At 43.9% G+C, this 70,471-nt stretch overlaps 7 protein-coding genes across 8 annotated transcripts; 3 read left to right on the forward strand and 4 right to left on the reverse strand.

Moving 5' to 3' along the window:
* The first annotated feature begins 6,210 nt into the window (after positions 1–6,210).
* LOC123395165 (stearoyl-[acyl-carrier-protein] 9-desaturase 5, chloroplastic-like) lies at positions 6,211–7,843 on the forward strand. Its single transcript, XM_045090105.1, has 3 exons — positions 6,211–6,318; positions 6,397–6,904; positions 7,176–7,843. The coding sequence occupies exons 1-3, from the start codon at positions 6,212–6,214 to the stop codon at positions 7,734–7,736; spliced, it is 1,176 nt and encodes a 391-aa protein (XP_044946040.1). The 5' UTR covers position 6,211; the 3' UTR covers positions 7,737–7,843.
* Positions 7,844–15,387: 7,544 nt separating this feature from the next.
* Positions 15,388–16,538, reverse strand: LOC123395166 (uncharacterized protein At5g65660). The gene is made up of 3 exons (XM_045090106.1): positions 16,478–16,538; positions 15,848–16,368; positions 15,388–15,713 (listed from the first exon to the last, which is right to left on the reverse strand). Exons 2-3 carry the CDS (start codon positions 16,118–16,120, stop codon positions 15,552–15,554), a joined length of 435 nt encoding a protein of 144 aa, XP_044946041.1. The 5' UTR covers positions 16,121–16,368; positions 16,478–16,538; the 3' UTR covers positions 15,388–15,551.
* Positions 16,539–21,179: 4,641 nt separating this feature from the next.
* On the reverse strand, positions 21,180–23,956 carry LOC123395167 (putative pentatricopeptide repeat-containing protein At1g03510). 2 transcript variants are annotated; one of them, XR_006609675.1, is made up of 3 exons: positions 22,632–23,956; positions 22,392–22,490; positions 21,180–22,080 (listed from the first exon to the last, which is right to left on the reverse strand). XR_006609675.1 is itself a non-coding variant. In XM_045090107.1 (2 exons), the coding sequence occupies exons 1-2, from the start codon at positions 23,939–23,941 to the stop codon at positions 22,478–22,480; spliced, it is 1,323 nt and encodes a 440-aa protein (XP_044946042.1). In that variant the 5' UTR covers positions 23,942–23,956; the 3' UTR covers positions 21,926–22,477. The 2 variants fall into 2 exon arrangements, 1 of the variants encoding a protein (XP_044946042.1); XM_045090107.1 differs by having other exon boundaries at positions 21,926–22,490.
* A 711-nt stretch (positions 23,957–24,667) lies between these two features.
* Positions 24,668–28,984, reverse strand: LOC123395168 (derlin-2.1). The gene is made up of 6 exons (XM_045090108.1): positions 28,678–28,984; positions 28,449–28,548; positions 27,471–27,685; positions 27,233–27,316; positions 26,127–26,180; positions 24,668–25,075 (listed from the first exon to the last, which is right to left on the reverse strand). Exons 1-6 carry the CDS (start codon positions 28,774–28,776, stop codon positions 24,869–24,871), a joined length of 759 nt encoding a protein of 252 aa, XP_044946043.1. The 5' UTR covers positions 28,777–28,984; the 3' UTR covers positions 24,668–24,868.
* A 19,427-nt stretch (positions 28,985–48,411) lies between these two features.
* Positions 48,412–54,239, forward strand: LOC123395169 (neurofilament heavy polypeptide). Its single transcript, XM_045090109.1, has 4 exons — positions 48,412–49,605; positions 52,947–53,031; positions 53,686–53,727; positions 53,829–54,239. The coding sequence occupies exons 1-4, from the start codon at positions 48,529–48,531 to the stop codon at positions 53,888–53,890; spliced, it is 1,266 nt and encodes a 421-aa protein (XP_044946044.1). The 5' UTR covers positions 48,412–48,528; the 3' UTR covers positions 53,891–54,239.
* A 3,423-nt stretch (positions 54,240–57,662) lies between these two features.
* LOC123397440 lies at positions 57,663–58,673 on the forward strand. Its single transcript, XM_045091972.1, has one exon. It carries the CDS (start codon positions 57,663–57,665, stop codon positions 58,671–58,673), a length of 1,011 nt encoding a protein of 336 aa, XP_044947907.1.
* A 7,208-nt stretch (positions 58,674–65,881) lies between these two features.
* Positions 65,882–66,939, reverse strand: LOC123399602 (cyclin-dependent kinase inhibitor 1C-like). Its single transcript, XM_045094000.1, has one exon. The coding sequence runs from the start codon at positions 66,844–66,846 to the stop codon at positions 66,190–66,192; it is 657 nt and encodes a 218-aa protein (XP_044949935.1). The 5' UTR covers positions 66,847–66,939; the 3' UTR covers positions 65,882–66,189.
* Positions 66,940–70,471: the final 3,532 nt, after the last annotated feature.

The following is a 70,471-nucleotide window of genomic DNA, read 5'->3' on the forward strand; positions in this document are numbered from 1 at the left end:
CGGACCAAGGAGGAGGGTCAGAGAGAGCGGGGTCTCCATAAAAAGACACAAGCACCATCATCAGGTTTTTTAAAGGGAGAAAGATTTGCTTTGCTCATTTTTTTGCGGGAAAGATTTTCTTTCCTCATTAATTGTTGATTAAAAAGAATATTATAATTGTTCAATTAATTAGCAAAAAAAAAACCATCAATACTCGTTGACCAGGCACAGTCAAGATAAAACACACCCCACGACGAAGAAATTCTGAAGACCTAACCCTCCCAGCCGCCCCCGTGAGGCGACGAGGAGGGACCTTAGATCTCTACCGTCGATCTCCTTCTCTTGCCCCCCTCCCTCGCCGCTGCCCATGGGCGCGGACGGGCGAAGCCCGACCACCGCGGGCGTCGGAGGGGCCTCTTCTACCTCTCGCGCGATGGGGCCGCACGAGGGTGTCGCGACTTGCCGGCGTGGGGTGCTTGCGTGAGTGATGCAGCGGCGTGGAGGACTTCTTGGCAGTGGTGACCCGAAGCGGCGACCCTGGATGGTGGTGGCAGGTGAAGCACATGCCTCTCGTGGTGGCATGCCGTGGCAATGTCCCCGTCCAAGGCGGATATGTGCCGGCAATTTGATTACTATGGCTCCAGATTAGATCGGATCAACGACGGTGATGAGCGCGCGGGATTCCTCTCGACGGTTCTCGCGGTTTGGCGCGGTGGGGTGGCGTCCCTCCTCCCAAGCTCCAGTGGTGGCACACACCGGCTGTAGCCGGTGTGCCAGAGCTCCCATGGTGGTAATGTTGTTGTGGATGGTCACCGGATCTGGGTGGCCAGATCTAGGGCTTTGAAGGCAGTCTGGACGATGCACATGTTGTCTGTTGGATGCTCATGAGACAAATACGGGTGAAAACCTGATCTTCGACCGGTGGCCGGAGCCGGTGATGATGACGCTCTCGACATCGTTTCCTTCTTGAAGGCATCATCGAGGTGAAGCTCCCAACTCCTTTCGCTACCTCCGAGGGAAACCCAATATCAGTCCATCGAATGAGGGTGGTGCACTTGTGTCGTTTCCTCCTTGGGGACGACAAGTAAATCAACCCGTCCATGCATAGCAACAGAATGCTAATGGTACGCACAAACTTATCTTCTTTCCCGTTCTGGATTCTCCCGGCTGGCCGCTGCCTAGCTCGCGTCTCCTCGTCGTTTTTGGAGGACCTGGCCCTTGTGGCGGCCGCATCGCTGTGTCCTTCGACCGCGCCGTCGTAAAATGGTATCTTGCACTTCTTCCTATATATTCCTCCATGTTCCCTCCCACAGGTTCCAACTGTGGCGGTGGTGGGGCGAGCAGCTGCCGTCTGGTGTCCTTGCCTTATTGTTGAATGAATGATTTACGACATTATATATGAGAATTATATCATGAATGATTTGTATATACACAAATGAGGTAGTCTCCTTCATGAAAAGCAAGTTCTGAATTGTAACTGCCAAGTTATCACTTGGCTGCAATGTCTGTGTAGAATCCAAGCAGTAAATTTAAGGTTAGGAAACAAGCAATGCAATGTGAAGCATAAATACTTCATTTTTTCTTAAACCATGATCCTACCAAGTAGAAACTGAAATTTTGAACAAGAATTTTTCACATATAGTTGACCATGTGCGAAAACCGGTTATGGTAGGTAGCCGCCGATATTTGGTATTGTCTCACCTTGTGATTTGTTTATTGTTATTCCAAAACTAAGTCTGAACTCTGCCTATGTTGTCTCAACATAACCTGCCCCAAGCCCGGGTAAAGAAGGTGAGTTGTGATAGGCTTGGCAAGCTAACGTGAAAACTCAGCCACTCTAATAGAGATGAAACCCGAAAGATTTTCGTTGGGGCATAACCCTCTCAACGACGCGCCACATCGGAACCCAGGTGTGGTCTCAAGTGGGCAAGGGCTGGGATGTCACCCCCTTGGTGGCACGCCGTATCTTGATCTGGATATGGTGGCAAGTGAGCACGGATCAAGTCGTCACATCCTTAGTGGCACGTTGCATCGACGCCCTGGTGTAGTGGAAAATGTTCAAGGATCTTGTCATTTGACTCGATGAATGCAAAGGGTAAAGAAGTTAGCCGAGCCTAGGAGGATCCGCTTAGGTAGTTGGAACGTAGGCCCCTAACATGTAAGCTTCGGGAGCTAGTTTATACAACGGGGAGGAGAGGTGTTGATATCCTTTACATCCAAGAGACCAAATGGAGGGGACAAAGGCGAAGGAGGTGGAGGATACTGGCTTCAAGCTGTGGTACACAGACAGTGGCGGAGCATGGTAAGATCCCTTGGGGGGGGGGGTAATTACAAAATGGAGATGTTTGAAGGGGTCAAAAGACTTTATTTCTCCTAATTGTCTCCTCCAAAAAAATGATCTTTCACATATTTTAACCAGGCTGGGGGGCCATGGCCCCTGCAGCTATCAACGTAGCTTCGTCGTTGTACACAGGGACGGCTACAAACAGAAATGGACTAGGCATCTTGCTCAACAAGAGCCTCAAGTATGGAGTGGTAGATGTCAAGAAACATGGGGACCAAATTATCCTAGTCAAGCTAGTAGTTGGGGACATAGTTCTCAATGTTATCAGCGTGTATGACCCACAAGTAGGCCACAATGAGAACACCAAGAGGGAGTTCTGTGAAGGCCTGGACGACATGGTTAGGAGTGTGCCAATTGGCGAGAAGCTCTTCATAGGAGGAGACCTCAATGGCCATGTGGGTACATCTAACACAGGTTTTGAACAGGTGCAAGTGGGCTTTGTCTATGACATCAAGAATCATGAAGGATAAGATGTATTAAGCTTTGCTCTAGCCTACGGCCTGATCGTAGCTAACACCCTCTTTCAAAAGAGAGAATCACATCTAGTGACTTTTAGTAGTGGTCAACACTCTATCCAGATTGATTTCATCCTCTTGGGAATAGAAGATGGGCGTGTGTGCCTAAATTGTAAGGTGATACCTAGAGACAATGTTATCCCTCGGCATAAGCTCATTGTGGCTAACTTCCACTTTTGGATATGTGTCCAGCAGGATAAACGTGCCAAAGTCACTAGAATAAAGTGGTTGAAGCTCAAGGGGGGTAGCTCAGGCATTCATGGAGAGCGTCATTAAGGAGGGCCCTAGGAAGGAAGGAGGAGAAACAAACAATATGTGGATGAAGACGACGACTTGCATTTGTAAGGTGGCCTCAGAAGAGTTTTGAGTTTCAAAGGGAAGTAGAAGATAAGCTAAAGGTAGCTGGTGGTGGAATGATGATGTCCAGAAGGCTATTAAGGAGAAGAAATATTGTTTTAGACGCCTCTACCTAGATAGGAGTACAGACAACATAGAGAAGTACAAGATGACAAAGAAGGCCGCAAAGTGAGTTGTGAGAGAAGCAAGGGGTCGGGCGTATGAGGACCTCTACCAGAGTTTAGAAATGAAGGAAGACGAAAGGGACATCTATAAGATGGTCAAGATCCAAGAGAGGAAGGCAAGGGATGTTGACCAAGTCAAATGCATCCAAGACGGAGTAGACCAACTCCTGGTGAACGATGAGGAGATTAAGCATAGATGGCGGGAGAACTGTGACAAGTTGTTCTATGGGGGAGAATGAGAGCTCTACCATTGAAATGGACGAATCCTTTGATGATACCAGCAAGCGTTTTGTGTGGCGAATCCAGGAGTGAGGGATCAATGAGGCTTTAACAAAGATGAAAGGAGACAAGGCGATGGGCCCCGATTGTATCCCCATTAAGGTGTGGAGAGACGTCGGAGACATAGCTATAGTATGGCTAACTAATTTTTTCAGCCACATTTCTCGGGAAAACAAGATACCAGAAGAATGAAGATGGGGTATATTAGTACCAATCTTCAAGAACAAGGGGGATGTTCAGAGTTTTACTAATTACCGTGGAATTAAGCTGATGATCCATATAAAGCTACGGAGAGTCGTTGAGCACAGATTGAGAAGTATGACAAGCGTGTGACAAAAAATTAGTTTGGTTTCATCCGTGGGAGGTCGACCATGGAAGCCATTTTCTTGGTACCGCAACTCATGGAGAGATACAAGGAGAAGGACCTGCATATGGTGTTCATTGACTTAGAGAAGGCCTATGATGAGATATTGTGGAATGTCATAAGGTGGGCCTTGGGAAAACACAAAGTCATAATAAAGTACATTACCCTCATCAATAACATGTATGATAATGTTATGACAAGTGTTTGAACAAGTGATGGTGACACTGATGAATTTCCAATTAAAATAGGACTACACCAGGTGTCAACTTTGAGCTATTATCTTTTCGCTATGGTGATGGATGAGGTTACAAAGGATATATAAAAAAACATCTCCTGGTGTATACTCTTTACGGATGATGTGATGCTAGTCGATAATAGTCGGACGGGTCAATGAAAAGTTAGAGCTATGAAGACAAACCTTGAAATTCAAAGCCTTGAAGCCACTAATAATTACATTAGTAGTGACGTGTGCGTTTAGGGTGCACGTACTAGTTAGTAATTGTTGTCAGGTTAGCTTCTTGGTCACACTTGCTAGTAGTGTGCCCTTTGGCCGGCCCGCCACTCAGGCTTCTTAGTGGCGTGTGGCATGTCTTTCACGCTACTAATAGCTACAATCAATAAATGAGCTCAGCTCATTATACATATGTGAGCCTCCCTTATCTCCTTCTTCCTCCTCTATCCTTGTTCCTTTCTTAAACTTTTCACACATTTTTGCACATTTGTATATCTAGCCAATTAATTGAGCCCTATATCTAGCTACCTATATCTACTCTCTCTCCTCCACCCTCTCTCATGCGTTAAATTAACTCTCTCTGTCCCCGTTAGTCCTTAGCTTGCTAGCAGTAGAAAGTATCATATACTAGTATCATGTATATGGTCTAGCTTATGATATCATTTTTATAGTATATAGTATCATACGTTGATATCATAGATGACCTTATTTATTGTCATGCAAGATACATAGTAGTGCATTATTTAATACTCCCTCTGTTCCTAAATATAAGTATTTTTAGAAATTTTACTAAAGGGCTACATACGAAGCAAAATGAATGAATCTATACTCTAAAATATGTCTATATACATCCGTATGTAGTTCCTCTAGTGAAATCTCTTAAAAGACTTATATTTAGGAACGGAGGGAGTATGATATTGTATCATATCATGATACTCAATCATCTATTTCCTCGTTTAATTGTGTCCCACTTCAACAAAAATGTCTAGTTGGTATACATGATACTTTCTATGACGCTTTCATTGTAACCAGTCTTGACGTCGGTTAGCGGCGATCCTTTGTCGAACTTAAGAAGATAATGCGTGGCAATTTTTCTATGATAATCATGTCCTTGGCGAGACACTGATAGCTCGTAGTCCCTTCATTATTAAATATAAGTCTTTTATAGATTTCATTAAGGGACTATATACGAAATAAAATGAACAAATCTTTACTCTAAAGTATGCCTATATACATTCGTATGTAGTTTTCTAGTGAAACCTCGTAGTGTAGTATCTTGGGTGCCTAGACTTGCCACTAACGGACACTCGCGATGGAAGCGTGGGATTTAGGTGGTGGCGTCTTCTCTCCCTCCGCGATTAATGGCTCCGTGACTGGCTATTCTTTGGTGTGTGTATGGTTTTCAGCTCGCGTCGTTATTATGTCTCGACCATATGCGCTTGCATCATTTTCAGTGTTTGCAATTGCAACTGCTTGTCCAAGATCAATGTTGCTCTCTTTTTTTTCCTTTTTTTTTATCTTCCTAGGCATAGCGTTGATCTTTCATGGCTTTACTGGTACTTGCCGTCATGATTCTTTGCGTGTTGGTGTTGGTTGTGTGCATTCTAGCTATGCTTAGGCCGAGGCCGGATATATACTCATTGTGTTTTCTATCCCCTTCATTATGAGTTAATAAAAATGACCTTTTTCAAAAATTAATTATTTGGTCCACAATTACACAAATTATGTGTTGACGTGAAACTATGATAAGTGGCTTGTTAACGAATTTGCAGAAAAGGAGAAGTACTAACGTTTTTCTCAGCAAGACTTGTACGCCCGCTTGGATCAAATGGCTTCTGATCATGCATTCTTGATGCAGGATCGCATACGATAAGCATGGATATGTTGTTGCGTACTGAGGTGACTATTTGTAGCTTCCGAAGCACGAACCACACTATTTCAGTTTGCAAGCATCCCAGTAATCGAAAACGTCCAACTATGCACCTGACGGCACCCCTGCCTTCCTGCCGCGCCTTCCAAGCACCTTTGTGGTGTTCTTGCCTGAGGAGCAAAATCACGGTGATGGCCACGGCTTCCAAGGCCAAGTGAGTTCTGAACCAAGGAAGATTCTTATGCCTATCTTTTCCTTTAATTGACATTTACATTGTCTTGGATATTACAAGGGATGGAGTTCCCGGAATGGCCTTCAGTCCTCGCAAGGCGCCTCATAGAGACCGAGTCGCTCACACATTGCCACCTGAAAAGAGAGAGATTTTTGATTCGCTTAACAGTTGGGCAGAGGACAACCTCCTGGTGCTCTTGAAACCGGTTGAAAGATCCTGGCAGCCACAGGACTACCTGCCAGACCCATCCTTGGATAGATTCTATGATGAAGTCAAGGAGCTGAGGGAGCGAGCCGAGGAGATCCCGGACGACTACTTGGTATGTCTGGTTGGAGACATGGTCACTGAGGAAGCACTCCCTACCTATCAGAAAATGCTCAATATCCTTGATGGCGGTGTCCGCGACGAGACCGGTAGCAGCCCAACCAGCTGGGCCATCTGGACGAGGGCATGGACGGCGGAGGAGAATCGACACGGTGATCTCATGAACAAGTATATTTATCTCACCGGTAGGGTTGATATGAGGCAGGTGGAGAAGACCATACAGTATTTGGTTGGTGCTGGAATGGTATGCACTTGTTTGAGACTGTCAACCTTCTTTGTCAGAGCTTCCATTTTTCTCGATTGATTGTTTTATTTCTCACAAAAACAAAATGGAGGGAACACAAATTTTGTCATTTTCAAAATGGTATATACTTCGTTCATCACATGCCGTTTTTTGGGAGGGCTAAATTTTCACAAATAGTTGTAACCTTCAGCAGCATACACATCTTTTGGCTATATAGTTAAGAGTACGCCAGTTTGTTGTAACTACCATGTGTTGTTCTTACTTGTTGTAGGATCCAAGAACCGAGGCCAACCCCTATGAGTTTTTCATTTACACGTCATTCCAAGAGAGGGCAACCTTCATATCTCACGGCAACACAGCAAGGCACGCCAGGAAGTACGGGGACCAAAAGCTGGCCCAGATATGCGGCACCATCGCCGCCGACGAAAGGCGACACGAGCTGGCCTATACCAAGATAGTCGAGAAGCTCTTCGAGGTCGATCCGGACTACACGATCCAGGCCTTCGCCAGCATCATGAAGAAGAAGATCACCATGCCTGCCCACCTGATGTATGATGGGGAGGAGGACAACCTGTTTGAGCACTTCAGCGCGGTGGCACAGCGGCTGGGCGTCTACACCGCCGTGGACTACGCCGACATCCTCGAGTTCCTCATCCAGCGGTGGAACGTCGCCGGCCTCATTGGGTTGTCCGGCGAAGGGCGGCGCGCTCAGGATTACCTATGCTCCCTAGGACCAAGGTTTAGGAAACTGGTTGAGCGAGGTCAGGGGAGCGGGAAGCAGTTGCCGGTTGTTCCATTCAGCTGGATTTATGGCAGGCAAGTGCAGCTTTGAGTTAGATTTCAAGACTCTTTTTTTTTTCTACTTCTCTTCAAAATCTGTAATAAACATTGAGTAGTGTAAACACATCTACACTGCATATGCCAAATAAGCTTAAAATGACATAATTGTACGAACACATCTTTATATGTATTCTTTTTAGGGAAAATCTATGTTACGACGCCGCACAGCAGCCTTCCCGTGCGGCGGGATCATGGACGCTATATTCTTACTTAGTATCTATCCCGCTACAGTGTTGCACAGTGTTGCAACACTATTTCGCTACAGGAGAGCTATATGTCTACATCCGCGCACATATTACAAGCATGGTACAGATCTATAGGCTACAGTTGGCATGCATGCTACAGTGCTACAGATTTTTTGCTATGAAAGGGAGCCCACGCAACATTATTATGTTTTTCCTAAAACAAGAAGGAAATAATAGTGGAATTTGCTGAAGGTACATCAACCAGTGGTAGTGATTACTTTTTCTGCAGAAGCCTATAGTGATTTGATTTTGCAATTAGTACACGTACGTCTTCTATTTACAAGACAATGTTTGTCTCAAGACCAGACCAAGTCACCATTTATCTGAGAATGCATAGAGAGTAAGTATGAAGGATGAGATGTGGGTGTTTATTCTGCCTCCTCCTCCTGGCCTCCTCTCTCTGGAACCTTCCTCCTTATTTAGCAATATAGCTGAGATTCTAGATCGAAAGCTGTTTGGTGTGTTGCCGCCGTGCCTAGAACGTTACAGTTTAACTGTATGCTATCTATTAAAAAAATCAGTTGGGGATAAACAACACGACAAGTTTCATGGCAACTTAAGGCAATTAACCATGTAGGCAAGCACAACAAATAATTTGGCAATTGGACACAGTTTTTTTGGCAAGCTATATAAACAAAAATGGACACTCGGAGCGACAACTAGAGTGTGAAATAATTGGCAACCTATATGAAATAAAAATTATAACTTGGCACAGTTAAAACTGACAGCTAGAGTGTGAAAATTTTGGCATGCTATATGAAATAAAAATAAAAACTCGACAGGGTTAAAACTGACAACTAGAGTGTAAAAATATTGGCAATCTATATGAAACAAAACTGACAACTCATCATAATTAAAACTGACAACTAGAGTGTAAAAAAATTGACAAGCCATACGCAATAAAAATGACAACTCGGCAAAATTAAAACTAACAATTATAGTGTAAAAAAATTGGCAATCTATATGAAACAAATGACAACTACGCACAATTAAATCTGACAATAAAGTGTAAAAAAATGGTTAGCTATTTGAAATAAAAATGGCAACTTGATACAATTAAAACTGACAACTAGAGTGTGCAAAAGGTTTGCACACTATATGAAATAAAAATGAGAACTTAACTGACAACTAGAACAAATTAACTTGACAATTGGATATAAATAACATGTCAAGTTATAAATATAGGTGTAAATAACAGCATTAGTTGAATATATAAATATAATTTCCAATTTTTTGTGATTAGGCAAACAGTAACAAAAATCGGCATTAGAGGGTATTTTATGTAAATTGCATGCATATGCATAGTCCTAGCCATTGTGAGAGAAGGTGAATGTGGCAAGAGGAAAGTAGGTGGCACGTTTCTTCTAAATAAGAGTTGAAAATGACGTCCACACTCATGACATGAAGCGCATGGAACTTTTCTGTCTCATGCACGTGCCTCGTCGGGCCCAGTAAGTCTTTTTGGGCTTTGAAACACAGGCTTTTGTGCTTTATCACATAAGGGCGCCCACACGAACTTAATTTTAACCACTGAATCCACGATTAGAGGAGTGGTTAGCGTGGCCGCTGCACGGAAAGCCTTGCATGCGGCGCCGTTATGTCCTTCTTTTTATTTTGGTCTCCTTGAGCTTTCCTTGGATAGTTTTCGGCAGCAGCCATCAATGTTGCATTCACCGTTCTCTTCGTTGGTGAAGATGGAGTAGGGCAGGCAGCCAGACACCTCAACGCTTCTTGATTTTTTCGATAAAAAATATATTAATATCGCGAAGATACTAGTTACATCCAGCTTCTGCATCAACAAGATATCAAAAGACATCAAGAATGCACACAACTAAGAACAAAATAAAAAAGAGGAAAAATATAAAAAACAAAAACTGTTGCAATGATGAAACACTCGCAACAACAACACTCTAACCACCACCAAACGCAACATCTGGACCACATAAGAGGTTCTCCAAAAGCGACGCCTCCAAGAAGGAAACAATACATAAGCATTGTCGTCGCCTGATCAAGGATCTTGAGTTTTCACCCTGGAAAAAGTATGAGATCCCAAAAAACAATACCTTCAGCAAGGCCATTGCCAAGTATAACCAATAAAGACCAGACCTTGGGCTTTCACCCTGGAAATCACAACTCGATAGTCGAAAAGTACCACCAAAAATATTGTACACTTGTGTTGCTGCGCCCACTTGCCAAGGTTGTCATTGCAAATCCTCAACACCCGACACACAAAAAACATGTGTGGCCATTCTTCATCGCAAGCAAAGACTCTTCTCCGCCATTACAAGCCTCCAATAGCTATCACCATGACTTTCTTCACCACTATCAATACCATGGAAATCTATACTTAGACATGTCCTATTACATCGACAAGGCAACGAAGCTTCGTGCAACGTCCTCTAAAACTTCTCTCGCCAAAGATGAGGGCGCACCTGACCGAATCAATTTCAATCTAGATATCCAGTGACGCCGTGCGTCAAAAGCTGAGATCTTTGAGGGGAATACCGGAACCATCAGTATTCAGATCGAGGGACCAACATGAAGCAGAACGACATTTTGGAGCTAGAAGAACAGCAGGGCCGACCATCTCTATTCCAGCCAAGCAAGCCCACCGGCCATCCACCGGATAAACGGACTCTGGCCAGCATGCTCACCGACCAGTTGCTGCTGCACCACCATCACGAACTCAAGATGTATGCTGCCCGGATCTTGCAGGTCCACAGCGTCGTGCGCCAGATCTGGAGACAAATTAGTTTGCCCAAACGTGAAAATCCCATGTGATGCCGATCGATATCTTCTCAAACAATATGAATGCAATCCTGTATATTCACAAAGCTTAGCGGTAAGAAAGGACATATGTAGAAGGGGATTGGATGATTTGCCCCACATTACAAAAGGTTGGATGATTTGCTCTGGGATTGTTTCAATGACTAGTGACCAACCCGACAGTCTAGGGAGGTGGCAAGTTATCAAATGAAGAAGTAAAGACCCAATTTCTCGTAGAAGACAATTATCGTGGTTATTAAATAAAGGCAAGACTATTCTCGTGTATGCATTGACAGCAGGTGAACTTGAGAATGCTTTGCGATGAACCTTTACATCCATGATTCATATCCATGCCAAAACATTGACTTAACTAAACTTGCGTGGAATACTAATATTGTTTTCTCAACGACCATGTACCTTATCACAATGATGCACATGGACCTCGCCTGGCCTAGAATGGCTACCAGAAACGATGCCCCTCTCTGTTGCTCCTCCTCCTGTCACCGAGAGATGGAGGAGATGCGCCCGAGAGAGAAGGCGGGGGTCGGAGGCCGGTGATGGGGTTCAAGGGAATGGGTGTGTGAGAGGTCGCGGGGAGGAAGAACACTCGCGGCTGAGGCAGCAAATGGAAGAAAAGGTCAAAAATTGCAAATGGTGCACGGGCACCAAATCATTTTCTACAATATAAAAAATCTGAAATTTTTTGTAGACACACAGAAACATCTATGTTATGTATCTGTAAAATTTCAAATCATTTTACTTTCACACGTGGCATACAAAAAAATGACAAATATGTATTTATAACTGGGCTTCTTTTTTGTGTTATTGGACCAAATTTTTTTTATTATTGTACAGCTTATAAATTACATTTTTTCAAAACTAAATTTCACTGATTCGTAATGAATACATAGAAGTTTCCACAAAATTATTTTTGAATTTTTTTGAAACTTTAAATATGCTTTTTGAGTTTTTTTCAAAAAATGCCCGGGCACACAAACTTCGCTCTCAGAAAAGGTGGTTGTTTTATAGGCTGGTGGCTACTCTTTTGAACCCGGCGCATTTACTATTTCTGTTTTATTTTGTTCTCTTTTTCTACTTTTTGTGAAAGCAAGAACTTGAACATCTTTTCAACGTGAAAAATGGATATAGATATCCGTCTGTATTTTGAAATACATGAACTTTATTCTATTTACTACTCTCTCCAATGCATATTAATTGTTGTTGATTTTCTTAGATCGGCGACAATTAATATGAATCAGAGGGGGTATTATTTTCTTTGGAATGCAAATTTAGCTGCTATGTGTAAAAAGCCTTCCCATAATACTTATCGAGAAAAGGTTTCAAACTTCTTCTTATGTAACATACAATTCCGTATATAAACAAAATATATTTGTTTACCAAGGGAGTACATTGTTTTGTTGTAGTAAAATTTTATCATTTTTTTCAAATTCATTTTCCATTATTCAGTCATCAAATGAATTTCTGATTATTTGTTGAACATATTGCAAATTCAAACTACAGGTATAATAGAAATGTCTAAAATTTGGAATAAAAATATATTTAAGTTCTTGAGTACCCTGTAGATGTTCTCCCAGAAATGCATAATAACTTGAACATTTAGTTTGGAAAATTCAAATCTTGCATGCATTTATTAATTTGTTTTAAAATATTTAAAATAAAAACTCTGATAATATGAATTTTGTGCATGATGTCATTATATGACCTCAAGAGTTTGTGTTTGAAGTTTCAAACAATTTCACAAAAGTTCGACAATACATTGCTCTGCAACTGGAGCATCTCTTATTATTCAAAGGGAAACTACGATGATTGAATTCAACATTGAAGTTTATTCAACATTTGAACTTGAAATTATTATTGTACTCCATCCGTTTCTAAATATAAGTCTTTTAAGAGATTTCATTAGGAGTCTATATATGGAGCAAAATGAATGAATCTACACTCTAAAATATGTCTAAATACATGTGTACATAGTCTACTAGTGGAATCTCTAAAAAGACTTATATTTAGGAACGGAGGGAGTATTAAAACAATAGTCATTATTGTACAACATCCGTCTTTGGACTGAAATCCTACATATAGGCCATATTGCAACGCGAGGGCCATCTATTACCCGTTCTTCTGCCTCGCTTTTAAGGAAGCGTTTGAGGAAGGTTCTTTTTTTTAAGGAAGGTTCTATGGGCCGGTTTAGAACAGTTTTATCCTCTTGTGTGCTTTTTTTACACATTTTTCTATCTTTTATTTTTTGTTTTCTTTTGTTTCTTTCTCCAGTTTCACTAATTTTCTGATTTTTTTTTCTTGTTTCTTTTACTTTCTTTTATTTATGTAGATAAATTTCTAATTTATTCAATATATTTGTTAGATTTTTCTTATGCATGTGTAAAAAAATTTATACACTTTGAACATTTTTAAAATACATGATGTGTCTTGTTTTAAACACATGCCTTTGAGCATTTTTTTAATACATGTCAGCCACTTTTTGAATAAACGTCAAACATTGGTTAATGATACTAAACTTTTTATATACTATACAATTTTTTTTTACATTATACTACATAATTTTAAAAAAAAATCATGAAAATATTTTTGAAACACGTGGACGTTTTAAAGCGACGCTTTCGCCCACGCACTAAGCAAAACAGAGAACTCGTGAATGTTACTCCTTCCGTTCCAAATAAGTGTCTTGAGCTTAGTATAACTTTGTATTAGAGCTATTACAAAGTTAAGATAGTTATTTCGGGACGGAGGGAGTATGTTTATAGCGAGACTAGCAATCGTCTTGCCTGAAGCATTCTTGAATCGTGCACGCCAATGGGCCGGCCTGATACACGGTCACTCTTTCATTCTGTCGTCGGTCTATTCCCTGATGTGTTTGTTAGGTTTTCTCTTCTTCTTTTTTCTTTTTTCATTTTTCTCCAGTTTTCTTTTTTTTCTTTGTTATACATTGTTTTTTTTCTTCGACTTCTTTCATGGTTTTCTGCGGTTTTTATTTTCTTTCATTCTTTGTGTTCAGCAGTTTTCTATTGTTTTCTCTGGTTCTTTATCGGCATTCACTGTTTTCCATTCTTTGCAGTTGTTTTTTCGGGTTTTTTTTTCTTTATTTTTTGGCTTTCATTCTACATTTTTCCTGTACTTCAAGTTTTTTTAATACATGATCAATATTTTTTATACAGATTTTAAACATTTTTCATAGGCGTAAACGAAAAAATGGATGCATGGTTCGAGGGATAAATCAGTTTAGTGGACACATGGTTCGAAGGATCCTTGACCTGCAGCAGATTACTGGACGCGTGGTTCGGGGGATAAATCAGTTTAAAAAATAGATCTATGAGAAAAGCACAAATAAACCCAGCCTATCTTCGGAAAAATCTAAGAAAAAATCTTTAATTACGACAAATGACGCACATGCACTGGCTTATTTGTCACCGCTAGAGAAGATGAAAATGACCTTTGCGGGAAGTAGCTCTTAACTAATAATTTCGATCAACCAAACATGTACGCCCTTTGTTGTATCTGTGCGTAAGGATGGACGAGATTATGTCATGGCCGGACTTAATTAATCCTGCACGCGTCATAATCCCCAGCCGGTATGAATGTTAGGTCCATGTCCCCATCAAATGCCATCGTGCATACTCCCTTCGATCTTAAAGATATAAAAAAAAAGAGACTGCAATATAGACTACATACAAAGTGAAATGAACAAATCTACATTCTAAACTACTCCTTATGTACCAAAACAATTGTATAGAAAAAATATATTTATAAGCATCCACCTGTAGTTTATATTAAAATCTCTAAAAAGACATATTTAGAAACGGGGTAGTGTGTGTCACCGTCACTGTAGTTTTGTTCTTCAGTGGCCATGACGACGTACGTACTGCGTACGGTGGGGCACCAAAGGACAGAAAGAACAGACGCTATTTGGTTGAGCAGCAACCCAATTTTGTCTCCTTTATTTTTCAAAAAACCTCGTAGAAAGAAGAGACGCTAACAAATTCCTTAATAATTTCAAAAGGTGGTTTTCCTGAAATGACCCCCCTTCCCCCTCCCTTAGGTCTTGTTTTGTTAAGGGGGATTGGGGAGGTTTCGAGAGGGAGGGATTTCAGGGGAATGGGTGAATCCTTTTGTTCCACCCATTCCTCTCAAATCTCTGGGGTTTTGCTTTCACTAGTCCCCCGAGGAGGGTTTTGAAACATATGGATAGGAAGGGATTGAAGGGGAACGGAGGGGATTGCGCTAAGCAAACCCCTCCTACCAAATGGGCGCCCGAGGATCTGTGGGGTTTCTGCCCCCCCCCCCCCCCCCCCCGGGGGGGGATTTTCCTCTCAAACCCTTCCCAATCCCCCTTAACCAAATGAGGCCTTAAGGGCTTGTTCGGTTAATCCTATCGAGGAGGGGATTGAAGGGGATTGGGGTGGAATTTGACTTGTAGGGGATTTAATCCCTCCAAATCCTCTCCAAACCCCTTTAATTTTGAAGAAACCGAACAAGGCCTAACAGAAAGATCCCAAATTTCATACTAGCATTCAACAAGTTCAATGACAAGGAAAACAAATATTCAGCCAGTTTCTCGGCACCAAAATCGCCTTTTCCGGACTATTCGGGTTGCGTATCTGCACAAGAAAGGTTTTCTTTTCCTCTTTTCTGAAAAACTGTCAAAATGCATTCTTGAACACAATCAATCCATCAACCTTAAGTTGCTTGCGTATATACAATCTATCTATCAATCATAAGTCGCTAGCACCTAACTACGATTTCATATACAGATACTGACGGTCTCACGAAACTGAACATCTGACTTGCACCTCGACCTCGCCCGTCTCTGCTGCTGCCGCTGCAGGTAAACACGCCTCATGCGGGGAGGGCCTCGCGTAGAACTTCGCGATGTTATCCCCGGGCATGATCACGGGCAACCCGCACTCTTTTCCAGCTTTCTCGCTCTGCAAACAACAAACAAGCCAAGGCGCCATCAATCATCAGCTCAAGTTTGCAAGAGAGAGATGATTCATCCTCCAGAACGGTGTCAAAACCTCAAAATAAGTTCTACAACAGAGACATCAGTTGCTGCTGCTACCTTGTGCTCGGACGCTGCCTTGCTCGGCGCCGATCCGATGGAGATGACGGTGTGCGGGCCTTCCTGGAGCATCCCAGGATGCCGAGACCAGAGGAGGGAGCGGAGCCTGTCCCAGTGGTAGCAGCAGGAGAAGATGCCGCTGAGGGAGAAGATGACGAGGAGCAGGAGCGCCGTGCCGAGGGGGAACCCCAGCGTCGGCCGTGAGGAATGCGCCATCGGGATCGTCATGGATGCAGGAGCAGGCGTGAGACCTTGTGGCATATTCATACGCATCAGGTGGCCTTCTGGTAGGTGCTTCGGTCAGTCACTCCTGCCTGCTAGTCGGTTAAGAGCCCAGGCTTGCAAGCTAAGGAAGGAGACTGGCTACTTATACCTGAATGATGTCGTACGAAATGGACTGACTTGCACGGCCAGCCATCCGTCCGTCCGTGGTACTGGATGATGATGGTGCTATATATGGTCCACATGCATCTGTTCGTGGCCGCTACCCGCTAGTGCTCGATGCTGACCTCACCGCCTGTCTTCTCCAATAAAAAAGAAGCTGCTTAAATCACCTAAATATATGGCTTTAGAAGGTGGGACGAAAGGTGGCGAATATAAAATGGGATAGAAATTATAGGTATGTCTCACCACAAGCAAATGTTTGTTAGGTAAAGTATGATGAACTGATGCACAGGTAATGAAGTGCCTGAGCTTCTGAATGAGAAAGATAGCAGGTTGGTGATGCAACACCGCATATATATGTTATTCTTTGAACAAAACCAACAGTAAAGAATGATTGTAATTGAGTTGGGGGTGGAGGGACCCAGAAATTTAGGTCATATTAACAGTGGACATGAAACAGGTGAGATGAACATGCAGCACTTTCTCTCAGTGTGCATCATCATTTGCCTTTTGAAAAGTAATAATATGCTTTTCCATAGATAAAGTGCCAATATAGCTTGAGTATCCTTGACGAAATCCACAGATTTGTACGGACAGTACAGATGCAAAGTTATCAACGAAAATATGGCTGTTAGTATAAAAAAAAAAGTTGTGACTGCTAGCTATATAGGCTTGCCAAGCCTGGAAGCTATGCATGAAAGCAGCTGAAAGACACAGTCTACCACTAGTCAATTACTAGGTGTCATTAGCCAGCTTTTCTATCTTCAAAGACAGCCATGGGTCATGCTTTTCACAGTGTTCAGTAACTTCAGAACTCTATGAAAGGAGCTTAGTGCAGGAAGCAAAAGAGGAGTAATCTTGCCTAACAAACAGATCAGCATGAAGCAATTTTCTCTCAGTGGTACCATTTCCTAACCAGGAAGATATACTTATAAGAATGTCTATATTATCTTATATATAAGCAGCCAATGTGTGGTAATATATATGTTTCCTACCTAGCCTCAACTGATGACGAAAGATGAGTTGCATGACAGCATGAGCTCTCTGGATTACCTGTTTTCCACTTGGAGGCTCCCACCTGCAAAGGTAACAATGGATACCCTTTTATGCCCGCACTTCCTCCTGTCGGCCAAATTTCATGCAGTGTCTGTGTGCTCCCATCCTGGGATGAATGTTATTCCTTCAATGGTTCACAGACTGGTATGGACTCAGGAAACGCACACACTCTTCAGATATTTGTAGAAGCAGATCAAGGAATTTGGTACAGAAAAAGTAGTGATGGAAACAAATAAATTTAGTGGTCAAAACAAGCATACTGCAATGAGAGGGCCGTGAAGCACTGTCCAGTGGTTGAAATTGGTCGTGGATAGTGCCATCAGGACGCATGTATGATTTGACAGATTTCAGGTCAATTTGTGGAGGTAAAATGTAAGAATTGCATGTGCTGAAGCTAAATATCTTCAGAATTGCATGTGTTGAAGCTAAACATCTTTAGCTAGTGCAGAACGCAAACACCATGTGTTGGAGAAATTAGGTTGATAGAATCACTTAAACATCAGCCAATAAGCCATCTGTAACGAGACCTAGCATGCATCACTAACAACAGTGATGCCTGCTTGGCCAGCTACAACATAGCTTTTTTTTTTGAACCGGGCTTCTCCCCTTTCCATTAAATGCATAACGGAAATACACAGATTTGTTCCAAGACCAGAGAGAAGAAGGGAAAGAGAGAGAAGCGAGCTCAGAGCAATGCTAGGAAACCCACCGCCTTGCGCCTGTCATCAGGAACACAAGGCTATGGGGCGAAAACCTAGCATCACCCAAAACCTCGCCGCGACTCTAAGGAGGATAGAGCAACATCCAGTACCGCGATTAGTTCGACCAAAACATGAACCAGAAAGGTGCTAGAACTACGACATGCCACACAAGGCCGAATTAGGGGTAAACACCTCATCACCAGAATTATCATACTCCGAGCGCATCACCATTCGTCCCAGTTGTCGTCCCCCTCATCCTGCTTGCTGGTATCTGGCATTGGAGGCCCACAGAGCAGCAACATCTGCGAAGCATTTGCTTTCAGCATCTCAGCACCTTTTTTCATCACCTCAGCCATCTCCGGCTTCTGCAACCCTGTCCAGTATAATATAAAAGCACAAGCTGTGAACACGATTTCAAACGGATTATTAATCCATTTCTTTTCAAATGTAGCACGATTGCGTGCAAGCCATATTGCCTAGCATATAGCAGCCATTCCAATAGTATATACATCAGGACAAGAAGGTAAGAAAGAGTTGATCCAAGCATAATATTGCCACATGGAATTAGGGACATCTTCAGTACCCAGCATCGAACCCACTGTCCTCCAAACAACTCTAGCAACAGGACAAAGAAACATAATATGTTGAGCAGATTCCTTCTGATCACAGAAAGAACATGTAGGATCCCCTTGCCAGTTTCTTTTTTTGAGATTGTCTCTCGTTAAGATAGCATCCTGGCACATCTGCCACATAAAGATTTGAATTTTCAAAGGCATCCTAGATTTCCAAATCCATCTATGATTAGACCCAACCAAGTTTCTTTCTAACCAACGATACATAGACTTGGTAGTATATTCATGAGTACTATCTAGTTTCCAGAATATTTCATCACTTTTCTCCTTGTCCAACTTACTTACAACATAATTTTTGAGCTCATCCCACCTCATTTGCATATCACTATTAAACCTTCTACGAAAGGAATTGCAAGGGTTCATCGATTCAATTTTATCCACGGTATTATTTTGCTCAATGCAAATCTCAAAAAGATCAGGAAACTTATCTTTCATACTAAAATTGTCACCCAGATCATCAGACCAAAGATTGGCAACATCACCCTTATTCATCCTGATTCCCCTCCCAGCTATATAATTTTCTCTAACTTTCAAAAGAGCTTTCCAACAGGGGGAATCATTTGCTTTCTGCTTAATCATCATAGCAGGTGATTTTTTGAGATATTTAGCTCTCACTATGTCTTGCCATAGCCCCTCTTTTTTCTCTAATTTCCACCACCACTTAGTCAACAAACTAATATTTTGTTTTCTCAGATCTTTAACACCAAGACCTCCTTTATTTTTTGATCTACAGATTTTCCCCCATTTTACCATATGATAACCTTTTTTGTTACCATTACGATGCCAGAAAAATTTCCTTCTGGGCTTATCCCATCTCTCCAGGGTAGATTTATTAATCAAAAACATAGACATATAATAAGAAGGGATATGTGAGAGTACAGCATTAACTTTGATCAATCTACCCCCACTGGACAGTGTTTCACTGATCCATGATTCACCATGACTAACAAATTTATCATCCACAAACATCCAGTCACAGCTTTTGAGACCAGCATAGCTAACAGGAACTCCCAAGTATTTAATAGGAAAACTACCAATCTCACAGTTGAACATCTCAGAGTATTTCCTCACAGTATTATCATCAGCCCCTACTGAGAAGATTTCACTTTTTAAGAAGTTAATCTTCAAACCCGACATGATCTCAAAGAGATATAACAGGAGTTTAATGTTCAGCACTTCCCTAGGGTTATCTTCAAAGCAAAGAATAGTATCATCTGCATATTGCAAAATAGCAACCCCATGTTCAACCAGATCACATGCCAGCCCTTTAAAAAGACCATTTTCCTGCGCATTAAGGACCATCTTGGTCAGGCAATCAGCTGCTAGGTTAAACAAAAAAGGGGAGAGGGGATCCCCCTGCCTCACACCTTTAGCACTTTGAAAATATTCCCCCACTTCATCATTCAGTTTCACACTAACAGTTCCTCCTACCAAAATGCTTTTAATCCAGCCCACCCATTTGGGATTAAAGTTTCTCTTAACATGACATTCAAGCAGGAAGTCCCAGTTGACTTTATCATAGGCTTTTTCAAAATCGAGCTTAAGCACTATCCCAGGTTTCTTACGACTATAAGAATAGTGTAGAATTTCATGGAGAGACATAATACCATCCATAATATCTCTACCTTTAATAAAAGCATTTTGGTTTCTGCTAAACAGCATATCAACAAAAGGTTCAAGCCTGATGGTAAGCACTTTGGTGATTAGTTTATAAGTGCATCTGAGCAAACAAATCGGCCTAAACTGCTGAATCTTATCAGCCCCAACCACTTTGGGCAGTAAAGTAATAATCCCATAGTTGAGTCTTTCCACATCTATTTCATCTTTATAAAACCAATCAAAAAGCATTTTCACATCATCCTTAACTATACCCCAGCAGCTTTGAAAGAATTCAATTGGAATATTATCAGGGCCTGGAGCTTTATTATGTTTCATAGAAAATAAAGCATTCCTGATCTCCAGCTCTGAGCTACAACATAGCTATTTGAGAGGGACCCATCAGGTAGGATGTTAGGTAAGTGTCCTTCCAAGTTACTACAGAACAAAGGAAAAGTATCATGCACACAAATCATGTTTCAGCAAAGCGGGTAGTGGATATATTGTCTGGTAGCCTTTAGCTGGATTCCAAATGCCAAAAGACATATTGGGTCGTACATTTTCCATATAAGATAATTAAAGTTGTAGATATTATTTCATATTTAAAGTAAAAACATGGTATTATGGTTATTATCCTTTCTAATTTCATGCTTGTAACAGCTAGCTTAGTTTGAATATATAAGAACAAAATAGTACTCCCTCCGTCCCAAAATAACTGTCTCAAGCTTAGTACAACTTTGTATTAGAGCTAGTACAAAGTTGAGACACTTATTTTGGGACGGAGGGAGTAGGTTTCTGTAGATTTTCCATACGAAACTCGTGTTAAACTTCCATGCTGCCACCAATATATTGAACAGCAAAGTGCAGCAAACTGATTGACACCAAATGCAATAAGACGTTAGAATGTATGGTAGAACCTTCCTTTACAAATTAGAATATCCTTGCGGCAGATGAACATTTCAATTTTGTTATTAGCATCAGCACAAAACTAGCTGAAGCTAAACAGTACTACAGTCCACGAACTGTTTCAAAGAGATAATAACTTACAAAATATTATAAACTAGGACTTGCTATCTTCAAACAACAAGCTGAACTGACTGACCAAACGAGAAGTACAATGTGGTTGTATTATATATCCCTACAATGATCTATTCTGAAACTAAATATGGTTAAAAGCTAAAGGAAGGATATCAGGGATCTTGCCCGCTGCACCTATTTGACTAGCCTTCTTTATATCAGTTTTCCAATAAGACGTGCCTTTGGTAAAGTAGCACCAATGCTAGCATCATATCCACTAACAGAAAAAGGCTAGTAGAAGTCTCGTTGGAAAGCTAAATATAGTTCCTCGGTCCGTAGAAACTGACATAAGATATATTAGTTTAGCCTCATAATAAAGAATCACAATGGTTCAATGCACCGATGTAATTAACCTCAGTAAAGTTAATATCCACTGACAGCAATGTGGATTGTGACAACAATGTACATAGCAATTTAGAGCCGAGTGGCATTAGATAGTTGCAAATACCTACTGCTTTGCTGAAAATCTTGTAAGAATAAGAAACAGTATATATATAGTTATGTTTCCTCTACAGTCCTTTGAACTGGAATTCCATTGTAAGCTGATGCATAAAATTGTAAAAGAATATAAATTGTTGTAAAATACATCCAATGTCAGATTGAAAAATGATGCATAAAACTGAAGTAGGAAATGTGTAAAGAAGATGGTAATAAGATCAGGCTAGGACTGAACTTTGATAATTGACATGGCTACTAACAGGGTAATGGCTTCTTTCCAGCATTCCCAGCCGGAAATTTGATGTTTATGCAGGATTTACAGTTGCACTAAGCCACGGAAAAGCTTCTGCTGCATTTACAATCAGGCCAGGTTCAAATACAGCACATTCTGATAGATGCTACTCCCTCCGTCCTAAAATTCTTGTCTTACATTTGTTTAGATATGGATGTATCTAGTCAAGTTTTAGTATTTAGATACATTCATTTCTAGACAAAGCTAAGACAAGAATTTTGGGACAGAGGGGGTATTAACTAAAAGTAGTGGTTCAAGTTCAGGTTCAGGTTCAAGTACAATCAGTCCAGATGCTATTAACTAAAAGTAGCGGTGTTCTACTGAATAGACCCTCCAAAAAGAAAGAGATATTGGGATACCCCGCTTACATTTTCATGGACATAGAAATTGTGTATCCAAATAAACTTTGTTCTGAGTGATCAAAACTCCCAAATGCAGCAAATGCGAACCTCCTTCAGACAAGTTCACTGCAGCAAACAAATAAGTCAGTACATTCATGATTTGACTAAGACCAAAACTGTAAAAAAAAAAGGACTAGAAGCTTGGCTGGTACAGACAAGGAAGTGGTTGAAAAATGAATTTATTGGACATGGTCAAGTCTCTGATACCTTGACTTGCGTTGTATCGTCCAACTGCTTCCAGGTGAGCTCTGCAAGCCTCGTTGCTCCATGTCCCTTCTCACCCGCTCTGCCTCCTCATGCATACCCAAGCCCGAATAGATATTTGCAAGCGAAACAAAGTTCCCTGCATTCTTCGGTTCAATCTCAAACAACGCTGTCGCTGCAACTTCTGCCAGCCCTACCTCCCCGTATTTCCTGCAAGCAGCAAGGAGAGCACCCCAGGCCTTTGCGGTAACTCTAACCGGCATCATCCGTATAACATCATAGGCCTGATGCAACCTCCCTGCCCGTCCCAAGACATCAACCAAGCACGAATAATGATCTCCGCATGCTTCCACTCCATATGTTTTGGTTAACACATCAAAATACTTCAAAGCGTCATCTGCACGACCAGCATGGCCACACGCCTTCAACACGCCGAGGAACATGATGCCATCAGGCCGGACCTTATCCAGCTCCATACGCCTGAAAAGCGACATCGCAACGTCTCCATGGCCATGGAACGCATACGCCGATACCATGGAGCTCCAAACAACCACGTCGCGCCCTTCCACCAGGTCAAAAACCCTCTGCGCTCCGACCAAAGAGCCGCACTGACCGTACGCCTCGATGAGGGAGCTCCCGAGGTGGCAGCTCGTGAACATGCCATGCCGCACCGCGAAGCCATGCACCTCCCTGATTGAGCTCAGCGCGCCCAGCGCCGTGCACACCGGGACGAGCGCCAGCAGAGTGATGAGCGAGGGCTTGACGCCCATCCCTTGCATCCGCCGGTAGAGCTCGACGGCACGGGCCGGACATTCCCCGGACTCTACCACTGCCGCGATCACCGAGTTGAAGCACGAGTCGGTGGGCGCGACGTCCATGTCCCCGAGCGCCCGTGCGGCCGCGGAGACGTCCCCTGAACGGACGTAGGCGGAGATCATGGCGCTCCAGACGACGGCGGTGCGGCCGGGCAATTCATCGAACAGGCGGCGCGCGGCCTCGGGGGAGGAGCCGGCGCATGCACCGTAGGAGGTGACGAGCGCGGAGGCGACGAAGGGGTTGCTGAGGAGGCCGCTGCACTTGCGCGCGAGCGCGTGGATGGGCGCGACGGAGGAGGAGGAGGGGAGGCGGAGCGCGGCGGCGGACTTGAGCGCGAGAGGGAGGGCGTAGGCGAAGGACGGGTCGGCGAGCGGCGGGAGCGCCGGGTCGGAGGCCATGCGCGCGAAGAAGGCGAGCGCTTCGCGGTGGCGGCCGGCGTTGACGTGCGCGGTGAGGGCCTTGGTCAGCGTCGCCAGCCGCTGGTGGCGGGAGTCCATCGCTTCGCTCCGTTGGGATTTCGGGTTATGGCACAAGGCCCCAAGCTTTTACGAATTTTGGTTTGAACCACCGACTTTAGGAGGCCGCTTTGATTCAAATGATTTTCAAAGATTCTAATCATTCTCTTTTTTTTTCAAACCCATTCTTACGATGGTTGTTTGATTCGTAAAATTGCATGTTTAAGTCCTATATTATTAATCTCATATCAAGATTTGTGTGAGTATTTTCCTTTTTTATTTTTTATTTTATACTTGATTTAAACATTTAGATGTGCAATAACTATGTCACATCTATCTAGATGTGCCCCAGACACATCCAAAAAAACCATCAATTCAAATCTCATATGAACATTTTTCTTAGTTTTCATAGGAAAAAAGTTCACCAACTCCAACCTCATATGAAGGATCTTACGCACAATCAAACTTGCATAGAAGTATTGAAGATGAAATGTCACTCCATTCCTTTGTTTTTTTTCTCTTCCCGCGTTTGAAAACAATCATCCAATCAAATCAAAGAAGCCCTTAGTATCTCTCCTTCGGCTTTACTAGTAGAAGCAACGTTTAGATATTTGTTATATGTTCTTTCTCCTATTATGTTTCTACATTTCGCAATACCTCATGCTTCATATTTCATCAGCATTTTGAGTTGGAACTCAATGGGCAGCTCTTGTTGAAGGCTTCAGGATGTTTTTTCGCCTAATTAACGAAATGTCACGCGACGCAAGATGAGAGAGACAAGTACGTCGATTCAAAGTTAACCAACAACCAAACGGGCCTCACAAGCCCAGCTACATACACTTTTGGTTAGCAGCGCATTGGCATCAAACCCAACCCCCTAAACTGAGAATTATACTGTGTATATATTTTGCACATATCATCACGGACACGGGTGTACAAAATTATATCCAACAAACTGCATGTCGGTCATCACTGGAACTGGGGGTCTGCTGCTAAACCCCCACCCCCAAACCTTGCAGCCGCGCCGACACCGGCGTTGGGTGGCCGCGCCGCCACGACCACGTTGTCATCAGCGAACAGCGCCTTGATGAAGGATGGGGTCTTCAGGGGGCGCCGGCCGGTCATCCGAGGGTACACGTCTTCAAGGAAGTAATACACATGACCAGCAATCATACCCTGAAAGAAACATGGTTTAGCAGTTATGAGCTATAGTCACTGATCCACAAGGGGGGAAATAATACCTGCAGATTTATAATTTGATTATTTTGTCCAACAATAAAGAACGAAAAATAACAATCAGGATTATTGAAACAAAAGGTGTCTATGTCAATACAGATGTGATCCATTTTATTTTCAAAATTTTGAACATTGAACAATTTGTAATGAAGCTGACAGAAACATGTTGACAGACAGCACAATGACAGTCACTCCACTTTCTTGGCGTCAATACAATCTGCTAGATCGACCAGAATCAACAGTCGCATAAAATCCCGAGCACAACCTCTAATAAAATGGTTTTTAGGTGTGGCACTAGCGACACACATATAAACAGTACAAGACTAATGGACTCATTCTGCTAAGCAGGGATAAAATGCTATCGGTTTCTGTAGACTTGAACCATGTTAAAACTTCCTAAAGTGTCCACTATCATCCAGTAGCTGGTTAAAAGTAAAACCATCACCAGATTTTGGATAGGCATGGGATAAAAGAAGGCAGGTACGTCTACGGGAAACCAAAATCAAGTATGGCAGCCTTTAGGCAGAGCGGCTAAAGAGAAATATTGAGTGGTTACCGCTTCACACATGATAGGTTCTCAGAGAGCAGAGAAAGATCTGCAGCTTATAGACCATGAGCACAGAAACATCTACTGGCAAATATAGCAACTGGCTAGGGAAATGCTGTTGGCATGCTACTTGCCCATTTCGTAAGTACTCATTGTCGCAAAGTAAGACATGCAATGTAATCAATGAAATCCTTTGCCTAGAGAAAGTGTCTCAAAAACATCCGATCGCAGGCTGGTAGCTCGCAGAAAATGGTACAAATAAACAACATTCCTACAAATCCACACAAAGAACTAAGCACTAACAGTTAATCACTTAATCCTAAATATTGTTCAGTCAGTTAGCAAACCATGGCTTACATGACCAGAAAAAATGTTTAAATCATAAACACTACAAAGATCACTACTGCAACCGTTACTCTGAAACATCAGTTGAGGAAAACATACCAAAAGATCAACCCATGTACTGCTCCCCACCAGAATAGAGAAGCCCAGAAGGACCTGCAAATTACAAGAAACGATTCATGCCGCTGTTTTTCATCTCTGTTACAATAATACAAGCATGAATAAAATTTCACTAATTATGTCATGGTATGAGATGACCAAGTAAGGATCACAGGAAAACACAATAAGAGCAAGTTGTGCCAGTTTCTTCAGCTTGTCATGTTTTCTCACAATGATATGCCATCCTGTGTGATAGGAGGTTAGCCAGGTGTCTTCTTATTGTAGTCGTGCATATTACACACCAGCTTACAGGGTGCCCCAGTGATTGCCAGGTTTTGCCTGGTTTGAGTTGGAGGAATCTTTTTAACTTCAACTATTTGTCCAATTCTCTTTAATTGGAAGCAAATTATTCCTATTCCACAGGCAAATGGAACATTCAAGATACTTCCATTTCCAGAATATAACTTGCTAGTTTTTACATTTTCTATGCTCGTTAATTTACATTTTCTAGGCAGATTTATCACAAGCTATCTCACATACACATTCCAGCGTTTATTTACTCATAAATGATCTATCCAGGATTTATTCCATGACGACTAAATGGATTAAAATGTAACGTCATTCACTTTATCTTGCGCCTCGCCCAATCTAGAACAAAACGATTCCATAGTAAAAGAAAGATCCAGCCCTTTCCAATGAAACTCATGTGTACTCCCAGTGCACTAGGCCCTTCTTTGAGACAAAACCTGAAGTTACTTATATATGCTGTGAAACCAAGGAGGCAAAGGAACTAGGTTTAGTAAATGGAAATGAAACAGCCCGAATCGATACATGTGCCTGCCAGATAGAGATTCACGTCATTACAATAAGTTATGCATTTCCCCTATACACAGATTTTGAGGTCTTGTGCAACAATACTAGGGCATGAAAAAATTATCAGTTTTTTATATGCGTAAGATCAAAGTCGTTGAAATAAGTCATGCTTTCTCCCTATATGCAGATCTTGGATCTGGTGAATCAATACTCAGGCATGAAAATTTATCAACTTGCATGCCTACACTGGTCAAGTAATTTTAGAGGAGTATCAATTGGACAGATGCAACGCTTACCCAAGGTAAGTAGGCAGCAGTGAAGGTGAACAGACCCAAGAAGCTCATGTGAATGAAGGGATTGTGCTTGCTCCAGACATAAACCTGCAATGCCATTTCAGGGGTATCACTAATGTTCCGGCTCAGGCACCCAAAAAGTACAAATCTTAAAGACAAGACTTCTCTACTATGTGTCCTAGCATTGGTAACATTTTATATAAAATAGTAAATGCTTGAAGCCTTTAAATTAATCTCATACCATCATAAACGTCAATGAATTGCTGAGGAACAGAATCCTGGCAAACGTCTCAGAAATGTAAGGTATTGTCCCACCAATCAGAACGATGCTAGTTAGGACAGTAGCACCAAACAAGAGCATGTAGAAAAAATCAGCTGTTCTTCCTCTGAATGAGTTCTCCTCGAGAAGTTTGCAGTAGCGTGCAAGAAAGAACATGTGGAACAGGAAATCCAAATCTGGAAACAAGAGTAACCAGGTTCAGCAATAAGAGCGAAGGGCTTCAGCTATACGTAAAATTTACCCTGTGATGGTACAATAAACAGTAGAGTAAAGTAAAGGGCTTCCGATGAGCATGCGAATCAAACACGTGAAACAAGCTAGGAAACATGTATGCACTTGCGTTTAGCATGAGCACAGACAAATTAGTAGCGTATCCGAGATAACGACTCTACATGTCGGATACTCAACGGCAAGGCAACCTAGATTCTGCTCATTCATGGCAACATATTATATTGGACAAATCATCAGTTACCCATTCTCCGTTACCACGCACAATATTAACTTTACAAATCTGCGCATATTGTTTCGTGCTGACTTTGATACGGCAACGCAATACGACAAACAAGCAGGCCGTGTCCGTTTCCAATGCAACAAATTGCCATATGCGCATCGCCACAAAACACAAGGGAGGCAGTAGCTCGGCATCATGTAAAGTGAACAAGCCTTCGCCGATTGGTCCCACGTACACAAAACCCTAACATATATTCTAGCATATCTCCCTAACCGACTCGGCAAACCATACTCTGGGAGCACATGAATTGGATTCCCCTGGTGCGGCTTCTATCCTAAAATGGCAAATGGAGTGGCATGTGCGCAACGAATCTCCGCAGCCTCGGGCAAACCGAGCCCCGCGCCATGCCGGCCTAGCGAATTTCGACAACGCGTTGCAACTTGGACCAGGGATAGGAGGCGAGCATCGTCGTTGGTTCATGGACATACCCATCTTGCGGAAGTAGAGGAAGTTGGTGACGAGACGCCAGATCTCGTAGTGCTGCACCACCAGCTTGGGGTTCAGGTACAGATGGTACGGCGAGATGATCTGCAACCAACCAATCAATCACTAGGTCATCGAATCGACTCGACTGGGCAGAAGAAGCAGCAGCAGATCGCGGCCCCCCGGGGACGGACCACGGTGGGCGGGCGCATGGGGGAAGGAAGAGAGGGGTACCTCGAGGGTGCAGCCGACGGTGGTGAGGACGGCGGCGGTGAGGTAGGAGCGCGTGATGATGGGCATCTGCCGGTACCACTCCTCCACCGCCTGCGCCATCCCTGCGGACTCCTCCCCTACCACACGCGGAAACCCTAGCTCCCGGCCGCGCGACCGCCGGTCACTCTACCGCTCGCCTCTCCCTGGGCTGGGCTGGGGTAGACGGATCGCCGGCGGAATCGAGGAGGGCGACGGGGATGGGGGAGGAGGGTGGAGAGGGACTGCGGCGTGGTCTCGATCTCTGCCTCTTTTTTTTTTCTTCTCTGCTGCTTCGGAGTGGATGAGGAGGCTGGGTCGGTCGTGTGGCTGGCATGTGGGGGCCCGCGGGAGGGACCCAGGGGCGGGGCCGGCGCGTCGGTGGCGGTGACGTGGTGCGCGCCAATGGGAATGTGCCACGTCGGAGGAACACGTCGGAGCATGGTGGTGGGCGTCGCCCGCCGCCTGCCGGACTGGACTTCCACGCCACGCCCGCCGCCACTTGTACTATCCGTTATGAATCAATTAATTACTTTACCTACTAATAAAGCAAATAGTGCTTCTTCCGTACGTTATCCAAATTATCTTTAAAGTTGATTAAAATTAACCACCAATGCCACCTATAAGTCATGAAAAACGTTTCAAACAGGAAAATCTTCGGACTGGGCCGGCCCATGTAGGCACCTCTTATATTACGCTCCGGACGTTGAAAAAAGATGCAGCACACCTGTTTGGGCCGACCCATGCATGGGCGCCTGTTTTTAGTTCAGTTTTTATTTTTATTTTCAGTTCCATTTTGTTTTTCTACTTTAAATAATTTAGAACTTCAAACAACTTTTCTCAATTTTAAGAAACTGAGAATTTCGACATAAAATATTAAAAAAACATTTTTTTTAGAATTCAAAATTTACTCAGGAGTTTTGAAAAATGTTTGCATATAAAAAATGTTTAAACTTTGAGAAAATGTCCATAGAATAAAAAAGTCAAAGATTTTAAACAAAAGTCCGTGTAAAAATTTTAAAAATAGTTTGTGTCTCTGTTTTTAGTCTCATTTTTTATTTTCTTTTTTCTGTTTCATTTTTTAGTTTAAATAATTTAGAACTTTGAAAAACTTTTGCAATGTATAAAACTGGAAATTTTGAAATAAAAGTTTGAAGAAAATATAAAATGTTTGTGAATTCAAAAAATGCTCAGGATTTTTGTAAAAATATTCGCATATTCAAAAAAATGTTCATAATTTTGAGAACAATGTTGGTGAAAACAATAAAAGTCCATGATTTTAAAAAAAAGTTTGTGTGTTATTTTTTGAGTTCAATTGAAAAAAAAAATTGCTAATTTTAAAAATGTTCATGCGAAATGTCCTAAAATTTTAAAGACATAATATGATCAGCATCATTGGAGATTATAATAGTTTTTCTCCCGTTGCAACGCACGGGTCTTTTTGCTAGTGTTAATTAATGGGTTAATCCCTGCTTATGTCGGTTCCACTTTTGACAACCCCTCCTTTGTAACCGTCTTTGTACTAGGGTATATATACCCAGAGATTCATCAATGAAAGCAACTGTTTTATCATTTGCTCTTCCTCTCTTAACACGTTATCACGCACTCTGCTCGCGATTAGAGGAATAGGCCACAGCGAAAGAATGACCGTGGATGCATGTATCGCAACTAATCGCCGCTGAAGAACTCACGCCGCCCCGGCTAGACGCATGGCCTGCAGCCTGCACGGGCAGGCGGCAACCTCGCCGCCGACAGCGCGATCACCAGCAGCAGCACCCTTCTACTCGTCGTCGGCGGCAGCAACGCCAGATGATTGAAGCATCAACCGGAACGAAGAAAGGCAGAGAAAGCCTCGATCAAAAATGAATCATCCAATCATACAAACGGAAGAAAAGGTACCATGTCTTTTTCTAATTTCTTGAACTGAAACTAGCAGCCATGCCACTGCCTCTTGGTTTGTCGCCATCTCTGCAGCGGCAACAACCTCGTCGAGGAAGCGCGCAGAAGCATCAGTCCTTTGGGCGCGGAAGCCACAGCCACCACACGCCGCTCCTTCGAGCGGCCCTCGGCCCGGCTCCCTGCAGCGCAGCCGTGCCCCGCGCTCAAGTCCGAGCAACGACCGCAGTCGACGTTGCTCTAGCGCACAGCACTGCGCGCACCTGGAGGCCATGACCCGAACGACGACATCGCCTTCCGGCGCGGCCACCTACTCCACACAACGACGTCGATCCAACAGCCACGGACGCAGCCATCTAGCCCCCCAGCGCGCGCGGACCTTGAGCGGCTGTGGTGTCTGTTGCGGCGACGCCCTCAGGCGTGGCAAACGACGGCGCTAATGTAATCAGCGCACGGTGCTGCCTATCATGGCATTGAAAAATTTCCCACTGAAATGTGCAGCAACACGGGAGATTGATCTGGAAAGGAGACCTTATCCATTCACATTTTTTTAGTACTAGTCCATAGAATTTTTGAGAATTAAGTACTGGACTTTGACATCTGCACCATAGCCCTTATAGGCTATAAAGTTATCTGACATACACAATTAGATCCTTTAAATTTGTGTTCTAACCTTCACGTTATGCACATCATGTGCAATACATATTTTCAGCAGTAAATATGTGCACATCAGACCCTTAGTTCATTCTAATTACATACCACACAAGTATACACCCTTTTGAAATGGGTAAAAATTGTCATTTGAAGATCTTATGTCTTCATATATTTGTGTAAGTATGTAAATTAACTTTTCAAGATATACATATATTACCCCGGTAATGTTGTTGAAAAGAATGTTTTGCTTACATTTCAGATCATATTCCTTCGGAATTTAAGACATCTTCTGTCTCTACTCCCTAGCATTACATGCAATTTGTGACAACAACTACGATTTTGCAATAGAAATATATTTTCTTGCAAATCTTAATGAAGTTCTAACAAGAATTATGAAGTGCCATACTTAATATGACTAGCCCAAATTTTATTTGTGAATCACAAGGTATTGGTGGCATCTACTGCACCATTTGCAGATTATCCATCATTACTGTGAGGTCTACGTCTTGTCAAATTTACAAGATGGTTACCTTCAAAGCGCTCTTCCAAATATTAATATTTGGCGTGAGTACCTCAAGAAATCATAAGGTATTGGCATCTACTGCAAATTTTGCAGACTATCCATTATTACTACAAGGTCTACATCATGTCATTCTGACATATGATTATCTTCAAAGTTATTTTCTTAAATATAGCATAACATAAGGTAATAGAATTATGAACATCTACTGACAGAAGTCAGACTATGTTTTCTATTACTGCGAGATCTACACCATATTGGTGATTATCTTCAAAGTGTTATTCTATATCAATTGAGGTCTACACATACAAGAAATCAACCAAACAAGAATTTGCTCCTCCGAAACATTTATTGTTGTTGTTCACTAAAATATTTTACTCTCATAGTAAATATTGTTCTTGCACACTTTGCTTGAATATGTAATAGCAAAGTACGTAAATATTTGCATATACGTATGATTACCTTCTACTACATTCGTAAAATGCATGGCAATGAAGCCTGCGTCACTATTTCTAATTATAGTGTCATCCATCCATCAAGATGGATGCCATAATTTATAACGAGTGTCTCAAACACTATTGCAAGATCCACATCACATCGTGGTTGTTATTTTCATAGTTAAAGTAGTAAGCACATGGTGTTCCATCTCATACAATAAACTAAGACAACTCCTATGGCTCCTGCCGGTTGTCATACTCATCGACATGCAAGTCGTGAAACCTATTACAATAACATGATCATCTCATACATCATACATGCAACACCACAACTTTGGTCATATCACATCACATGTCAAACCCTGCAAAAAAAAGTTAGACGTCCTCTAATTGTTGTTGCAAGTTTTACGTGGCTGATTTGGGTTTCTAGCAATAACGTCTTCTTACCTACGTGACAGCCACAACGATGATATGCCAAAGCTATTTACCCTTCATAAGGACCCTTTTCATCAAATCAAATCCGACTAGAGTAGGAGAGACAGACATCCGCTAGCCACCTTTATGCACGGTGTGCATGTCTGTCGGTGGAACCAGTCTCACGTAAGCGTACGTGTAAAGTCGGTTCGAGCCGCTTCATCCCACAATACCGCCGGAAAAGAATAAGACTAGTAGCGGCAAACAAATTGACAAATCATCGCCCACAACTTTTGTGTTCTACTCGTGCATAGGATCTACGCATAGAAAACCTGTTGAGTAACGTAGCATAAATTCAAAATTTCCTACGCATATTCACATCTTCCTATTGAGAGACCAGCAACGAGAGAGGGGTAAGAGCATCTTCATACCTTTGAAGATCGCTAAGCGGAAGCGTTGCTAGAACGCGGTTGATGGAGTCGTACTCGCAGCGATTCCGATCTAGTGCCGAACTACGGCACCTCCGCGTTCAACACACGTGCAGCCCGGTGACGTCTCCCGCACCTTGATCCAGCAAGGAGGAGGGAGAGGTTGGGAAGAACTCCAGCAGCAAGACGGCGTGGTGTCAATGGAGAGACGAGGTCTCCCGGCAGGGCTTCGCCAAGCACCGGTAGAGAGGAGGAGGAAGAAGGGCAGGGCTACGCCGAGAGAGAGGCAAAAGTCTGATCTCCAATGGCCAAAAGTGCCCACTATATATAGGGGGAGGGAGGGGCTGCGCCCCCTTGAGGGTTTCCCTCTCCGGGGGGGGGGGGCAGCCCTAGATGGGGGCTGGTGCGGCGGCCAAGGGGGGGAGGAGGGGTGTGGCGCACCCCTGGTGGGCCTTAGGCCCACCTGGCTTAGGGTTTGCCCCCCTTTTCTCTCCCCCACGCATTGGGCTGAGTGGGGAGGCACACCAGCCCACCTAGCGGCTGGTTCCCTTCCCCACTTGGCCCACCTTACCTCCCGGGTCGTTGCCCCCTTCAGTGGACCCCCGGGGCCACCTCCGGTGGTCCCGGTACGTTACCGGTGATGCCCGAAACACTTCCGGTGTCCGAAACCATCCGTCCTATATATCAATCTTTACCTCCGGACCATTCCGTAGCTCCTAGTGACGTCCGAGATCTCATCCGGGACTCCGAACAACTTTCGGTAACCTCGTATAACAATTCCCTATAACCCTAGCGTCACCGAACCTTAAGTGTGTAGACCCTACGGGTTCGGGAGACACGCAGACATGACCGAGACACCTCTCCGGCCAATAACCATCAGCGGGGTCTGGATACCCATGGTGGCTCCCACTTGCTCCACGATGATCTCATCGGATGAACCACAATGTCAAGGATTCAATTAATCCCGTATACGATTCCCTTTGTCTGTCGGTATAGAACTTGCCCGAGATTCGATCGTTGGTATACCTATACCTTGCTCAATCTCGTTACCGGTAAGTCTCTTTACTCGTTCCGTAGCACGTCATCGTGTGACTAACTCCTTAGTCTCATTGAGCTCATGATGATGTTCTACCGAGTGGGCCCAGAGATACCTCTCCGTCACACGGAGTGACAAATCCCGATCTCAATTCGTACCAACCCAACGGACACTTTCGGAGGTACCCGTAGTGCACCTTTATAGTCACCCAGTTACGTTGTGACGTTTGATACACCCAAAGCACTCCTACGGTATCCGGGAGTTGCATAATCTCACGGTCGAAGGAAAAGATACTTGACATTAGAAAAGCTTTAGCATACGAACAATACGATCTAGTGCTATGCTTAGGATTGGGTCTTGTCCGTCACATCATTCTCCCAATGATGTGATCCCGTTATCAATGACATCTAATGCCCATGATCAGGAAACCATGATCATCTATTGACTAACGAGCTAGCCAAATAGAGGCTTGTTAGGGACACATTGTGATCTATTTATTCACACATGTATTACAGTTTCCTGTTAATACAATTATAGCATGAACAATAGACGATTATCATGAACAAGGAAATATGATAATAACCATTTTATTATTGTCTCTAGGGCATATTTCCAACAGAGCTTCCGTCCAGGACGACTTCAATTCAAGAAGGGGAGGATGCTGAGGACATCAACACCATTGTTACACCCACAGCCCCAACTGCTATACATACTGGACCAGTTACTAGAGCTCGTGCACGCCAATTGAATTACCAGGTACTTTCGTTTCTTAGGAATACTTGTAATGTTCATGAACATATGATGCTGCATAAGTTAGATACTTTTGTTGTGCTCATGAATGAAGGACCTAGCATGGACAAGAAGGATATCCGTTGGAGCGAGATCAAGCATGGAGAAGAAGGTGCACGCGAGGGAGAGGACAATGGAGCTTCCACTGGTGATTTTCGCACTTTAAAGCCACCATAAGGAGAGCGTGAAGGCTTTGGACGAAATATTCAAGACGTCACTTTATAAATTTCGTCCGTAGGCTATTATAGGTGTTGCGCCACCTTATTTTTGGGCTAGGCCCATGTAATTTCAAAATACCATAATATATGCTATTTTAGAGTCCGTATGTGTGGGGAAATCGAGTTTAGGGCTGTTTTCGGACCCCTCCTCCAAGGGTCACGAAATTGCCTCTCTATTCCCTCATATATACATCCCTTAGGGCACCGTTTAGACTTGGGTTTTGTTTAGATTATAAGTTCGCTATAGCTGCAACTTCGCGTTCTTCGTTTGTGTTCTACGACCAGACAAAGGTGTCACAGAACCACCTTCACTACTGGAATCCAGAAATTTGCCGTCAGCCAGTTCTTTACCGTCTGCTGACGCGTGGGTCCCATGCCTGCCGTGTCCGAAATCCGGGGGCCTTTGCCGTCTGCCATACGGCCCTTTGCCGTCGGGGGGCGGACGGCAAAGGGGCAGCCCTATAACGGCCGTTACCCCCCCCCTCGCTCACTGTCTCTCTCTCTCTCTCACCCCGACCACTCTCTCTCTCCACGGCGGCGACCCCCTCCCCGCGAGATCCCCTCCCCGCGGCGAGCCCACCCCCCCCCCGGTGAGCCCACCCCCCCGGCGACCCCCTCCCCGTGGGATCCCCTCCCCGCGAGGGCACCTCCCCGCGGCGACCCACCCCCACGGTGAGCACCTCCCCTGCGGCGCGCCCCTGCCGCCGCCGCCCCCTGCCGCGCGCCCGCGCCACCTGCATTGCGCCCCCTACCGCCGCCGCCCCCTGCTGCGCACCACCTGCATTGCGCCCCCTGCCGTCGCCACCCCCTGCCGCCGACGCCCCCTGCGGCGAGCCCCCAGCCGCGCGCCCCTTGCCGCCGCCGCCCCCTGCCGGTGAGTTTTTCCTGTTTTTCTTTTTAAAAAAGTTAATTACTTTAGTTAGTTTATTAGGTTAGTTTTTTTTATTATATATAGGGTAATTTAGTTAGTTTATTTGGTTAGATTATTAGGCTAATTAGGTTAGTTAGTTAGGTTAGAAGAAAAAAAGCAGGAGAAGAAGAAGAAGAAGAAGAAGAAGAGGAGGAGGAGGAGGAGAAAAAAGAAGAAGAAGAAGAAGAAGAAGAAGAAGAAGAAGAAGAAGAAGAAGAAGAAGAAGAAGAAGAAGAAGAAGAAGAAGAAGAAGAAGAGAGGAGGAGGAGGAGAAAGAGGAGGAGAAAGAAGAAGAAGAAGAAGAAGGAGAAGAAGAAGAAGAAGAAGAAGGAGAAGAAGAAAAAGAATAGAAGGAGAAAAAGAGGAGGGGGAGTAGGAGGAGAAAAAAGAAGAAGAAGAAGAAGAAGAAGAAGAAGAAGAAAAAGAGGAGAGAGGAGAAGAAGAAAGAAGAGGAAAAGGGAACCCCGGCACCCCGAAACTGACCCTCTATGGGTATGCTGCGAATCTAAAGAGGGGAGTGAGTCTTGAGAAATTGAAAATATTTGGGCTCAAGAGTCATGATTGGCACATATGGATTGAGCGGGTAATGCCGGTGATGTTGCGTGGCTTTATCCCTGAGGATGAATGGCTAGTACTGGCAGAGCTGAGCTATTTCTTCCGTTCTCTTTGTGCGAAAGAACTATCGCCTGGCGTGCTAGATGAAATGGAAGAGTTGGCGCCGGAGTTGGTCTGCAAATTAGAAAAGATCTTTCCACCGGGCTTCTTTAATCCAATGCAACATTTGATTTTGCATCTCCCGACCGAGGCAAGAATGGGGGGGCCCGTTCAAAATCGATGGTGCTACTCAACTGAGAGGATGCAGAAGACGCTTCGAGCTAAGTGTAAAAATAAACGTAGAATTAAAGCATCGATGGCCGAGGCATTCATTACTGAGGAGGCGGCAAACTTCGTGACAGCACACTACGAAGCCAAAAATTATCATTTGCATAACCCGAAGCCTCGGTACAATGATGGCGATCGAGAAAAAGTTTGATCCAACCTCAGCCTATTCAAAGGTAAGCTCGCACCATCCGGTGCTTCGAAAGGGAAATCGTTAGATGTCGAAGAATGGCGGACCATTTCATTGTATATCTTCACCAACCTAACAGAAGTGCGGCCGTACATCGAGTAAGTTCTCGGTAATTTATTGTTCCGCAACTTCTAATTGCTTTGAACCACTCTTATTCCCGGATATTTGATATAGTCGATACGTCGCCGAATTCTCGGGTGGAGCGGTCATCGAAAAGGATTCCGTCGAAGAGTATGAGCTTCTCGCAAAGCATGGAGGCGACTATCCTGGTTTCATCTCTTGGTTCAAACAAAGGGTAATTAATTACCATTAAAGGCCCATTTGACTTATTGGTCTAATTTGCGGCTAATGCATCCATTCTTTCGTATTAAACTTGTAGGCTGATGCAGAGTCTATGGACGCCGAGTTGAGACAAGTCGCTAATGGTTTTGACTATAAGGTCCGTTCATTTGACAAATACAACATCAACGGGTATCACTTTCGTACCTTTGGCAAAGAGCTATCTATGCCCGACCTAAAGACTACAAATTGTTCTGTCTCTGCTATCGGCGAAGGAGACACCGAGTATTATGGAAGGGTTGAAGCAATTTATGAACTTCTATTCTATGGTGAAAACCCACCGACCGTCGTAGTCTTCAAATGTTATTGGTTTGAGCCGAGGGAGACTAGAAGGACTCATGAACATATAGGACTAGTCGAAATCAACCAAAACACCCACTTAGATGTTCCCGATGTCTATATTACGGCTCAACAGGCGACACAAGTTTTCTATCTACCGTGGGCCTGCCAAACTGATCCAAATCTCAAAGGTTGGGATGTCGTTTATGAAGTGCCACCACATTTTAGACCACCTACCCTCAATGAAAAGGATTACGAACCTCACATTAATCCAGACACATATGAAGGAGAATTCTTCCAAGAAACACGTATGTCCAAGAAACGTTTCAAGAACCGCTCTACTTCACCCCAGAACATTGAAGTAGACAGTGACAGTGAATCTGTCTTAACCCCTGAGCCCGAAGAGGAAGAGCTGGAAGAAGAAGAGGTTACTGCTGCGGATGACCTGTCACTTCTTGACCGATTACATAATGGTGGCCTTCCACATGTTCTTCTAGATAGTGATGATGATGATGCATTTATTAATGATAGTGATGATCATGATGCATTTATTGACCCCGAAGCATATATAGACGAGGACGATTGTTATTAGTTCATGTCAGGTATTCAACTATTATACTATATATAAATTTTGAGTTCATGTTAGGTATTCAATTTTTATTAGTCATGTTGGTATTTATGTTGTACTAATTTCATTTACTCTTTGTCATGACAGGTGTTGAAAGATGGTGGGAAAGGGTCGAAAGCATGCCGCGGCTGCTTCTTCGTCGGCGGGTGATGGGATGGGTACTTCCATTCCTGCCTCGCCTCTTCGGAGAGTGTTGCTCTCTACTATGCAAGGAGCGGCCCCCGTGAGAGGAGGTCGACCACCCGCGAAGCCGAGAGGCACTAAAGGTACATGTTGTATTCATGTTGGTATTTATGTTGTACTCATGTTGTATGCATATTGGTATTTATATACATTTTATTACTCATGTTGGTATTTATGTTGTACTAAAGGTACACGTGGCCGCGGGAGAGGTAGGGCTACACGGTCTCCGCCACCACCCCAAGCTGATTCACCTGAGCACAGGAGGACTTCTAGGGTGGATTCGTCTGAGGTGGAGGCTACACGGTCTCCGGTTCACGAGCCTCGGGTCGACGAGCCTCAGGTCGACGAGCCTTTGACCCACGAGACTCGTGTCCCAGAGGCTTCCTTCCACACGACTGCGGAGCACAGCAGGGATGAGGGTACGTCCCAAGAGACCCAGTGGGATCCCTGGCCAGAGCCAACTGGCCATGCTGGTAGCGACGAGGAGCTGGGTGAGGGGGATACCGTCTACCAGCATGGTAGTTCGGGGCTCCCGCTCGTGCCAGCGACCCCCGAGCAGAGGTGCTCGATTAGGCCAAATGGGGACAAGTAAGTTAATTTACTCTTATTTAACCTTTTGCCTTCACGTTTTCTCAAATATCTAATGTTTTGGCTTTAATTTGTCATACTGTAGGGGTTGGATTGTTGCCAAGGGTGTCCGCAAGCCCAACAGCGTCCTCGGTGTTCTTTGCCGTCAAAACTTCCCAGGGTTTGTTATGTTGCCCGGTCGGGAGCGAGAGGTAGGGATGACCTGGGAGCACTACTTGGGTGCCCCGGCCCCGCCGGAGGTGGAGATCGACGGTGTTTTGTGTGACACGAGGGCGGACATGGTGATCCGAAAGTTCTGGGTAATTTCTCTTTCACACAATTATAAATTAACCATAGCTATTTATTGTACTAATCGGTGTTGTCTCGTTTGCAGACCTTCTACAGGTGTGAGGAGGGATACGAGGACGACGCGGCAAAGGTTATCGAAACCGAATGTCGCCGCCTACTTCAAAACTTTCGGCACGAGGCTCGGGTGCAGGCTGTTCGAGACTACTATGCCACGCGGCGTATTAGGATTGATAAGGCGAAGTGCCATGATGCTAAGATGGAGAAGGAGCATTACATGAAGGTAATTACATATTATTAAGGCTTTGTAGTTAGTTTCCTTGATTTGGTTCTTACGCACTCAAATTTCTCTTTATTAACTTAGGTGCCCCCTAGATGGTGTGTGGATAAGATGGATTGTTGGGAGGCCTTGGTGGACCAGTGGTGCTCCGAAACGTGGGAGACCAGCCACAACAACGCCAAGGAGAGGCGTGGCAAAATGGTTGGCGTGCCACACCATCAAGGGAGCGTCAACTTAATCCAATTTGGCGAGAACTGGGTATGTGGTTTGCTTCATGCCTCATGCAATTCATTCTTAATGCTATCTTGAGCCCTTTACCAATACAATTTTCTGCTCTCTCTCTTTTAGGCGCGTCACAATAAGACGGAGGCGCCACAGATGTACGACCTGTATGCGATGGCCCATACTGCCTCGTACAAGAAGGTCAAGGCATTCTGTGAGTCTGACCTCGAGCATCCAGAAAACTTCACCAACATCTCCTCCCACGACAAGCTCGTGAAGTACAGAGATCACGGGAAGGCGAGGAAAGGGGAGGACTTTAACCCGAGCGAGGGGCCTATTGATCCAGAGCTGGTGATAATAGCTGGCAACGGGAGGCCCCATGGCTCGATCGCCATTGGAGACGGCCTTATACGTTGTCCTAGCACTCTCCGGCAGATAAAGGCACGCCAAACGAGCTCTTGTCCGGAGATAACACGTCGTCCACGGCCAGTCGAGCTCGCCATCGAGGTTAGTTTAATGGACTCAACTATCTTTCCGCATTATGTTGTGCGTTGGAACCAATATGATTACATTGCTAACAATGAGTTGTGTTGCAGGCTGCTATTCAGAAAGAGAGAGCGGCAATGCAGGCGGCTATGGCGGAGAAGGATAAGGAAATTAGGGAGCTGGAGGAGAGGACGACTGCATTGGTGGAGGCGGAGAGGGCACGGAATGAAGCGTCTACCAGGGCCATATACGAGCTCTTCGTGGTAAGTTTCTTCTTCATGTTATTTCAAATCTTGCATTTGAATGTCCGTTTCATTAATAAATAAAAAGTTTGACTTGTCAAAACCAAATGTACAGTCTATGTGCGAGAAGAACGGCCAAGTCCCTCCGCCGATGCCAGTCATTAACGTGGCGGGGACGGTGAGTTTCATTTCAGTGGAGTGATCTTAAGAGTGTCCTCATGCTAACTACACATTGCAAACGATGTTTGGTGCAGAATATGTCCCGAAACGCATCGCACGACCCTTCTACAGTCGAGCCTTCTCCAGGTGAAACCAGCCAGAGCCACCGTGCTTCACCCTAACTTAGGTATGTTATTTCTAGTGTTTTAATAAAAAATAGCTAGACTTCCATCTAATGACATAATTAGCTTAGTTAGCTCCAAAATAGCTAGACTTCCATCTAATGACATAATTAGCTTAGTTAGCTCCAAAATGGCCTATTTAATAAAAAATGACCTATACTTAGCTAATTATCCTCGAAATAACATAATTAGCTCCAAAAAGGCATTCTTAGCCAATTTAGCCCGAAGAAGGGGACAAGAAGAGAAAAAGAGGAAAAATGAAAGGAGGGAAGAGGAAAAATGAGGAGAAGAAGGAGGAGAGGGAGGAGGAGAAGAAGAAGGAGAAGAAGGAGAAGAAGGAGGAGAAGGAGAAGGAGCTCCTCCTACTCCTTCTTCTTCCTCCTTCTCCTTCTCCTTCTTCTTCTCCTTCTCCTTCTTCTTTTCTTCTTCTTCTCCTCTTCCTTCTTCTTCTTCTCCTCCTCCTCCTCCTTATTTTACTTCTTCTTCTCTATCTCTTCTTCTACGTAGCTTAGACTCATCCAAGAAAGGCTAAATTAGCCAATTGTCCTACGAAATGACATAATTAGCTTAGTTAGCTCCAAAATGTCCTATTTAATAAAAAATGACCTATACTTAGCTAATTATCCTCGAAATGACATAATTAGCTCCAAAAAGGCATTCTTAGCCAATTTAGCCCGAAGAAGGGGACAAGAAGAGAAAAAGAGGAAAAATGAAAGGAAGGAAGAGGAAAAATGAGGAGAAGAAGGAGGAGAGGGAGGAGGAGAAGAATAAGGAGAAGAAGGAGGAGAAGGAGAAGGAGCTCCTCCTTCCCCTTCTTCTTCCTCCTTCTTCCTCCTTCTCCTTCTCCTTCTTCTTCTCCTTCTCCTTCTTCTTTTCTTCTTCTTCTCCTCTTCCTTCTTCTTCTCCTCCTCCTCCTCCTCCTTATTTTACTTCTTCTTCTCTATCTCTTCTTCTACGTAGCTTAGACTTATCCAAGAAAGGCTAAATTGGCTAATTATCCTACGAAATGACATAATTAGCTTAGTTAGCTCCAAAATGGCCTATTTAATAAAAAATGACCTGTACTTAGCTAATTATCCTCGAAATGACATAATTAGCTCCAAAAAGGCATTCTTAGCCAATTTAGCCCGAAGAAGGGGACAAGAAGAGAAAAAGAGGAAAATGAAAGGAAGGAAGAGGAAAAAGGAGAAGAAGAAGGAGGAGAGGGAGGAGGAGAAGAAGAAGGAGAAGAAGGAGGAGAAGGAGAAGGAGCTCCTCCTTCCCCTTCTTCTTCCTCCTTCTTCCTCCTTCTCCTTCTCCTCCTTCTTCTCCTTCTCCTTCTTCTTTTCTTCTTCTTCTCCTCTTCCTTCTTCTTCTCCTCCTCCTCCTCCTTATTTTACTTCTTCTTCTCTATCTCTTCTTCTACGTAGCTTAGACTTATCCAAGAAAGGCTAAATTGGCTAATTATCCTACAAAATGACATAATTAGCTTAGTTAGCTCCAAAATGGCCTATTTAATAAAAAATGACCTATACTTAGCTAATTATCCTTGAAATGACATAATTAGCTCCAAAAAGGCATTCTTAGCCAATTTAGCCCGAAGAAGGGGATAAGAAGAGAAAAAGAGGAAAATGAAAGGAAGGAAGAGGAAAAAGGAGAAGAAGAAGGAGGAGAGGGAGGAGGAGAAGAAGAAGGGGACAAAAGGATAAGAAGAAGAAGGAGAAGAAGGAGAAGAAGAAGGAGAAGAAGGAGAAGAAGAAGGAGAAGAAGGAGAAGAAGAAGGAGAAGGAGCTCCCGCTTTTTCTTCTTCTTCTCCTTCTTCTCCTTCTTCTTCTTCTCCTCTTCCTTCTCCTCCTCCTCCTCCTCCTCCTCCTCCTTTTTCTTCTTCTCCTCCTCTTCCTTCTCCTTCTCCTCCTCCTCCTCCTCCTTCTTTTACTTCTTCTTCTCTTTCTCTTCTCCTATAGTTAGCTAGGGTTCCACCTAAATGACATAATTAGCTTAGTTAGCTCCTAAATGGTCTATACTTAGCTAATTTCTCTCCGAAATAACCTATATATACACTACTTCATCTAGTATTATTTTTCTAACTTTCTTATTTGTCATTTTGCAGATTACCTTCACTTCACGGGAAGCTTGGTTGATGGAATGCTTGAAGATAATTTCTTGTACCATGGGTTGTATTGAAACTATTGTAGTATATGAATATATGAAACTTTGTATGCACGTGGATGAAACTGGTGTAATATATGGTTTGGTACGGATGTAACTTCCATAATATGTATGCACTATGGATGAGAGTTATTTTAATATGGTTATGAGTACGGAAAGAAATTTATTTATGTCAAATATATATATATCCTGATTATTGTTAAAAATGCTGGATATAACAAAAAATAAATAAATAAGGGGCTGGTTCTCCTCTTTGCCGTCTGCCAACACATGGCAAAAGGGGTGGAGGCAGACGGCAAAGGGGGAATCTGCCCCCTCTCTCTCCCCTCTTTGCCGTCTGCCCCCACATGGCAAAGGGGGGGAGGCAGACGGCAAAGAGAGAATCTGCCCCCTCTCTCCCCTCTTTGCCGTCTGCCCCCACATGGCAAAGGGGGGAGGCAGACGGCAAAGAGAGAATCTGCCCCCTCTCTCTCCCCTCTTTGCCGTCTGCCCTCACATGGCAAAGGGGGGGAGGCAGACGGCAAAGAGAGGAGGCCTGCCGTTAACACTTAACGGGGACGTTGCAATATATGCCGTCCCACTTATTTTGCCGTCTGCCCCCTCATGGTAAAGATTCTTTGCCGTCCGCTTTGTGAAAGCAGACGGCAAAGAGCCTCTTCACCGGATTTTTTTTTACCGTCTACTTTGCCATGAGGGGCAGACGGCAAAGCCTTTGCCGTCCGTGGTTGCCCCCTTTGCCGTCCGCCTTGGCAGACGGCAAATTTCTGAATTTCAGTAGTGCTTCATCAATAAAGCTTTACTCTTATATTCGCAATATCTTGATTGCATCTTAGTTTCTTGCTTGTTCTTCGTTTGCGTGCAAGAAACATACCTTCGTGGTCAGGTTGATCGTGCTCCGGCGTGGTCAATAACCTTTCGGAGTTGGTTTAGCGATTGCTAAGGCGCACGTCCTCACATGTTCGTAGTCGGATTGTCAAAGTCGACTCTACTAAAATGATACCCACGATCTCATCGAAAGACAGGGACAACTTCGCCTCTATCAGTTTCGGTGGTTCAGGACATTTTTCATGGAAGGTGCGGCCGGCCTTTATATCGACTCGACTGTTGGGATACCCTGACCGGTCGAAGAAGGATAACGATTATTATCGTTATCTGTCGTTAGTGATCATGGCAATACAAAACACGATAGCAAGATAATCAACTGTACATAAGGTGCATGTGAGGCACAGTGACTATGTTTATTTGCGTTTTTATCTGCCGCGTGTTCACTAATGGCAGATCCTTTATATTATATTGAAAAGAAGGCTGTAACGTCTTGTCTTTGATCATTGAAGAAGCCTACTTTTACTTCCCCCAACCAAACAGGCAGTAAAGATAAACCAAACCTTTTCGCTTTTGAATTTGAAATGGTAGCTCATTGAAGACGAGGCCGTTTGTTTGAAACGCAACCAGTCCGTCGGGTTTGGTTTGTGGAAACAACCGTAGTCTAGGCCATATTTGGCCAAACGGGTCGGGTAAATAGGCCGGCCTGACAGCCCGCGTGCCTGGTTCAGCACGGGCTAATCGTGCTCCGACCCGGCACGAAGCACGCCTCGGACCGGTGCCTGGGTCTGAAGGCTGGTCACGCGGGCCGACGACACGACCCGTTTATGTACTTTTATATATTTTTAGATTTTTTAACATATATATATACTAGTACAAATGTCCGTGCGTTGCAACGGGTGATTTTTTTTTGCACTATATGCCTTTACACGTCGCTTCTTATATTCAGTTTTGACAAACTTACAAAATAAGATTACACTGAACTACCGCTTTTTGGACCATATAATTTAGACGTGCATAAGACATCCGAATCGTTTGTTTGGACCTACTTCAGCTCGCCACTTTCATCTCATGAAAGAGTTTGGGTGCATATAATACATGCTAGATGAACATGATTTTTATTTGTTTTGAAAGATGTTATTCTTTTGTAAATTTGAAATATTTTTTGGATTTTTTAAAATGGATTTTTTTTAGAGATGAACATTATCTGGTTGGAAAATTGCATGGTGCTTTTGTGTTCTTATATCTAGTTTGCAGATCCAACAATTATTAGAAAAATGAAATTATGTATGATGTTATGCACGAGTAAAAGCAGCAGACTGTTGGCGTAATTGTCCTGACATTGGAGAGTCGATATCTAGGTCAAAATTACATTGTTATATTTTTCTACATCGAGTATACCGGCTGCTACCACACACGAACATAGAACAACATTGCATCACTTCAGTTAGAGAGGCGAGATGTACAGTACAATACATCAGCTAGACAGGTGAGTTAAAACGTCATAAATACCAAATTAACATATTATTTTACACAATTGATGCCAGCAATAGATCTAGCATCAGAATAGGTGGATCTATAATCACTCTTGTAAAATATGTGTTCACTTTTATCAAATATATAAACTCATTATGCAATGTTGATAGTAAAAACCAATAAAAACCAATCATAAATTCAACGCACATTTAGGGCCATCCTCGTCGATAGCTTACTGTTAAAGAGTACATATGTACTCCCTCTGTCCCATAATACAAGAACGTTTAAAAAAAACATTCTTAAATTATGAGATGGAGGAAGTAGATTTTATGAAAGCTAAATACTCATGTCATTTACCACCAACGATATCTAACTGGCCCTATTGGTTTACATCTAATGAATTATGAGGCGCACTTTCCTTAGCTTCATATCTGAAACCACCATCACGGCTGCCATCCAAAAAAGAAACTCCTTTTTCATAATAGCACATGTCCTGTTGAGAGAAAATGGAAGTTAGCACGAAGTAAATAAACCTTGAAAAAATAATAAAGTTTCCAGAGTAGCTTACATAATCAATTTACACAAAAATCTGAAGATTTTACATAGTAGTTTTAATTTTGATTTTCTTGATACAACTGAGGAATTCTAGTACACCGGCAGGTATGTTGTCTTCAAATTCGTTGTCGTTGAATGTTAGCAGTTGTTCTATAATTATTTTTTGGAGTTCGCATTCATCCTGTACATCCATATTTTTGCAAACAAATAAGATTTACATCACATTTGTAAAATATAATATGCTGGTATTGTATGACAAGACGCACTATGACAGGTAACATTCTTTTCTTGAATAATAATCGGCGTCAATTCCTTTGGATATATAGAACCATATAATAGATTGAAAATATCACCATTTTTCTGTTCACATATATTGCTGCCAAATATTCTGGATGGAACTTTAGAAGTTCTCATGGGGGAAAACTGTAGCTGCAATGAACTAACCATCCGACTTATCATGGTCGAAACTGGCAGTGACATGAATGCACTGCTATGGATATCATACAGCCTTTGTGCAGTTAAGCCTAGTGAACATATAACAATCCAACGAAGTCTTCCTCACAGACAGGGAACTTAAACTAAGAATCACAAGTGTGCAGTTGCTCCTACCCAGCCATAAACAAATCAGAGTAGATCATCGAACGACCCAAAGCTGCACTGATTGATCGCTGTTGGGTTTTCACGTGTAGATAAATTAATGTGCGTCCGAACAAGAACAATCACACCACGGGATCTATGACAATCGGTCACCCGGTCACAGGTCTGAACTCTGTTCATCAAAATTTACATTCATTATTCCGAACGAATTACATGCTCCATCGTGTGAAGTCTGAACTCTGAACTATCGGGGACATGCAGTAACACACGGCAGAGGATCTAGAGTAGTTCAGAAGATGTGGAGGATGTCCTGGATGAAGACGTTGCAGAGAGGGCAGTTGCCGCGAGTGTGCTGGAGCTCGCGGGAGCAGAGGCGGCAGAAGGTGTGGCCGCACGGGATGAAGGCCGCGCCCTTGTGCCGCACCATGCACACGCAGCACACCTGCACCTCCTCCTCCTCTTCCTCTTCGTGCCGCTCGCGGTGGCCGTCCTCCTCGTTGTCGTCGACCGCGCCACACCGGGACGCGCCGCCGAGCTCGCCCGATTCGTCCAAGTGGCTGTCGGCCCGCTCCAGCAGCGTCATGAGGGACGTCGACGCCGTCGCCGCCGGCCGCCCCTGCGTGCCAATCCGCCCGCCCCGTGCGCCACTTCGTCCGCGGTCGGTGCTAGCGCGCCCCGCACCGTCCCGGTCGTCCGCGCCGCCACGCGTCGGCCCGGCTGTTCGCGTCGCCACGACTGGCCTTCTCCGCCTCCGCGCGCTCGCGTCCCCGTACTCTGCTCGCCCCCTCGGCCTCATCTCGTCGACGACAAGGCCCCTCCGAGGCTCCTCGAGCTCCCCCGCCTCCAAGCTCCATTGCCTTCTCGTCCGTCAGCGAAGGACATGAATGGATAAGCCATAATGCCATATAATGACTGCGAGGGGGTTTACCTAAAAGCGAAACGTTTTTTAACTAACAAAAGGACCGCGGGTTGAATACACGAAAACAGAAGGACTTTTTTGCAAAACTACCACGACGTACGACAGAAACCATCGCCGCTTTATTATTAGGGAGATATATATATATATATATATATATATATATACAAAAATATGGCTCAATAGACCCAAAAATATACCCATAAGACTAAAAAAATACGGCACAACGTGCTAATCGGACCAACATGCCGACCCGTTTAATAATCGGACCGTGCCTGGGCTTAGAGGCGCAGCCCACGGGCCGACACGGCATGGCCCGACTAATAAACGTGCCTGGACGGGCCATGCCGTGCCAGGCCCGATTACCACGGCCCGTGTCGGCCCGTTTGGCCAGGTCTGTCTAGGGGTGGTAATGGGTACCCATTACCCACGTACTATGCGTGTAAAAACCCTATTAAGGTAAGGGTATGGGACAAAAATTTACCCATAAATATATAAATAAAAAAATCTGAAACCCATTAGGTAGAGCGAGTATGGGTATGAGATCATATAACCCATATTCGCATGCCCATGTACCCATATAAAAGCAATGTAAACTGAAAATTATCTCTAGAATCTACATTATGTCAAGAATTTGCGAACTAAAAGTGTATGCATATTTGTTGTTGTTTATGACTATATGATATTGTTTATAAGTATATGTTGGTGTTATAATCTATTTTTATAAACTCTATTATATGACGTTGTTTATGACTATATGTTTTTCAAATTGATACTTTGCAAACATGGGCAATTTTACCCACGGATACCCGTCTACCCTGTCGGGTCACGAATATGGAAAAAAATTATATGAATATATGTAAGGGTAATGGGTAAGCTTAGATGAGACGTGTAAGGGTATGAGGAGGCTTCACCCGTACCCATGCGGCCTGCGGGTGCCATCCCTAGGTCTGGCGTGGCAAAATGAAAAAAAAAAAGCTCCCTTTTCTCCGTCGGTTCGCGAAGCTTCCGCGCGGCCCCGAAGTATTTTGAACTCCACTCCACAGCTCTCGGCGAGGGTTTCGGCGGCGGAGAGGAGATGGCCGGGAAGAAGAGCGCCGCGGTGACCCCCGCGCCCTCCGACGGCGAGGAGAGCGCCGTCGTTCCCAGCTCCGCTGCCAAGCGCCAGTCCGGCAGACATAAGAAGGACCCCGCCGCCGCCAGCCTCGGCTCCACTGCCAAGCGCGTGGCCGGGAGGCCTAAGAAGGTCGCCGGCCCCGCCGAGTCCGGCGAGGGCTCAGCTATGAATCCCGCGAAGGGCGACATGGGGGACGAGGAGAAGGGGGCGACTCCGAAGAAGAAGGAGAAGGGGGCGACCCCGAAGAAGGGGGAGAAGGCGGCGACCCCGAAGAAGACGGAGAAGAAGGGGGAGAAGGCGGCGACCCCGAAGAAGGCGAAGAAGGGGGAGAAGGCGGCGACCCCGGAGAAGACGGAGAAGAAGGGGGAGAAGGCAGCGACCCCGAAGAAGGCGGAGAAGAAGGGGGAGAAGGCGGCGACCCCGAAGAAGACGGAGAAGAAGGGGGAGAAGGCGGCGACCCCGAAGAAGACGGAGAAGGCGGCGACCCCGAAGAAGACGGAGAAAAAGGGGGAGAAGGCGGCGATCCCGAAGGAGGAGAAGGCGGCGACCCCGAAGAAGGAGGAGGAGGAGAAGGCGACGGCCCCGAAGAAGAAGGAGAAGGGGGAGAAGGCTGCTGCCAAGAAGAAAAAGGACAAGGGGGAGATTGCGGCGTCCCTGGACAAGGAGGAGATGGGGGACACGCTGGCCAACCTCAAGAAGAAGAAGGAGGAGGAGGAGATGGGGGACACGCTGGCCAACCTCAAGAAGAAGAAGGAGAAGGAGGAGATGGGGGACACGCTGGCCAACATGAAGAAGAAGAAGAAGGAGAAGGAGGAGATGGGGGACACGCTGGCCAACATGAGAAAGAGGAAGCACGGCGATCTGGAATCCCCAAAGGCGGCGAAGAAACACAAGGGCAAGGCGGCAGGAGCGGCGCCGGCGGCAACCGAGCCCGGCACCTGCAGCTTCCCGATGGCGCGGGTGCGGGTGCTGATGCGGGACAAGGACGCCACCATCCGATCTAACACCGAGACCGTCTTCCTCGTCAACAAGGCCTCGGTGCGACTTCTTCCCCCACCTTTTACTCTGAAAAATGCAAGTTATGCAGTGATCTCTGTTGGCAATTAGAAATTTCAGCACTGAAGCTTGATGTCAGAGTCAGTCTACCAGAATGCCATGATTTTGGGTGGAACCTGTGTTAGCTAGCGAGATTCACATTGGTGCTTGCACTGTCGAATGCTTTATCTCTACCCTTGTCAGTATGCTAGATTAAACTTGTCTGAGATGTCAAAAGCTTGATTTTGTGTTGAGCCAAAATTCAGCATAATGAGCTCTCTCTACTTCTGCTGCTACCGCCTACCGGTACTAGACTGTCGACAAGGGATCTGGGAGGACTCCTTTCTTAATTAGTATGTTTTGCACTCACCTCTGTAGAATGCAAGTTATGCAGTGATCTGTGTTGGCAATTACCAATTAGAAATTGGAGGACTGAAGCTTGATGTCATTCTATCCGAATGCCATGATTTTGGGTGGAGCCTATGTTAGCTAGTGAGATTTAGGACGATCATGCTATTAACCTGTCAGTGCACACTAGGTGTTCGATGAGTTGCCTGTGGTGATCGCACTGTCAAATGCTTTGTCTCTACCCCTGTCAGTATGCTAGAGAAAACTTGTCTGAGATGTTAAAAGCTTGATTTGTGTTGAGCCAAAATTCAGCATAACGAGCTTTGTCTACTTGTGCTACCGGTACCAAACTATCAACAAGGGATCTGTGAGGACCACTTTCTTACTATGTTTTGCACTGACCTCTGTAGATAGTGTTGTCTATTTCTGCTGTATATGCGCACATTTGGTCCATGTTGTTGGCTTCGGTTTTTTCGTAAACTTATCCACTTGAAATATCTTAGTCAGCACAGTGATTCTAGTTAAAGTGGTTTATTTAGGAAAACCGTGTTATCTAGAGAGGAAACTGGTTCTTTTTTTGGATGGAAGAATATGACCGGTGTTAGTAACATGGTATTGTCTTTCCAGATTTTCTACTACTGCTGAACTTGTACGTGATTGTTAGTCAATCATGGATGAGCTAGATTTATGAGATTGCTCATTATGTAGCTTAATTAATATTCCCAGGCTTACCTTAAGCATATTGTTTGTTGTAAATTCATAAATGTCATAGATGAGCTAAATTAGTTGATGAAACGTTCGTTTTGAATTTAATTTATATGTAGTAAGATTTGCACTGGAAATATTAAGATTCTGCCATCATCCAAAAGACTAGTAGAAGGAATCCTAGATTACCCCAACCAGCCAGTTTACTTTGTGTTAGATGCATCTCTACCCCCAATCAGTTGTGCAGTGCTGCCAGCCTGCTACCATTGTTCTGAAAGCTAGCTAATGCTACCAGCTGTAGTGGTTTTGCCTGTAACCAAGGCAACAATAGCGTTATGCACAAGTACATAGTCACTGCACTGCCCACCTCCTATTCCCTCTGTTTGCTCCAATAGTTTGATTCATCTTGGTGCTGTCTCTTTCTTTATCTTGCGAACTCAGGTGCTTATTCTTCCAGCAAAATTTAATTTGTTTTGTACAAATTTTTTCGAGCACCAAACAAGAAGACTATATATGCAACTGATTCAAATTTCAGATCTCCAGCCTGGCAAGTGAACTCTGGGGCTTAGACTTCTGTAATGCGCATGGATTTCAATTTGTCTCTTGTCCTGCTGAAGTGGTCACAAATTTGTTTCTTACTTGTCCGCCTATAATTCTTCACTCACTGACGAATGGAGGATTTGTTTTGGTTTAGTATCTGACTGGAAACAATGGCTGGTGTACCTAGCTTATCTTCGTTGCAATCTATTTATGTACTGATGCCATTCTTTCGGTATGCAGTGATTATGACATCTACTGATTCTTGAACTGGATAGTGTTTTGCAGTGACCTCTGTAAATAGTGCTGTCTATTTCTGCTGTGTACGCGCAAATTTTGTCCATGTTTTTGGCTTTGGCTTTTTCTTGACCATACCCACTTGAAAATGCTTAGTTGAGAAATTCATAACTGTCATCGATGAGCTAAATTAGTTGAGAAATGTTCATTTAATTTTTTTAAACGTAGTAAGATTCCCATTGGAAAAGTCAAGCTTCAGCCATCAGATCCTCAAGAGTAGTAGGCAAAATTATATATTACCCCAACCAGTTTACTTGGTGGTCGATGCATTTCACTCTTCCCCATCAGTTTTGCCATACTGCCACCATTGTTTTGACAGCTGGCTTATGTGGTACTGTCCATAATCAAGGCGGCAACATCCTTATGCACATGTACATAGCCACCACACTGCCCACCCCTCATTGCTCTTCTTGCTACAATAGTTTGATCCGTCTTTCTGCTGTCTCTTTCTTCACCTTGCGAACTCAGGTGCTTGCTTAGTCGTCCAGCAAAATTGTAATTGGTTCTTGTAAAAAAAAATTGAGCACCAAAGAAGGCTGCACATGGGAATGCAGCCGATTCAAATTTCAGATTTCAATCTGCCAAGTGAGCTCTGGTGCTTAGACTTCTGTAATGCGCACGGATTGCAGTTTCACTTAGGAAGTTATTTTGATTTGCAGTTTCACTGAGGAAGTTATTTTGGTTTGGTATATGCACAAAATAGAGGTGTTTTTTCTTTCCAGTTTGGCATTTGTAATTATCCATTCTTTTGGTTTGGCATATTCGTATATATGCAAAAAAAGAGAAGGAAGTTTTACTTTCCCCGGACTGGTATATGTACCTATCTGTTTGTTGCTCAATAGATGAAGTTTTTGGTTCAAGACAATTAGACGGTACTGGCAGCATAGCAGATTGATGAGGAAGTTGATCTGTGTAAGCTGACTGTGGTATAACAAGTGTGGCCTGATTGCATGGTTTCCTTCCTGTAGCACACCAACTCATGTAGATTTTAATTGTCGACTTAAAAAGTTGTGTGAGGCTAATGATAATTTATCTTTACTAAGTATTATAAGCTTGATGAGGTCATCCAAGTGACTTGGAACATATTCTTATTAGAATGGCATCTTCTTCTAACAAGTTCAGTTCAAATAAAAATATAGCCTCTTGAATTTTATGCAAGATAATGTGAGCACGACAGGGAGTACAAATTAATCATGAGAAGTTAGAACTACGGGGAGTAAAAATTAATCATGAGAAGTTAGAACGACAGGGAGTATTTACGGCATGCATGTGACAAGAAAAGTGACACCAAGCAAGGATAAGGTTGTTGGAGTGACCTCCTTGTAATTGTTAATCCAAAAGTTGCTTCTCTTTCCTTGCACGATATTGCAATGGGGAAAAGTGTCTGGTGTACCTTGTTTATCTTTGTTGCAGTGATTATGACAGTGTTAATATTCATGTTACACATACACCTGCAGGAGTTATTCTTGGAGGCATTTGTGGAGGATGCTTATCAGAATGCCCTGAAGGGACGCAAAAAGTCAATTGCCTACGATAACCTTTGTAAGTTGGTTCTTAGTCAACTAATCTGGGAACCCTTTCATCCTTTTATCGTCTATGCTGCTTGAAAGATAGTTGATGTCGAAATGAAGAGCCTTTCTAGACCACACAGTGGATACGATACATTTGATATGATACCCATTAGTTAAGAAAGACATTACACTTGCTTACCCTAGTGTTTGATACATTGGACATATTGTTTTCCCAAAGAACCAGATACACCGGTCTCTGCTCGATGCCCAATCTTGTATACCAAAGATGAAATGTTCTTTATTAATTTTTCTACGAGTACCCTAAAGTTAATCATTATTTCCTCAACTGGTGGTTTTGATAAATCATTAAATCTGAATCGTTCTCTTGTCAATTCCAAGTAAATGTAAACCCATGGGCATGTGCGGCTGCAGTCTGAAAGTGGTTATATTTGATATAAACATGGATAATCATCGTATCAGTTGTTATTCACCCATCAAAGTCCTGGACATGCATATACTTCTCCGATGGATGGATGGATGGATTGCCCCAATGACCACGGCAACTATAACTGAAACCCCTGCTCTTTGGTTATCCCTTCCATTTCCGTATTCATTTTTTTCTACTTGTGGCAGTAGTAGGTACTTGTCAATTGACATGAAATGTATTATTTACTCATGTTTGCAGCGGCGGGTGTGTGCAATGAGAAACGGTACAAGTTTCTATCAGGTGAAGCTTATCCTATGCTACCGTTCAAATGTGCATACGTTTTTTGGATGTAGCAAAGACTGGGTGGTGCTGACATACATTTGTGTGTGTTTTGCCTACAGATTTCGTGCCGCTGAGGGTGACCGCTGGAGATGCACTCAAGGCTGTGGTGGAGCGGTCTTAGACAGAGGAGGTGTCAGTCCTAGACCATGAGGGAGACACGCATGATCGCCATAGGTTCTCTTGTCGTGCGCTAAGCTAGCCTGTGCTGTTTTGTAGGGAGGGAGACGGTGGAGGTAGGGTTGTCTGGGCTACTATGTTCTTCTATAGTAGGTTAGGTTGAGACCAGCGTAGTTTATGGAGAATGTATGTTGTGCGAATTTATGGAGAATGTAGGCTGAGACCAGCGTAGTTCATGGAGAATGTATGTTGTGCGAATTGGAGTAGTTCATGGAGAATGTATGTTGTGCGAATTGGAGCGGCAACCCACCCACCCCTTGTGGCAATGCATGTTGATGTGTGTCTGGTCTGAATTACCTGCAGCTCGCTCGCTTGATTTTGTTTGTTGCGAATTGGAGTACTTTTTACTGTATCACGATACGAAATCTGGATGTGTCTTGTCCTGTGGGAGAAGCTAAAAATTGACTTGTTTTGTTAGCCGGAACCTGCTTCGTAATACATATGTTTGAGGGTCAACTAATTCTGGACTGCGGAGGTACTAAATAAAGTACATGCTTAGTATGTACTCCTACATGTTTAATACTTTCTTCGTAAACTAATATAAAAGTATTTAGAACACTACTTTAGTAGTCTAAACACTTTTATATTAGTTTACAGAGAAAATACGAAACAAAGTATGTACTTATACTTCATAACATATGTTGAGTATGTGGTTTCGTCTTAACTAGAAGGATTAAACGAGCGTTGCTGCGCCGTTGGTGTTGTTGTGTTTTTATAAACTAGTAATCTGACACGTGCAACGCATGTATAACCATAAAAGAATATACTCATTCATTCTTATTAGTAGGTATTATTAAATAAAAACCAAAAGATAACATAATAATGTATTAATATAACAGAATCCATTACATTATTGTCTGTGAATCATTTTTTACAGAGCCTAACCTGTACATCAGGCATTTGTCAAACATAGCTCCCGTATGCTTCTCTACAAACGCTTTATAGGATTTTCCATTCAGGTAGTGTTTGCAAAACAAAGACGGCTCTTCACTCAAAAGATAATAAAGTTTCAAGCATCCCAAATGTCATGAGAACCAGAGATATCATCCTGCTTGACCTGATAAAAATATGTAAATCCAAAAATTGAAAAAAAATATGGGGGTACTAATTAGTTTAAGAAAACATTCAAAAAGAGAGCGTACATACTCCATGCTACTAAGGCATAGTATGAAAGTGCATTCAAAAAAAAGCATGGTATGACAGTGTGTTCATGCTGACCATAGATAATTTTTGTTGTTTCCTTCAACTAAGAAACCTTCAGAAATTTTTTGGCTTCTTTATTACATTTCTCTTAACACAAAAGACAAAACTAAAAAGTCTGGTTGATTTGCTGGTCTGCACAAATATTATAAGCATGCTCCCAGGCAACTATTTTGAAATATGAACACGATTGGAGTCCTGCTAACGGATAGGAAAATTATAATTGATAAATAAAAGGAATTGTATGATCCAGCCACTAATGGTGGATACAAAGATATAATCCCGAAGCAGCACTTGTATGCAATTAAACTCATCTCTTAAAGTCTGAGGATATAATCATGGGAATCCTCCAAAGAATCAGTGGATTTCAGTCCAAGGATTTCACCAGCTAAGTCAACATTTCTATAAATTTCAGATTATAGAAAAAAAAATTCCTAACTCCAAACTGTCTCACAAAGAAGAAAGAAGAAAGCCCGAATAAATAATACGCATTCTTTTGGGCGGGCCAAGGTAAAGAATTGCACATACTTTTGGCCGCAATATTTCAGTAGACATTAGTTACTATTTACTCTGTAAATTAATATAAGAGCATTTAAAATATTACTTTAGTAATCTAAACACTCTTATAATAGTTTGCAGAGGGAGTACTTAGGTATTTCGGAAAAAAAACTCAATTCTGAACTTTTGGCAAAAAAACTCAATTCTGAACCATATATTTAAAAACCAAATCAATTCTTCGCTAACTGGGCTTGCCCATAACCAGTTATGTAGTAACTAAATTACAATGTGTAAACTTGAAACAACAATTGACTTGATAATTCATGTTACGAAATTGCTAATTCAAAAAAAAGGCATAGTATGAAAGTGTGTTCATGCTGACCATAGATAATTTTTGTTGTTTCCTTAAACTAAGAAACCTTCAGAAAATTTTGGGCATCTTTATTACATTTCTCTTAACACAAAACTAAAAAGTCTTGTTGATTCGCTGGTCTGCAGAAAGATTATAAGCATGCTCCGAGGCAACTATTTTGAAACATGAACACGATTGGAGTCCTGCTAACGGATAGGAAAATTATAATTGATAAATAAAAGGAATTGTGTGATCCAGCCACTGATGGTGGATACAAAGATATAATCTCGAAGCATCACTTGTATGCAAATTAAACTCATCTCCTAAAGTCCGAGGATATGATCATGGGAATCCTCCAAAGAATCAGTGGATTTCAGTCCAAGGATTTCACCAGCTAAGTCAACATTTCTTTAAAATTCAAATTAAAGAAAAAAATTCCTAACTCCAAACTGTCTCACAAAGAAGAAAGAAGAAAGCCCGAATAAATAATACACATTCTTTTGGGCGGGCCAAGGTAAAGAATTGTACATACTTTTGGCCGCAATATTTCAGTAGACATTAGTTACTACTTACTCCGTAAATTAATATAAGAGCATTTAAAACACTACTTTAGTAATCTAAACACTCTTATAATAGTTTGCAGAGGGAGTACTCAGGTATTTCGGAAAAATAACTCAATTCTGAACTTTTGGCAAAAAAAAACTCAATTCTGAACCATATATTTAAAAACCAAATCAATTCTTCGCTAACTGGGCTTGCCCATAACCAGTTATGTAGTAACTAAATTACAATGTGTATACTTGCAAACAACAATTGACTTGATAATTCATGTTACAGAATTGCTCGTCCGTGCATTCAATTAGGGTAACTATGAATTTCAGATTTCTAGGTGTGTGTGCCAGATTTCTTTTATGAAACCAGAACAAAGTTATTTATGTGAATCTCTAGTTAGAAACCAACTGAAATAAATAAAATGTCTAATGTGAAAACTCATAAAACTGAATGGAATAAAGAAATAGCAGGATTGAGCACCACATACCAAGTGTTAGATGTCGAAAAGAGTAGTCGTTATCACTTTAAGGTCGATCCATCATGAAGGAAAGCCTGAACAAATGGTCAAATTCTGTAAAGAAAAACAATCAATATTGAGAGGACTGTTAACTACACCTCAAGGAGCATTTTGAAGCAGGGAAATTATATATCATGATTAACATTATCCTTGCCAAGTCAAGAATTTTTCCTTTTACAAGCTTGATCTCCCATATGAAGTATCTTATATATACAACATAGCAAGGTAGCCTATATGAAATAACAACTGGGACAATAAACCGAATTACTACTCAAGGTGAACGACCAAAAACTAATTGAAACGTGCAATTTCAGAATCCACTCCATCTCCTGTGCTGGTACTACGATCCATAACACTCAATGAGACCTTGAGATCTACCTAAAGGCCTAAAACCCCTACCTCATACTTAATACTCCTTCCATTCCTAAATATTTGTCTTTCTAAAGTATATAGACATAATTTAGAGTTTAAGTTCACTCATTTTGCTCCGTATGTAGTCCATACTTGAAGCTCTAAAAAGACAAATATTTAGGAACGAAGGATGTACTAATGATGTGACATGCATCCTATGAAAAAAAGAACATGCAGAATACAAGCATGGTGGTGAGTGGAACTGGGAAAGGCAGCAAGGGAGCGTGTACCTATACAAGGGGGATGCTGCCATGCAACAATCCCTTGGCTCACTCATGGTCTGCTGCACCGAGCAATGCAAGTGGATACTCTGACCGTTTGAATGCAACGAACTTTCAGAATTTAATGTATCCGTCAAGCACTTCTCAAGGCGGAGTTCCTGGTCAATCACCTCAATTGAAGGCATCGTCGATGAGAGTGTCAACTCCATCTTCAGTTGCCTCTATACCTGCTGCATCCTCACCTTCTAATTTGATTATGATGAAGAACAGTGGTCTCCAGCAACAACAAGCAAAAGCTCTGCAGGCTCTCCCCATCCCAAATTACCAGTCACAAAGCATGAGTTCGTCAAAGATTGGGCACTCCCTTACTAATCTTTCTAGTGGAGGAGGAGGGGACCTATCTCGATCTTCAAATGCTCCTGTTGCTTTTGGTTCGCCATCTACTTCAGTCTCCAAAAGTATTGGTGGTAGCCCACCTGCATCTGGAAGTGCGAAGGGTGGCCAGCCAGTTGTCCAATTGTCATCGCCTCAACAACATGCAGCCAAGAACTCTCCTTCGACTTCTGGATCCAAGTCAGCCTCCACAAATCACTACAGCAGTATGCCTATGCCATCTATCCTTGGTCAGCAGCCAAACATGGCTCACTCTGGCGGTAAGCAGCAGTCCCATGGACCCTCATTGAAGCAACATCAACCATTCTCGCAAGGCCACTTCTTCATCTCCAATGCGTTCGCACCACCACAAGGTCCGCCTCAGCATGTAAATGCTGGAGTTGGTGCTGTCCTCTACCAAAAGCGCTCGACTGACAAGACGCGGCAGCAGCAACAGCAGAATGTTGTATCTGGTTTGTCTGCTATGCTCTCTCTTGGTTCCATGTCAATGTCCACAGCTGCGATTCCAGCTAATGCAGGGAAGGCAGCCGGCAGTAACATGAAGGCCAATCTTCATCCAACTGCTGGTGATTACCCTGACTAACATGGTCAATACAATAGTCATTTACAAAATATTTTGGGGATGGATGCCAAACAGTACAGAGGCATAACAACTCATCTGCTTAAAACTGGATTAAACAAAGGGAATTTGTACAAACATGATGGGTTGTGCCTGATTTTTACAAGATATAGCGGACATCGATCACCTGGGTTCACGGGGCCGTAGCTACCAATCCTCCGGTGTTCTGTAATCCTGCACGGGATGCAAAACTGCCGCTTAGACTCCTCATCCATGCCCTGAGTATCCATTTCCCCATTCTATACTATACATGCTTCATAACCAACATTGGGGCATTTACTAAAAAATATTATGCAGCAAATAATGGTAGAAGAAAACAAGTAGGGATTGTACGTAGTATACATAAAAAAAGAAAGCAAGGATAGAGATAAGATGTACAACTGAAGATGAACAAAAAAGGAGTTGCTGCAGGTAGCTGTCCATGGACAGGTTCAGTATTTGCAACTGAACATCGAAAGAGAAGGTTTCAGGGGTGGTGGAACTCACCTGGGCCTCGATGGCATGCCACGGGCTGCTGGCAGCAGAGCAAGCAACGCGGGCGTGCTGTGCGGGGACCCGAGGACCGTGGATGCCCGACTTCCTGCTGCTTCCCAGCGCTCGAGTGTAGGGGGTGAAGCTAATGACACCACTATCTCTATAAGCAAAAAAGAAAATAAAAGAAAAAAAAACAGCCTTAAAACATGCAAAAGAGTGTCATCATGATGTGCAAGGAGTTGGGTACTGATATGACAAGGGGGCAGAGTAATTTGGTAGTAAAAATTGATTCCAGAATCATGATTGCCAATGAGCATCAATATCAGACTTCTATTGCTGAACATGGGGGGGTGACCAATATCTTGATTTCTATTAGCAAGTACTCTGTATGAAGCAAACTGGATGCGATAAACAAGCATTAGATTGTAATCATTTTAAAACCTAAACAAAACTACACTGGCACGCCTGCAAATGAAAGCATGTTCAGTGATAGTGAACATGCATATATAAATAAAATGACAGTAGCATGCAAATGAAACTATGCTTGGTGGTGGTAGTAGTACCGGGTGATCCTGTTGTCGGTGCATACTGAACTCACTGGCAAAGAGCTGGGAATAGATATGCCTTTTCCTCTGTTTACAAACCTGGACATCAGCATTCTCCATGTTGACACGAAGCAAATACTGGGCATTGAACACCAGTCGACGGTCCAACACACTGGTATCATCTACGCGATGGCTCAGAATTGAAGATACACATAGTTTCGACTCCATAGTTTATAGAACAATAAGCCATATGTTCTGGTAAGGGTTATGAAAAGAGAGAGGGAGAGGTTCTAAAGCAAAGTTTCAGACAACACCTACCGCTTCTCCTCCTGAGAATGTTGCGAAGGCTACAGAGAGGCAACAAAAATACACCATTATTGCTCCACTTCACCGGAAGAGTAGCATACTCATGAAGCCCCATAGAATAAATTACCCAGAAGATGCATATTTTAAGCATGTATATAAGCCATTACAAGAAGCTGGTAATAGATCGAGAGGAAAACTAAGGAAATGCCAAGAACCGATGGGTTTGTTCGCTTTGCTGAGCCCAAAAATATAATCTTGAACCAACCAGGACGGGAACAAGTCCCGGACCCTTTCAACGCCTGACATCGGCTTGCAAACCCTAACCAGCAGCCCACCCTAAGCCGCCAAGGGAAGCAGAACAGAGCAAATCGCCAACTACATCCGACGCCACGAACAGACGGGCGCCGATTCGGCGTCGAATCCCAAGAACCCGCCGCTACGCGCCCCCGCCGGGGGGCGCCGGGATTGCTTGCGCGCAAGGGGCGCGGGGATGAGATTCCGCGAGGGGAGGCGGGGGAGGGGGGACGGCGAGCGCGCGTACCTTCTCCTCGCCGCGCGAATCCGTGGAGATCGCCATGGCTGGCTGCGGAGCGGGGGAGGAGCGGTCGGGCAAGGGCAGGGCGGGTTTGGAATTGGGGCTTATCCGGATCGCGGATTTTGTAGGTTTACAGGCTCAACGGTCGGAGGAGGGGAGGCGGCGAGGTCGGAGGTCCGGGGGAAGGGCCATCGGGGAGGGAGAGGAGGGTCGGCGGGGAGGGAGAGGACGTCCGGCGTGCTGCGGGGCGCGGCGGTGGTGGAGAGGCGGAGAGGGTGGCCGATGGGGAGGGAGAGGAGACCCGACGGGGAGGGAGAGGGGTGCGGGGCGGGCGGCTTCGGGCGGTGCGGGGGCGGGCGAGCGAGCGATGCGGGCGAGGCGGGTGGCGGCGGCGGCGCCCGTGCTCGTGTCGATTAGAGGAGGAACGGCGGGGGCGGCTTCCTTGTCTCGCGTGTGCCAGAGGAGGATCGACGATGGCTCGTCCGCGCGGCGGCTACTCGCGTCCATCAACAGGCACGGTGGTGCATGGTGTGCACGGGTAGATTGGTTAGGATCTGATTGCAATCAGTTTTTTTCCCTTGCGTGATCGTAGGTAGGACGTGAACTTCCATATTTTTTTCAGCGGTGAAGTATGGTCAGTCAATGTAAATCACTAAGTGCACACAAAGAACGGGTTAGATCAAGGTTAGCGGTTGGATTGAGTTTAGTGGGCCTAATCATGCGGTGGTAATGGGTCCATGTACATTTATGGGGTATGTTTAGAAAAATTTATGTTCGATCTTTTATTAGTAGTATAGATTAAATCAGCCTATTTGTTTTTAAAATATAGGTGCATCACATTTAAAAAAAATCAAAGCTCTTCAAGTTGACCAAATTTGTAGAGAACTATATTAGTATTCATAATATGAAGTTGCGATCATTAAATTCATCATGAAATAATTTTTCATATTTTATGCTAATGTTTTTTACTTCGAACTTAGTCGAAGTTAAATAAATTTAATTTTTCAAAAGAAAAATATACCTTATATTTTGAAACCGAGGAAGAATTTGATTTGGTTAGTGTGAGAGGTGATGGCTTATGTTTTTCTATTTTATTTATAATGCGGTGTTTTGATGGGGTTTTCGTGATGTGATTCCGTGTTATGTGCTAATCAATCGATATTTACTGCATATGCTATTTTGATGTTACAATAATATACTTTTAGGTGACGATGGGTGCATGGGACTGATGTATTATTATAAATCAATTGTTAATGATTAATTATAAAAGTCGTTGACCACAAATCATGAACCCAATCCTAAATCGAATACCTCAATCGAATCAATAGCTTTAAAATTAAGGTGCATAGTAAACTAAAAGAATTGAATAGTCAAGCTTGTTGAGAAATTATTGACCGGCCAAAATTGGGTAATCAAATTCTAATTGGAAACTTCAATTGATTGTGAGGCCTTTAATCCTAGAAAGATTAGTCGTATGGTATATAGGGTGTAATTACTGCTATCTGAACATTTGATCAATTTATTCTTCTTACCAATGCTAACCAATCAATCAATCAACGAAAAATTACACCCTACCACCAAACAGGTTGACGGTAGCTGAGGGAGTTTCATATTAAGAGGTCCTCGGACAGTCGGGTTGTCCCTCATGGGCCGATCATATAGGTTGCGTTATTGAAGAACTGGATTGTTTGACGACTACGTGATCAGGATGGAAAGCTCCGAAGACAAGCGTGCACTCCAAGGCAAGATGACCTGTTCGGCCCGTCTACTATCGATCTATGTCTCTAACATGTAACCCTAGGGGTTCTGGTGTCTATATAAACTAGAGGCCCTTGTACGTAGAGGGGGATTATCTCATCTAGGGGTAGCTTATACGATCTTGAGGTAGATCATCTCTGCAATTATCGTTTTTCATCAATATAATCAAGCAGGACGTAGGGTTTTACATCTTCAAGAGGGCCCGAACCTGGGTAAATATTGTCTCTTCCTCTCTCCTGCAACCCAACGATCTAGGCTCCATAGTTCGGGACCCCCTACCCGAGATTATTGTTAGATCCAAGTTTCTATCAATTGTCCAATGTAATTTATTTACCCACCGTTGTTATGCTCATGAGATAGATGCCTCTAGTGAACGCTATAGCCGGCAGGTCCATTCACTTTGTATAAGGTTTACTACAATTTATTTTATACTTATCTATCTATCACTATCACTATTGATCCTTGCAATTAACGCGTACAAGGAGATTGATAAACCTTTTGTCTGTGCTGGGTGCAAGTATTTTATGTGTGTGTGCAGGTATCGTTGACGTTCGTTTGCGTGAGTCTTTTACTGGTTTGATAAATCTTGATTCTTAAATGAGGAAAATATTGTCTACTACTATATTACATCATCCTTCTTCTTCGGAAAAATCGCAATGCCTATCACAAGTAGGATTATGACGGAGGCAAGGTGACCATCGCGCGCGGCAACCGAGGAGATTGTAAGCTTTTTCTTCTTCTTGCTCAACTTGTTGACTAATTGATTCGTTCATTCAATGTTGTTCAACACATTGTGCAACCCGCACGCGCTGTCGTGATGTACCACATGATAGAAGGACTCCATTTAGACACACGCCCTGTTGGATAAAGCTGAAGGGGCAGTATGTGTGGGACGAGATGATCCGCTCATGAAAACTTCTCGAACATTAGGTTAATCTTGCAGAACTTGAAATATTATTGTGCCGACTTATTTACGTGCTATGTATAGATGATTTGAACTATTTTCTATCCAAACTCTGATGAAAACCTTGGTGTTTGCATGGATTTTATTCAGTTAATTAAAACCTGGCTTGAGATGTATGCGAGCAGCATTGGATGGCCGTCTCTTGCATATGTGTTCACACGTTGGTCCTTGTAATGCAGGAGCAAATTTATGGATCAGCGTTGAAAGCGTTCGAAAAATTTATGGATTCGTGCTTGCAGCACAATCTACGGCTACGTTTAGGACTATACATTTATTTTTCCGAATAGACCAGGGCTATACATTATGCCGATTAGGAGTTGGTAGTGTTGCTTTTCAACGTAGCGCGCCGGCCGGAGTTCCTTCCAAGCGTCAACGCCTCGATCGATGCCGTGCGGTGAGCACGGCTGCCGTCCGTCGCCGACTCCGACGGCGTCGCGCAACAGCCAGAGTACCGTATATGATTATTATATCAAGCCGTTGGTATCAAGCTGGCTGTCTGCATGCACTTGTCACTTTCCGTGAGTACAAATTCGATCAGTACATAGTCGTTGAATTGTACCTGAATCTTGTTTGGTTGGCACTTGGCACCGTCAACAAGCGTGCCAAACATTGATTGATGTGCGCAACCGCCAGAAGAAGGACGGAGAAGCGCAGCTCGTGTCGTGTCGTGTCGCAACTCGCATGTGTATACATGGGCAGGCAGATAGAACGTCAACGCCGAAAGAAAGAAGGAATTGGTTGGTTCTCGACGGACCAATCTTTCTTGCGTCCACCTCGTCTGGTCCATGCAATGCAATGCAGTTTGCAGTTGGCCTTGTGTGATCTACTGATTTCTTCATTGATCATCAATAGGGTATTTATACATGGATTGCCGCCTCTTAGCAGCGTCGGTTACAAAAGAGATGACGCCTGTAGGAGGCGCCTGTTCGGGGGTGAACAGACGTCTGTCACACTTGATAGCGTCCGTACGGAACGGTATGGTTTTGGACAGAAAGTTAACTGCCATAGGCAGCTAATATCTAATCCTAACAGGCCTGTACCATCACACTAGTATCTCCTTGGGCTCTGTGGCCACATATATACATGATTTAATCGCAAAGTTGGGTCCAAACACACACAAATCAAACGAGGTTTTTTCTCAATAAATAAATAAATAAATAAGAGGTCGCTTCAAATGGAGTAAGTAGCGTCCAAGGCCACAGCTTTGAGTAGAAACGACGGGTCAAAACAACATGAGCAAGAAATGCAGAGACGCGTTGCGCGCTTTGCATTCTCATGACTGACGACGCTTCCTTCCTTCACGCGGCCGACAGACACCCAGAAAATAAACTAAGAGAAAGAAGACCATTTGTTTGTTATTCAAGTCTGTCCCCAGCTAAGCTGACGCAGGCAACCACGCAGCTACATGGAACAAAATTCACTCCTACTGTCTCCACTGAACCCAGATCTGGGGTTTACCAGCTACCTGTATTTTTTTTCACACTACCGTCCCATAATATAAAATCATTGTTCACACTAGTTTGTTTATATTATGAGAACAAGGAAATAGTGTATATTGAGTTAATTACATCGGCGATACAACTATTTACTTGAAATTAACAGATTCATAAACAAACTTGAAAACCCCACAAAACTCATACACAAACTTATTTATTTTAACAGTTGACTATAAAACAACCCCGACTGTGACACATTGGCTGCGACGTCGCAAAGGGCCGCACCTGAATATTTGCACAAACTCGTCTATCATACAAAGAATTCAGAACACGTTCAACTGAAAAATCAGTACTACACACTGTAGTTTCATGTACAAATAAATCGGTAATATTGCACACAAAATTCAGACAAAATTACTATTAAATTCAGTAAATTTCAGTCACAATTCAATCAAAGGTCACAGTTTTGTCCAAAAATTCATACTTTTCATATATGAATACTAAATCCAGAGCATCGGTGTTCATATGATAGTCACGCATTGCACTGTGCAACATCAATCTACTTCGCCCTAAAATCAGGCATTCTTCACACTGCACTAATTTCTCCACTCAAATCTCCAGAATAACCAATGAATGTGCTCACGTGTTGGCCAATTCATATGATCAGTAACCCCTCAATCCTTTCCTCAAAAACATCCCCATTCATTGAATCCATGCGCCAAAACGGATGATCGGTGCTGCCAAAAAACCTAGCGAAAACAGGGGAAAGAAACGATCCCAAATATGACCGGACACATACCGCTTCCCTTGCCTTTGACGGGTTCACACCGGTGCACTGTTGATTGCCCCAAAGAGCTCAAGGAGATACCAAGGAAGACGAAAAGGCAGGGGTTACGGAAGGGTTAGCGAGGCCGGTTGACGAATATGTGACAATATGGGTATCCTCTTGAAATATGTCCATCCGCACACTTGACAAAGGACCAGTACGCGCTAATAATGCACATGGCCCGTGCCACATTCGAACGTAGGCCGATTCAGGCTGTTTTGTAGTCAACTGTCGTAGCAAACAAATTCATGTATGAGTTTTGTGGGGTTTTCAAGTTTGAGTACGAGTCTCTAATTAACTCGTGTATGCTGTACTAGTGACAAATGTGTTCAGTTCGAAATGCAATATGTCTATCTGTACTATAGTAGGAGTAGTCGTATACAAAAAGAAAAAGATAGTAGAAAAACTGGTGTAGTATAAAATCTTGTCTTCCTCGATCCATCGATCGCCTCCACCTCCACATCAATCAACACTAATCAAAGAATATTTATGTAATCATATCGGAGCCCCAACCCAAGAATGGATCTAAGTGATCAGGGTAGTAACACGGATCAAAACGAGGATATGTGTGTCGGGCATTGCATCTCCGATCGATCGACCGGTCTCTGCACGCCGTTGCACGGATCTCAAAACCGATCAGACGAGCTCGAGGCGCGCCGAGTAGTCGGCGTACCTGGACCGCCGGATGTTGGCCTGCCGCTTCCGGTACACCACGGCGGCCAGGCAAAGCACGGCGGTGGCGGAGAAGACGCCCACCACCACGCCAGCCTTCTTCCCGCCGTTCATCTCGCCCTCCCCGTGCCGCCTCTCCTCGTCCACCGCCCGCTGCTCCTCCGCGCCGCCCGTGCCGGCCTTCACCTCCATCGCCGCCGGGGCGGGCGCAGGGGACTTCACCTTCTTCTTGTCGTAATCCTCCTCGTCGTCGTCGTCGCCTTCCTTGTCGGCGGCGCCTGGGGCGGGGGCGGGCGCGGCGGCGGAGCGCAGGGGCGACGACGGCGCCGGGGAGTGCGCCGAGGTGGGGGCCTCGGCGGGGGACGTCTCGGTGGGCGCCGGAGGGGACGCCGCCGTCGCCTTCTTCTTATCCTCGCCGGAGGAGAGCGCGGGGGCGGGGGCCAGGGAGGGGGACGCAGCGGATCCGTTGCTGTCGTCGTCGTCGGAGTCGGCCTCGGGGCGGAGGAGCGGGGACGCGGCGGGCGCGCCGGACGACGGCGGCTGCGAGATGGGGCTCTGCGCGGCCGCCGCCGCCACGAGGAGCAGGAGGCAGATCAAGGAGGGCAGCGGCAATGCCATCATGTCGCTCCTGGAGACCGAGATCGAGGGAGACGGTGGCGTCGGCGGCGAGGCGGTGCGGATCTGGGAGCGGCGGCGAGGTGGGCTGGGTTGGTGGTGCGGTGAGGAGGATTATATAGGTGGTTGGTTGGGGCTGGCGGCCGGTGGCAGGAAAGGTGCGTGTGGTGGATCCGATCATTGGTTGGACTGCGACGGATCAGCGGCGGCCGACACCAGTGTGGTGAAAGGAAGGACACGTGGACGGCTGGGATGCCGCCAAAAACACCAGCCTCAACGATGCCCCATGTGAGTTTTGATTTGCTTCCAAGGAATTCAGTTGAATTTGGCTCACAAGCCGCGTGAGATGGCCAAATTTTGTCTGTCAAGCAACTCATTGCTGCTCATGGCCATGTCCATACGCCGTGCCTAACTTGAGACGTCGAGGCATAGCAAAGGCCCGCGGCACCCATCTTCTCGAGGCACCAGGAAATCTTACGCGATTTAGATTTAGCAATTCAACCGAGGTCATCGATGAGTGCTTATAAACCTGAGAGAAACACCTAGATATCAATACAATTCCGTCGAGAGCTTTACTAAATTTTGGCTCTGATCCGACGAACCCCTTACGGCTACTCCAACATCGTCCATCACCGACCGTGACGGTAATTCAATGGGTGATGCTCATGCTTTCGCACACATATGATGAATGTAGCGGTGTCCAAAGAAGTTAGAGCTTGCTTGGTCTGGAGCCAAACTTTTTTTGGCATCCCTAATACACCTTGCGTGTGGAATTACTTGTCGCTTAAATGAATATATCTAGAACTAAAATACATTTATATACATTTATTCCTATGACAAGTATTTTTAAACAGAGGGAGTAGTAAATTGTTAACCGATTTGGTAGGCTAATTTTTTCTTATAATCAAACACTTGCCATAATTGTCATATGTTGCCAATTATGAGCTTTACTAGAATTTGGCCGGAATCCAATCAAATCCGTTTTCGTCGGACATGATGAAGTTTCTACACATGAGCTCATATGCACCCTTGTGAATAGTAAAACCAATGCACCCTTGTGAACCCCTTAGGGCAACTCCAACATTGTCCATCACCAACGGTGACAGTAGTTAAATGCGTTACCGTCGTGCTTTTGCACGCACATGATAAATTTATCGATATCCAAAGAACTTAGAGCTTGCCTGGTTTGGAGCCAAACTTTTTTTGCCAACCCTAATGGTAAATTATTACCCGATTCAGTGGGCTCAATTTTTATGACAATTCATCTAATCAAACACTAGCCAAAATTCTCAAATGTTGCCAGTTATGAGCTTTACCAAAATTTGGCTCGAATCCAATGAAACCCCTCTGACATGAAGGCCGAGTTCTTTTCAGCTTTTGATTCTTCAGAATCAGCTTTTGGGAAACTTAGTAGTAGCGATGCAAATTTGCACGCACTGTTGCTACTTAGCAGCAGCGCCGGATTGGACAAGCGCTACTAATAATACTCATAGCAGTAGCGCTAGATCTGTAAAATGCGCTACTGCTAAACGTGGACCGATGAGGCCATCGACGGCAGCGGTAGCAGCAACCCTCAGATGAAAAAAACGTTACTGATAAGTTCAATAGCGGTAGTGCTGCATTACAAAAAGCACTACTGCTAACTTATCAGTATCGCGGTTCTAACCAACGCTACCGCTACTTTAGTTAGCTGCCTCCTAACTCCCCGGATCCCCCACTCCTTCCCACTCTGTTCGATCCCCTCTCTCCCTCTCCCCCGATCCAGCGTGCCGCCCTCGCCTCGCGACCCGAATCACAGCCCCGTCGTGTGCTCGTCACCGCCAGACGTCGTCGCCCCCCTCTTGTGCTCAACGCCGCCGCCCCCTCCAGACACTGCCGCCCCCCTTCCAGACACTGCTGCCCCCCTCCAGACGTCGCCACCGCCCTCCAGGTAGCACCGCCGCCCCCTCTCCCACTCGCCCCCAACCCCCTCCAGAAGAAGAAGAAGGAGAATAAGAAGAGGAGGATAAGTAGAAGAAGAGGAGAAGGAGAAGAAGAAGAGAAAAAAAGACTCTATTTGTTTATTTTATGCTAGGTTAATTCTGTTTTTTAATATTTTTTGTCATTTAATTGCTATTGTTATTAGGTTACTGCTATTGTTCCACTAGGTTGTGGAGATTGTGTTGGAAATATGCCCTAGAGTCAATGATAAATATTTACTATTATAATTCCTGTTTAAAGATAATCGTTTATTATCCATGCTATGATTGTATTGAATGAAAACATAGATACATGTGTGGATATATAGACAAAACAATGTCCCTAGCAAGCCTCTAGTTGGCTAGACCAGTTGATCAATGATAGTCAAGGTTTTCTGACTATATGTAAGTGTTGTCACTTGATAACTGGATCACATCATTGGGACAATCATGTGATGGACTAGACCCAAACTATGAACGTAGCATATTGATCGTGTCATTTTATTGCTATTGTTTTCTGCGTGTCAAGTATTTATTCCTATGACCATGAGATCATATAACTCACTGGCACCGGAGGAATACCTTGTGTGCATCAAACGTCGCAACGTAACTGGGTGACTATAAAGGTGCTCTACAGGTATCTCCGAAGGTGTCCGTTGAGTTAGTGTGGATCAAGGCTGGGATTTGTCACTTCGTGTGACGGAGAGGTATCTCGGGACCCACTCGGTAATACAACATCACACACAAACCTTGCAAGCAATGTGACTAAGTGTAAGTCATGGGATCTTGTATTACGGAACGAGTAAAGAGACTTGCCGGTAACGAGATTGAAATAGGTATGCGGATACCGACGATCGAATCTCGGGCAAGTAACATACCAAAGGACGAAGGGAATGACATACGGGATTATATGAATCCTTGACACTGAGGTTCAACCGATAAGATCTTCGGAGAATATATGTAGGATACAATATGGGCATCCAGGTCCCGCTATTGGATATTGACCAAGGAGTGCCTCGGGGCATGTCTACATAGTTCTCGAACCCGCAGGGTTTGCACACTTAAGGTTCGATGATGTTTTAGTATAGTTGAGTTATATGTGTGGTTAACGAACGTTATTCGGAGTCCCGGATGAGATCATGGACGTCACGAGGGTTTCCGAAATGGTTCGGAAACGAAGATTGATATATAGGATGGTTTTATTTGGTCACCGGAAAGTTTCGGACAATTCCGGCAGTGTACCGGAAGTGACGAATGGGTTCCGGGTGTTTACCGGGACAGGCCCACCCACCCGGGAGTGAGCCCAAGGCCCTAGAGTGGCGCCACAAGTCCTTAGTGGGCTGATGGAGTCAGCCCAAGGAGCCCATGGTGCCACATAAGAAAATACCAAAAAAAAAAAGAAAAAGAAAAAGAAAAAGGGAAAGAGGGAGGTGGGAAGGAAGAGGAGGACTCCTCCTTCCCAAACTAAATTGGAGGAGGAGTCCTCCTCCTCCTAGCGACGGCGCACCCTTGAGGGCCTTGTCCCTCAAGGCTAGCCCCTCCCCCGCCCTGTTGGAATTATGCCCTAGAGGCAATAATAAATATAGTTATTATTATAATTCCTGTATCAAGATAATCGTTTATTGTCCATGCTACAATTGTATTGAATGAAGACTTATATACATGTGTGGTTA

The sequence above is a fragment of the Hordeum vulgare genome, chromosome 5H, assembly GCF_904849725.1.
Source record: "Hordeum vulgare subsp. vulgare chromosome 5H, MorexV3_pseudomolecules_assembly, whole genome shotgun sequence".
NCBI lineage: Eukaryota > Viridiplantae > Streptophyta > Magnoliopsida > Poales > Poaceae > Hordeum > Hordeum vulgare.

What these genes read in the sequence shown, in the direction of transcription:
- LOC123395165 (XM_045090105.1), top strand. Translation starts at nt 6,212, where the DNA reads ATGCACCTGACGGCACCCCTGCCTTCCTGCCGCGCCTTCCAAGCACCT. An exon ending in GCCACGGCTTCCAAGGCCAA is followed by an intron (nt 6,319 to 6,396) that starts GTGAGTTCTGAA and finishes GGATATTACAAG; the next exon opens with GGATGGAGTTCCCGGAATGG. An exon ending in ATTTGGTTGGTGCTGGAATG is followed by an intron (nt 6,905 to 7,175) that starts GTATGCACTTGT and finishes TACTTGTTGTAG; the next exon opens with GATCCAAGAACCGAGGCCAA.
- LOC123395166 (XM_045090106.1), bottom strand. Translation starts at nt 16,120, where the DNA reads ATGCGTATGAATATGCCACAAGGTCTCACGCCTGCTCCTGCATCCATG. An exon ending in AGGCAGCGTCCGAGCACAAG is followed by an intron (nt 15,714 to 15,847) that starts GTAGCAGCAGCA and finishes TGTTGTTTGCAG; the next exon opens with AGCGAGAAAGCTGGAAAAGA.
- LOC123395167 (XM_045090107.1), bottom strand. Translation starts at nt 23,941, where the DNA reads ATGGACTCCCGCCACCAGCGGCTGGCGACGCTGACCAAGGCCCTCACC.
- LOC123395168 (XM_045090108.1), bottom strand. Translation starts at nt 28,776, where the DNA reads ATGGCGCAGGCGGTGGAGGAGTGGTACCGGCAGATGCCCATCATCACG. An exon ending in CCTCTACTTCCGCAAGATGG is followed by an intron (nt 27,686 to 28,448) that starts GTATGTCCATGA and finishes TCTTGTTTCCAG; the next exon opens with ATTTGGATTTCCTGTTCCAC. An exon ending in ATTCATTGACGTTTATGATG is followed by an intron (nt 27,317 to 27,470) that starts GTATGAGATTAA and finishes ATGGCATTGCAG; the next exon opens with GTTTATGTCTGGAGCAAGCA.
- LOC123395169 (XM_045090109.1), top strand. Translation starts at nt 48,529, where the DNA reads ATGGCCGGGAAGAAGAGCGCCGCGGTGACCCCCGCGCCCTCCGACGGC. An exon ending in TCCTCGTCAACAAGGCCTCG is followed by an intron (nt 49,606 to 52,946) that starts GTGCGACTTCTT and finishes ATACACCTGCAG; the next exon opens with GAGTTATTCTTGGAGGCATT. An exon ending in AATTGCCTACGATAACCTTT is followed by an intron (nt 53,032 to 53,685) that starts GTAAGTTGGTTC and finishes TCATGTTTGCAG; the next exon opens with CGGCGGGTGTGTGCAATGAG.
- LOC123397440 (XM_045091972.1), top strand. Translation starts at nt 57,663, where the DNA reads ATGGTGGTGAGTGGAACTGGGAAAGGCAGCAAGGGAGCGTGTACCTAT.
- LOC123399602 (XM_045094000.1), bottom strand. Translation starts at nt 66,846, where the DNA reads ATGATGGCATTGCCGCTGCCCTCCTTGATCTGCCTCCTGCTCCTCGTG.